The sequence below is a fragment of the Oncorhynchus masou genome, chromosome 29 (assembly GCF_036934945.1).
Source record: "Oncorhynchus masou masou isolate Uvic2021 chromosome 29, UVic_Omas_1.1, whole genome shotgun sequence".
NCBI lineage: Eukaryota > Metazoa > Chordata > Actinopteri > Salmoniformes > Salmonidae > Oncorhynchus > Oncorhynchus masou.
The window spans coordinates 4,673,705-4,745,793 of NC_088240.1; the positions used below are offsets into that span (position 1 = coordinate 4,673,705).

The 72,089-nt window shown below is 45.1% G+C and overlaps 2 protein-coding genes across 3 annotated transcripts; one reads left to right on the forward strand and one right to left on the reverse strand.

Annotated features, from left to right (window-relative positions):
- Positions 1–26,931: 26,931 nt before the first annotated feature.
- On the forward strand, positions 26,932–49,033 carry hpxa (hemopexin a). Of its 2 annotated transcripts, none has more exons than XM_064943867.1 (9): positions 26,932–27,125; positions 29,468–29,587; positions 35,331–35,488; positions 37,061–37,214; positions 38,038–38,250; positions 38,805–38,900; positions 47,312–47,442; positions 47,946–48,093; positions 48,323–49,033. In XM_064943867.1, the coding sequence occupies exons 1-9, from the start codon at positions 27,041–27,043 to the stop codon at positions 48,550–48,552; spliced, it is 1,335 nt and encodes a 444-aa protein (XP_064799939.1). In that variant the 5' UTR covers positions 26,932–27,040; the 3' UTR covers positions 48,553–49,033. The 2 variants fall into 2 exon arrangements, with proteins under 2 accessions (XP_064799939.1, XP_064799938.1); XM_064943866.1 differs by having other exon boundaries at positions 26,936–27,125; positions 29,471–29,587.
- A 10,190-nt stretch (positions 49,034–59,223) lies between these two features.
- LOC135518875 (sex-determining region Y protein-like) lies at positions 59,224–71,308 on the reverse strand. Its single transcript, XM_064943830.1, has 4 exons — positions 71,285–71,308; positions 61,994–62,485; positions 61,274–61,735; positions 59,224–59,265 (listed from the first exon to the last, which is right to left on the reverse strand). Exons 1-4 carry the CDS (start codon positions 71,306–71,308, stop codon positions 59,224–59,226), a joined length of 1,020 nt encoding a protein of 339 aa, XP_064799902.1.
- Between the last annotated feature and the right edge of the window lie 781 nt (positions 71,309–72,089).

Consider the following 72,089-nt stretch of genomic DNA (forward strand, 5'->3'; position numbering starts at 1 on the left):
TCTAGATGAGATTACAAGTTTAACAGTCACATGTACAGAGTTGGTGATGTAATTACAGGGTACAGTAAAAATCTTAATGTCCGAATTCCAACAAATGCAGAGAGAAATAAAAACAATACAATGGTAAATATATTCACATATTAACACTGTAGTAATGGTAAATATATATACATATATTAACACTGTAGTAATAGTAAATATATACATATTACCACTGTAGTAATGGTAAATATATTCACATATTAACACTGTAGTAATGGTAAATATATACATATTAACACAGTAACAATGGTAAATATATTCACATATTAACACTGTAGTAATGGTAAATATATACATATTAACACAGTAACAATGGTAAATATATTCACATATTAACACTGTAGTAATGGTAAATATATACATATTAACACAGTAACAATGGTAAATATATTCACATATTAACACAGTAGTAATGGTAAATATATATTAACACAGTAACAATGGTAAATATATTCACATATTAACACTGTAGTAATGGTAAATATATACACATATTAACACTGTAGTAATGGTAAATATATACACATATTAACACTGTAGTAATAGTAAATATATACATATTACCACTGTAGTAATGGTAAATATATACACATATTAACACTGTAGTAATAGTAAATATATACACATATTAACACTGTAGTAATAGTAAATATATACACATATTGACACTGTAGTTATAGTAAATATATACACATATTGACACTGTAGTTATAGTAAATATATACACATATATTAACACTGTGACAATGGTAAATATATACACATATTAACACTGTAGTAATGATAAATATACACATATTAACACTGTAGTAATGATAAATATATACATATTAATCAAATCAAATCTAATGTATTTATATAGCCCTTCGTACATCAGCTGATATCTCAAAGTGCTGTACAGAAACCCAGCCTAAAACCCCAAACAGCAAGCAATGCAGGTGTAGAAGCACGGTGGTTAGGAAAAACTCCCTAGAAAGGCCAAAACCTAGGAAGAAACCAAGAGAGGAACCAGGCTATGTGGGGTGGCCAGTCCTCTTCTGGCTGTGCCGGGTAGAGATTATGACAGAACATGGCCAAGATGTTCAAATGTTCATAAATGACCAGCATGGTCGAATAATAATAAGGCAGCACAGTTGGAACTGGAGCAGCAGCACGGCCAGGTGGACTGGGGACAGCAAGGAGTCATCATGTCAGGTATACATATTAACACTGTAGTAATGGTAAATATATACATATTAACACTGTAGTAATGGTAAATATATACACATACATTATCCATATTTTGTGACAGTAGAATTCTTCCCATTTTATCACTGCACTTGTCCGCTACTGCTTTCTCTCTCTCTCTCTCTCTCTCTCTCTCTCCCCTCTCTCTCTCTTTCATTCTCTCTCTCTTCCTCTCACTCTCTCTCTCTTTCACTCTTTCTTTCTCACTCTCTGTTTCTCTCTATTTCTTGCTCTCTCTTTTTTAAATTGGGCATTGGTATACTCTCTTCTTAAAACTGCTTAGGGCTAGGTGTCCTGCCAGCAGGGCGCACTATTCAATAAATAATCATTAAAATAATGCATATAAAACATCTAGTATATTATATTGGTTTAAAGGTTAAATTATTGTTAATCAAACTACATTTTCCGATTTACAATAGGCTGTATAGCAAAAGCATGCCATGCTATTTTTTGAGGATGGCTCCCCACATCAAAATATTTTTCAACCGGCACAGGCTTCGTAAAATCACAAATAGCGATTAAATATTGAATTACTTTTTGAAAATCTTCCTCTGATTTGCAATCCAAAGGGTCCCAGCTACAACATGTAGTGTCGTTTTGTGAGATAAAATCCTTCTTTATATCCCAAAAAGTCAGTTTAGTTGGCGCCATCGATTTGAGCAATCAACTCGTTCAACGTGATAGAAAGGAACCCAAAAAATCTACCACTAAACTTTGTTAAAACGAGTCAAACTGTGTCAAACTATGTTTCTATTTAATCCACAGGTAACCTAAAATGCAATTAAGCTATAATATTTCATATGGGAAAAAGTATGTTCAATAGGAAAGCAACATTGGCAGTTGCGCGTCCACTTCGTCAGGCACGCACAGACTGGTTACCAACTATGACTCCCAGTACTAAAACTCAAAATTGTTCCTCATTTGGAAAGAAACGAGCCTGAAACCTTGAAAAAAGACCAGTGACATCTAGTGGAAGCCGTAGGAATTGCAATCTGGGAGCTGGAATTGCATATGACCCATAGCTTTCCATTGTAAGAGCATGGGATCTCAAAAAAAATAATTCTGGTTGGTTTTTCTTTCGATTTTCTCCTACCAGAGAAATTATGTTAGAGATTCATACATTATTTTAACATTTCAACAAACTTCAATGTGTTTTCTATCCAATGGTACCAATTATATGCATATCCTGGTTTCTGGGCCTGAGTAACAGGCAGTTTACTTTGGGCACGTCAGTCAAGTGGAAATTCAGAAAAAAGGACCCTATCAATAATTAATTTAAATGAATTAATCCCCAGTGATGCGTGTCATAGTAGTGTAGTGGAGGGATACGTATCATAGTAGTGTAGTGGAGGGATACGTATCATAGTAGTGTAGTGGAGGGATACGTATCATAGTAGTGTGGTGGAGGGATACGTATCATAGTAGTGTAGTGGAGGGATACGTATCATAGTAGTGTAGTGGAGGGATACGTATCATAGTAGTGTAGTGGAGGGATACGTATCATAGTAGTGGAGTGGAGGGATATGTATCATTGTAGTGGAGTGGAGGGATACGTATCATAGTGGTGTAGTAGTGTATTGGAGGGATACGTATCATAGTAGTGTAGTGGAGGGATACGTATCAAAGTAGTGTAGTAGTGTAGTGGAGGATACGTATCATAGTCGTGTAGAGGAGGGATACGTATCATAGTAGTGTAGTGGAGGGATACGTATCATAGTAGTGTTGTGGAGGGATATGTATCATAGTAGTGTAGTAGTGTAGTGGAGGGATACATATCATAGTAGTGTAGTGGAGGGATACGTATCAAAGTAGTGTAGTAGTGTAGTGGAGGGATACGTATCATAGTCGTGTAGAGGAGGGATACGTATCATAGTAGTGTAGTGGAGGGATACGTATCATAGTAGTGTAGTGGAGGGATACATATCATAGTAGTGTAGTGGAGGGATACGTATCATAGTAGTGTAGAGGAGGGATATGTATCATAGTAGTGTAGTAGTGTAGAGGAGGGATACGTATCATAGTAGTGTAGAGGAGGGATACGTATCATAGTAGTGTAGTAGTGTAGTGGAGGGATACGTATCATAGTAGTGGAGTAGTGTAGTGGAGGGATACGTATCATAGTGGTGTAGTGGAGGGATCGTATCATAGTGGTGTAGTGGAGGGATACGTATCATAGTAGTGTAGTGGAGGGATACGTATCATAGTAGTGTAGTAGTGTAGTGGAGGGATACGTATCATAGTAGTGTAGTGGAGGGATACGTATCATAGTAGTGTAGTGGAGGGATACGTATCATAGTAGTGTAGTGGAGGGATATGTATCATAGTAGTGTAGTAGTGTAGTGGAGGGATACGTATATTAGTAGTGTAGTGGAGGATACGTATCAAAGTAGTGTAGTAGTGTAGTGGAGGGATACGTATCATAGTAGTGGAGTGGAGGGATATGTATCAAAGTAGTGTAGTAGTGTAGTGGAGGGATACGTATCATAGTAGTGGAGTGGAGGGATATGTATCATAGTAGTGTAGTAGTGTAGTGGAGGGATACGTATCATAGTAGTGTAGTGGAGGGATATGTATCATAGTAGTGTAGTGGAGGGATACATATCATAGTAGTGTAGTGGAGGGATCTGGTATCATAGTAGTGTAGTGGAGGGATACATATCATAGTAGTGTAGTGGAGGGATACATATCATAGTAGTGTAGTGGAGGGATACGTATCATAGTAGTGTAGTGGAGGGATCGTATCATAGTAGTGTAGTGGAGGGATACATATCATAGTAGTGTAGTGGAGGATACGTATCATAGTAGTGGAGTGGAGGGATATGTATCATAGTAGTGTAGTAGTGTAGAGGAGGGATACGTATCATAGTAGTGTAGAGGAGGGATACGTATCATAGTAGTGTAGTAGTGTAGTGGAGGGATACGTATCATAGTGGTGTAGTGGAGGGATCGTATCATAGTAGTGTAGTGGAGCGTCGTATCATAGTAGTGTAGTAGTGTAGTGGAGGGATCGTATCATAGTAGTGTAGTGGAGGGATCGTATCGTAGTAGTGTAGTGGAGGGATACGTATCATAGTAGTGGAGTAGTGTAGTGGAGGGATACGTATCATAGTGGTGTAGTGGAGGGATACGTATCATAGTAGTGTAGTGGAGCGATCGTATCATAGTAGTGTAGTGGAGGGATACGTATCATAGTAGTGTAGTAGTGTAGTGGAGGGATCGTATCATAGTAGTGTAGTGGAGGGATACGTATCATAGTAGTGTAGTGGAGGGATACGTATCATAGTAGTGTAGTGGAGGGATCGTATCATAGTAGTGTAGTAGTGTAATGGAGGGATCGATCATAGTAGTGTAGTGGAGGGATCTGTATCATAGTAGTGTAGTAGTGTAGTGGAGGGATCGTATCATAGTAGTGTAGTGGAGCGATCGTATCATAGTAGTGTAGTAGTGTAGTGGAGGGATCGTATCATAGTAGTGTAGTAGTGTAGTGGAGGGATCGTATCATAGTAGTGTAGTAGTGTATTGGAGGGATCGTATCATAGTAGTGTAGTAGTGTAGTGGAGGGATCGTATCATAGTAGTGTAGTAGTGTAGTGGAGGGATCGTATCATAGTCGTGTAGAGGAGGGATACGTATCATAGTAGTGTAGTGGAGGATCGTATCATAGTAGTGTAGTGGAGGGATACATATCATAGTAGTGTAGTGGAGGGATACGTATCATAGTAGTGTAGAGGAGGGATATGTATCATAGTAGTGTAGTAGTGTAGAGGAGGGATCGTATCATAGTAGTGTAGAGGAGGGATCGTATCATAGTAGTGTAGTAGTGTAGTGGAGGGATCGTATCATAGTAGTGGAGTAGTGTAGTGGAGGGATCGTATCATAGTGGTGTAGTGGAGGATACGTATCATAGTGGTGTAGTGGAGGGATCGTATCATAGTAGTGTAGTGGAGGGATCTGTATCATAGTAGTGTAGTAGTGTAGTGGAGGGATCGTATCATAGTAGTGTAGTGGAGGATCGTATCATAGTAGTGTAGTGGAGGGATCGTATCATAGTAGTGTAGTGGAGGGATATGTATCATAGTAGTGTAGTAGTGTAGTGGAGGGATACGTATATTAGTAGTGTAGTGGAGGGATCGTATCAAAGTAGTGTAGTAGTGTAGTGGAGGGATACGTATCATAGTAGTGGAGTGGAGGGATATGTATCAAAGTAGTGTAGTAGTGTAGTGGAGGGATACGTATCATAGTAGTGGAGTGGAGGGATATGTATCATAGTAGTGTAGTAGTGTAGTGGAGGGATACATATCATAGTAGTGTAGTGGAGGGATATGTATCATAGTAGTGTAGTGGAGGGATACATATCATAGTAGTGTAGTGGAGGGATCGTATCATAGTAGTGTAGTGGAGGGATACATATCATAGTAGTGTAGTGGAGGGATACATATCATAGTAGTGTAGTGGAGGATCGTATCATAGTAGTGTAGTGGAGGATCGTATCATAGTAGTGTAGTGGAGGGATCTGTATCATAGTAGTGTAGTGGAGGGATACATATCATAGTAGTGTAGTGGAGGATCGTATCATAGTAGTGGAGATGAGGGATATGTATCATAGTAGTGTAGTAGTGTAGAGGAGGGATCGTATCATAGTAGTGTAGAGGAGGGATACGTATCATAGTAGTGTAGTAGTGTAGTGGAGGGATCGTATCATAGTGGTGTAGTGGAGGATCGTATCATAGTAGTGTAGTGGAGGGATACGTATCATAGTAGTGTAGTGGAGGGATCGTATCATAGTAGTGTAGTGGAGGGATCGTATCATAGTAGTGTAGTAGTGTAGTGGAGGGATCGTATCATAGTAGTGTAGTGGAGCGATCGTATCATAGTAGTGTAGTAGTGTAGTGGAGGGATCGTATCATAGTAGTGTAGTGGAGGGATCGTATCATAGTAGTGTAGTGGAGGGATCGTATCATAGTAGTGTAGAGGAGGGATCGTATCATAGTAGTGTAGAGGAGGGATCGTATCATAGTAGTGTAGTAGTGTAGTGGAGGGATCGTATCATAGTAGTGTAGTGGAGGGATCGTATCATAGTAGTGTAGAGGAGGGATATGTATCATAGTAGTGTAGTAGTGTAGTGGAGGGATCGTATCATAGTAGTGTAGTGGAGGGATCGTATCATAGTAGTGTAGTGGAGGGATCGTATCATAGTAGTGTAGTGGAGGGATATGTATCATAGTAGTGTAGAGCAGGGATCGTATCATAGTAGTGTAGTAGTGTAGTGGAGGGATCGTATCATAGTAGTGTAGTGGAGGGATCGTATCATAGTAGTGTAGAGGAGGGATATGTATCATAGTAGTGTAGTACTGTAGTGGAGGGATCGTATCATAGTAGTGTAGTAGTGTAGTGGAGGGATCGTATCATAGTAGTGTAGTAGTGTATTGGAGGGATCGTATAATAGTAGTGTAGTAGTGTAGTGGAGGGATCGTATCATAGTAGTGTAGTAGTGTAGTGGAGGGATCGTATCGTAGTGGTGTAGAGGAGGGATACATATCATAGTAGTGTAGTGGAGGGATCGTATCATAGTATTGTAGTGGAGGGATCGTATCATAGTAGTGTAGTGGAGGGATCGTATCATAGTAGTGTAGTGGAGGGATACATATCATAGTAGTGTAGTGGAGGATCGTATCATAGTAGTGGAGTGGAGGGATATGTATCATAGTAGTGTAGTAGTGTAGAGGAGGGATCGTATCATAGTAGTGTAGAGGAGGGATCGTATCATAGTAGTGTAGTAGTGTAGTGGAGGGATACGTATCATAGTGGTGTAGTGGAGGGATACGTATCATAGTAGTGTAGTGGGCGATACGTATCATAGTAGTGTAGTAGTGTAGTGGAGGGATCGTATCATAGTAGTGTAGTGGAGGGATACGTATCATAGTAGTGGAGTAGTGTAGTGGAGGGATCGTATCATAGTGGTGTAGTGGAGGGATCGTATCATAGTAGTGTAGTGGAGAGGCGTCGTATCATAGTAGTGTAGTGGAGGGATCGTATCATAGTAGTGTAGTAGTGTAGTGGAGGGATCGTATCATAGTAGTGTGTAGTGGAGGGATCGTATCATAGTAGTGTAGTGGAGGGATCGTATCATAGTAGTGTAGTGGAGGGATACGTATCATAGTAGTGTAGTAGTGTAATGGAGGGATACGTATCATAGTAGTGTAGTGGAGGGATACGTATCATAGTAGTGTAGTAGTGTAGTGGAGGGATCGTATCATAGTAGTGTAGTGGAGGCGATACGTATCATAGTAGTGTAGTAGTGTAGTGGAGGGATACGTATCATAGTAGTGTAGTGGAGGGATACGTATCATAGTAGTGTAGTGGAGGGATCGTATCATAGTAGTGTAGAGGAGGGATCGTATCATAGTAGTGTAGAGGAGGGATACGTATCATAGTAGTGTAGTAGTGTAGTGGAGGGATCGTATCATAGTAGTGTAGTGGAGGATACGTATCATAGTAGTGTAGAGGAGGGATACATATCATAGTAGTGTAGTGGAGGGATCGTATCATAGTAGTGTAGAGGAGGGATATGTATCATAGTAGTGTAGTAGTGTAGTGGAGGGATACGTATCATAGTAGTGTAGTGGAGGGATACGTATCATAGTAGTGTAGTGGAGGGATACGTATCATAGTAGTGTAGTGGAGGGATATGTATCATAGTAGTGTAGAGGAGGGATACGTATCATAGTAGTGTAGTAGTGTAGTGGAGGGATCGTATCATAGTAGTGTAGTGGAGGGATACGTATCATAGTAGTGTAGAGGAGGGATATGTATCATAGTAGTGTAGTAGGGTAGTGGAGGGATACGTATCATAGTAGTGTAGTAGTGTAGTGGAGGGATCGTATCATAGTAGTGTAGTAGTGTATTGGAGGGATCGTATCATAGTAGTGTAGTATTGTAGTGGAGGGATCGTATCATAGTAGTGTAGTAGTGTAGTGGAGGGATACGTATCATAGTCGTGTAGAGGAGGGATCGTATCATAGTAGTGTAGTGGAGGGATACGTATCATAGTAGTGTAGTGGAGGGATACATATCATAGTAGTGTAGTGGAGGGATACGTATCATAGTAGTGTAGAGGAGGGATATGTATCATAGTAGTGTAGTAGTGTAGAGGAGGGATCGTATCATAGTAGTGTAGAGGAGGGATCGTATCATAGTAGTGTAGTAGTGTAGTGGAGGGATCGTATCATAGTAGTGGAGTAGTGTAGTGGAGGGATCGTATCATAGTAGTGTAGTGGAGGGATCGTATCATAGTAGTGTAGTAGTGTAGTGGAGGATACGTATCGTAGTGGTGTAGAGGAGGGATACATATCATAGTAATGTAGTGGAGGGATCGTATCATAGTAGTGTAGTGGAGGGATCGTATCAAAGTAGTGTAGTAGTGTAGTGGAGGGATCGTATCATAGTAGTGTAGTAGTGTAGTGGAGGGATACGTATCATAGTAGTGTAGTGGAGGGATCGTATCAAAGTAGTGTAGTAGTGTAGTGGAGGGATACGTATAATAGTCGTGTAGAGGAGGGATACGTATCATAGTAGTGTAGTGGAGGGATACGTATCATAGTAGTGTAGTGGAGGGATATGTATCATAGTAGTGTAGTAGTGTAGTGGAGGGATACGTATCATAGTAGTGTAGTGGAGGGATCGTATCAAAGTAGTGTAGTAGTGTAGTGGAGGGATCGTATCATAGTCGTGTAGAGGAGGGATACGTATCATAGTAGTGTAGTGGAGGGATACGTATCATAGTAGTGTAGTGGAGGGATACATATCATAGTAGTGTAGTGGAGGGATATGTATCAAAGTAGTGTAGTGGAGGGATCGTATCATAGTAGTGTAGTGGAGCGATCGTATCATAGTAGTGTAGTGGAGGGATCGTATCATAGTAGTGTAGTAGTGTTGTGGAGGGATCGTATCATAGTAGTGTAGTGGAGGGATACGTATCATAGTAGTGTAGTGGAGGGATCGTATCATAGTAGTGTAGTGGAGGGATACGTATCATAGTAGTGTAGTAGTGTAATGGAGGGATACGTATCATAGTAGTGTAGTAGTGTAGTGGAGGGATCGTATCATAGTAGTGTAGTAGTGTAGTGTAGGGATACGTATCATAGTAGTGTAGTGGAGCGATACGTATCATAGTAGTGTAGTAGTGTAGTGGAGGGATACGTATCATAGTAGTGTAGTGGAGGATACGTATCATAGTAGTGTAGTGGAGGGATCGTATCATAGTAGTGTAGAGGAGGGATCGTATCATAGTAGTGTAGAGGAGGATCGTATCATAGTAGTGTAGTAGTGTAGTGGAGGGATCGTATCATAGTAGTGTAGTGGAGGGATACGTATCATAGTAGTGTAGAGGAGGGATATGTATCATAGTAGTGTAGTAGTGTAGTGGAGGGATCGTATCATAGTAGTGTAGTGGAGGATCGTATCATAGTAGTGTAGTGGAGGGATCGTATCATAGTAGTGTAGTGGAGGGATCGTATCATAGTAATGTAGAGGAGGGATCGTATCATAGTAGTGTAGTAGTGTAGTGGAGGGATCGTATCATAGTAGTGTAGTGGAGGGATCGTATCATAGTAGTGTAGAGGAGGGATATGTATCATAGTAGTGTAGTAGTGTAGTGGAGGGATACGTATCATAGTAGTGTAGTAGTGTAGTGGAGGGATCGTATCATAGTAGTGTAGTAGTGTAGTGGAGGGATCGTATCATAGTAGTGTAGTAGTGTAATGGAGGGATACGTATCATAGTAGTGTAGTAGTGTAGTGGAGGATTCGTATCATAGTAGTGTAGTAGTGTAGTGGAGGGATACGTATCATAGTAGTGTAGTAGTGTAGTGGAGGGATACGTATCATAGTAGTGTAGTAGTGTAGTGGAGGGATACGTATCATAGTAGTGTAGTGGAGGATCGTATCATAGTAGTGTAGAGGAGGGATCGTATCATAGTAGTGTAGAGGAGGGATCGTATCATAGTAGTGTAGTGGAGGGATACTTATCATAGTAGTGTAGTGGAGGGATCGTATCATAGTAGTGTAGAGGAGGGATACGTATCATAGTAGTGTAGAGGAGGGATACGTATCATAGTAGTGTAGTAGTGTAGTGGAGGGATCGTATCATAGTAGTGTAGAGGAGGGATATGTATCATAGTAGTGTAGTAGTGTAGTGGAGGGATCGTATCATAGTAGTGTAGTGGAGGGATATGTATCATAGTAGTGTAGTGGAGGATACGTATCATAGTAGTGTAGTGGAGGGATCGTATCATAGTAGTGTAGTAGTGTAGTGGAGGGATCGTATCATAGTAGTGTAGAGGAGGGATATGTATCATAGTAGTGTAGTGGAGGGATCGTATCATAGTAGTGTAGTGGAGGGATCGTATCATAGTAGTGTAGTGGAGGGATACGTATCATGGTAGTGTAGTGGAGGGATACGTATCATAGTAGTGTAGTAGTGTAGAGGAGGGATCGTATCATAGTAGTGTAGAGGAGGGATACGTATCATAGTAGTGTAGAGGAGGGATATGTATCATAGTAGTGTAGTGGAGGGATACGTATCATAGTAGTGTAGTAGTGTAGTGGAGGGATACGTATCATAGTAGTGTAGTGGAGGGATACGTATCATAGTAGTGTAGTGGAGGGATCGTATCATAGTAGTGTAGTAGTGTAGTGGAGGGATCGTATCATAGTGGTGTAGTAGTGTAGTGGAGGATCGTATCATAGTAGTGTAGTGGAGGGATACGTATCATAGTAGTGTAGTAGTGTAGTGGAGGGATACGTATCATAGTAGTGTAGTAGTGTAGTGGAGGGATACGTATCATAGTGGTGTAGTAGTGTAGTGGAGGGATCGTATCATAGTAGTGTAGAGGAGGGATCGTATCATGTAGTGTAGTAGTGTAGTGGAGGGATCGTATCATAGTAGTGTAGTAGTGTAGTGGAGGGATACGTATCATAGTAGTGTAGAGGAGGGATACGTATCATGTAGTGTAGTAGTGTAGTGGAGGGATACGTATCATAGTGGTGTAGTAGTGTAGTGGAGGATCGTATCATAGTAGTGTAGTGGAGGGATCGTATCATAGTAGTGTAGTAGTGTAGTGGAGGATCGTATCATAGTAGTGTAGTGGAGGGATCGTATCATAGTAGTGTAGTGGAGGGATCGTATCATAGTAGTGTAATGGAGGGATCGTATCATAGTAGTGTAGAGGAGGGATCGTATCATAGTAGTGTAGTGGAGGGATCGTATCATAGTAGTGTAGTGGAGGGATATGTATCATAGTAGTGTAGTAGTGTAGTGGAGGGATCGTATCGTAGTGGTGTAGAGGAGGGATACATATCATAGTAATGTAGTGGAGGGATACGTATCATAGTAGTGTAGTGGAGGGATCGTATCAAAGTAGTGTAGTGGAGGGATCGTATCATAGTCGTGTAGAGGAGGGATACGTATCATAGTAGTGTAGTGGAGGGATCGTATCATAGTAGTGGAGTGGAGGATATGTATCATAGTAGTGTAGTAGTGTAGAGGAGGATCGTATCATAGTAGTGTAGTGGAGGGATCGTATCAAAGTAGTGTAGTAGTGTAGTGGAGGGATCGTATCATAGTAGTGTCGTAGTGTAGTGGAGGATCGTATCATAGTAGTGTAGTGGAGGGATCTATTATCAAAGTAGTGTAGTAGTGTAGAGGAGGGATCGTATCATAGTAGTGTAGTGGAGGGATCGTATCATAGTAGTGTAGTGGAGGGATATGTCTCATAGTAGTGTAGTAGTGTAGTGGAGGGATCGTATCATAGTAGTGTAGTGGAGGGATCGTATCATAGTAGTGTAGTGGAGGGATATGTATCATAGTAGTGTAGTAGTGTAGTGGAGGGATCGTATCGTAGTGGTGTAGAGGAGGGATACATATCATAGTAATGTAGTGGAGGGATCGTATCATAGTAGTGTAGTGGAGGGATCGTATCAAAGTAGTGTAGTAGTGTAGTGGAGGGATACGTATCATAGTCGTGTAGAGGAGGGATCGTATCATAGTAGTGTAGTGGAGGGATACGTATCATAGCAGTGTAGTGGAGGGATACATATCATAGTAGTGTAGTGGAGGGATACGTATCATAGTAGTGTAGAGGAGGGATATGTATCATATTAGTGTAGTAGTGTAGAGGAGGGATCGTATCATAGTAGTGTAGAGGAGGGATCGTATCATAGTAGTGTAGTAGTGTAGTGGAGGGATCGTATCATAGTAGTGGAGTAGTGTAGTGGAGGGATACGTATCATAGTGGTGTAGTGGAGGGATCGTATCATAGTGGTGTAGTGGAGGGATACGTATCATAGTAGTGTAGTGGAGGGATACGTATCATAGTAGTGTAGTAGTGTAGTGGAGGGATACGTATCATAGTAGTGTAGTGGAGGGATACGTATCATAGTAGTGTAGTGGAGGGATACGTATCATAGTAGTGTAGTGGAGGGATATGTATCATAGTAGTGTAGTAGTGTAGTGGAGGGATACGTATCATAGTAGTGTAGTGGAGGGATACGTATCAAAGTAGTGTAGTAGTGTAGTGGAGGGATACGTATCATAGTAGTGGAGTGGAGGGATATGTATCATAGTAGTGTAGTAGTGTAGAGGAGGGATCGTATCATAGTAGTGTAGAGGAGGGATACGTATCATAGTAGTGTAGTAGTGTAGTGGAGGGATACGTATCATAGTAGTGTAGTGGAGGGATATGTATCATAGTAGTGTAGTGGAGGGATACATATCATAGTAGTGTAGTGGAGGGATACGTATCATAGTAGTGTAGTGGAGGGATACATATCATAGTAGTGTAGTGGAGGGATACATATCATAGTAGTGTAGTGGAGGGATACGTATCATAGTTGTGTAGTGGAGGGATACGTATCATAGTAGTGTAGTGGAGGGATACATATCATAGTAGTGTAGTGGAGGATACGTATCATAGTAGTGGAGTGGAGGGATATGTATCATAGTAGTGTAGTAGTGTAGAGGAGGGATACGTATCATAGTAGTGTAGAGGAGGGATACGTATCATAGTAGTGTAGTAGTGTAGTGGAGGGATCGTATCATAGTGGTGTAGTGGAGGGATACGTATCATAGTAGTGTAGTGGAGCGTCGTATCATAGTAGTGTAGTAGTGTAGTGGAGGGATCGTATCATAGTAGTGTAGTGGAGGGATCGTATCATAGTAGTGTAGTGGAGGGATCGTATCATAGTAGTGGAGTAGTGTAGTGGAGGGATATGTATCATAGTGGTGTAGTGGAGGGATACGTATCATAGTAGTGTAGTGGAGCGATCGTATCATAGTAGTGTAGTGGAGGGATCGTATCATAGTAGTGTAGTAGTGTAGTGGAGGGATACGTATCATAGTAGTGTAGTGGGTTGATCGTATCATAGTAGTGTAGTAGTGTAGTGGAGGGATCGTATCATAGTAGTGTAGTGGAGGGATCGTATCATAGTAGTGTAGTGGAGGATCGTATCATAGTAGTGTAGTGGAGGGATACGTATCATAGTAGTGTAGAGGAGGGATACGTATCATAGTAGTGTAGTGTAGTATTAACAGGAGGATGTACCTGGTGGTATATTAACAGGAGGAAGTACCTGGTGGTATATTAACAGGAGGAAGTAGGTGGTGGTATATTAACAGGAGGATGTACCTGGTGGTATATTAACAGGAGGAAGTACCTGGTGGTATATTAACAGGAGGAAGTACCTGGTGGTATATTAACAGGAGGAAGTACCTGGTGGTATATTAACAGGAGGAAGTACCTGGTGGTATATTAACAGGAGGATGTACCTGGTGGTATATTAACAGGAGGATGTACCTGGTGGTATATTAACAGGAGGAGGTACCTGGTGGTATATTAACAGGAGGAAGTAGGTGGTGGTATATTAACAGGAGGAAGTAGGTAGTGGTATATTAACAGGAGGTTGTACCTGGTGGTATATTAACAGGAGGAAGTACCTGGTGGTATATTAACAGGAAGATGTACCTGGTGGTATATTAACAGGAGGAAGTACCTGGTGGTATATTAACAGGAGGAAGTAGGTGGTGGTATATTAACAGGAGGAAGGACCTGGTGGTATATTAACAGGAGGAGGTACCTGGTGGTATATTAACAGGACGAAGTACCTGGTGGTATATTAACAGGAGGAAGTAGGTGGTGGTATATTAACAGGAGGAAGTAGGTGGTGGTATATTAACAGGAGGAGGTACCTGGTGGTATATTAACAGGAGGAAGTACCTGGTGGTATATTAACAGGAGGAGGTACCTGGTGGTATATTAACAGGAGGAGGTACCTGGTGGTATATTAACAGGAGGAAGTACATGGTGGTATATTAACAGGAGGAGGTACCTGGTGGTATATTAACAGGAGGAGGTACCTGGTGGTATATTAATATGAGGAAGTAGGTGGTGGTATATTAACAGGAGGAAGTACCTGGTGGTATATTAACAGGAGGAGGTACCTGGTGGTATATTAACAGGAGGAGGTACCTGGTGGTATATTAACAGGAGGAAGTACCTGGTGGTATATTAACAGGAGGAGGTACCTGGTGGTATATTAACAGGAGGAAGTAGGTGGTGGTATATTAACAGGAGGAAGTACCTGGTGGTATATTAACAGGAGGAGGTACCTGGTGGTATATTAACAGGAGGAAGTACCTGGTGGTATATTAACAAGAGGAAGTACCTGGTGGTATATTAATATGAGGAAGTAGGTAGTGGTATATTACCAGGAGGAAGTACCTGGTGGTATATTAACAGGAGGAGGTACCTGGTGGTATATTAACAGGAGGAAGTACCTGGTGGTATATTAATATGAGGAAGTAGGTGGTGGTATATTAACAGGAGGAAGTACCTGGTGGTATATTAATATGAGGAAGTAGGTAGTGGTATATTAACAGGAGGATGTACCTGGTGGTATATTAACAGGAGGAAGTACCTGGTGGTATATTAACAGGAGGAAGTACCTGGTGGTATATTAACAGGAGGAAGTACCTGGTGGTATATTAACAGGAGGATGTACCTGGTGGTATATTAACAGGAGGAGGTTCCTGGTGGTATATTAACAGGAGGAAGTAGGTAGTGGTATATTAACAGGAGGAGGTACCTGGTGGTATATTAACAGGAGGAGGTACCTGGTGGTATATTAACAGGAGGAGGTACCTGGTGGTATATTAACAGGAGGAAGTACCTGGTGGTATATTAACAGGAGGAAGTACCTGGTGGTATATTAATATGAGGAAGTACCTGGTGGTATATTAACAGGAGGAAGTACCTGGTGGTATATTAACAGGAGGAAGTAGGTGGTGGTATATTAACAGGAGGATGTACCTGGTGGTATATTAACAGGAGGAAGGACCTGTTGGTATATTAACAGGAGGAAGTAGGTGGTGGTATATTAACAGGAGGAAGTACCTGGTGGTATATTAACAGGAGGAAGTACCTGGTGGTATATTAACAGGAGGAAGTACCTGGTGGTATATTAACAGGAGGAGGTACCTGGTGGTATATTAACAGGAGGAAGTACCTGGTGGTATATTAACAGGAGGAAGTTCCTGGTGGTATATTAACAGGAGGAAGTAGGTGGTGGTATATTAACAGGAGGAAGTACCTGGTGGTATATTAACAGGAGGAAGTACCTGGTGGTATATTAACAGGAGGAAGTACCTGGTAGTATATTAATATGAGGAAGTAGGTAGTGGTATATTAACAAGAGGAAGTACCTGGTGGTATATTAACAGGAGGATGTACCTGGTGGTATATTAACAGGAGGAAGTACCTGGTGGTATATTAATATGAGGAAGTAGGTAGTGGTATATTAATATGAGGAAGTAGGTAGTGGTATATTACCAGGAGGAAGTACCTGGTGGTATATTAACAGGAGGAAGGACCTGGTGGTATATTAACAGGAGGAGGTACCTGGTGGTATATTAACAGGAGGAAGTACCTGGTGGTATATTAACAGGAGGAAGGACCTGGTGGTATATTAACAGGAGGAAGTAGGTGGTGGTATATTAACAGGAGGAAGGACCTGGTGGTATATTAACAGGAGGAAGTACCTGGTGGTATATTAACAGGAGGATGTACCTGGTGGTATAATAACAGGAGGATGTACCTGGTGGTATATTAACAGGAGGAGGTACCTGGTGGTATATTAACAGGAGGAAGTACCTGGTGGTATATTAACAGGAGGAAGTACCTGGTGGTATATTAACAGGAGGATGTACCTGGTGGTATATTAACAGGAGGAGGTACCTGGTGGTATATTAACAGGAGGAGGTACCTGGTGGTATATTAACAGGAGGAAGTACCTGGTGGTATATTAACAGGAGGAAGTACCTGGTGGTATATTAACAGGAGGAGGTACCTGGTGGTATATTAACAGGAGGAGGTACCTGGTGGTATATTAACAGGAGGAGGTACCTGGTGGTATATTAACAGGAGGATGTACCTGGTGGTATATTAACAGGAGGAGGTACCTGGTGGTATATTAACAGGAGGAAGTACCTGGTGGTATATTAACAGGAGGATGTACCTGGTGGTATATTACCAGGAGGATGTACCTGGTGGTATATTAACAGGAGGAAGTACCTGGTGGTATATTAACAGGAGGAAGTACCTGGTGGTATATTAACAGGAGGATGTACCTGGTGGTATATTAACAGGAGGATGTACCTGGTGGTATATTAACAGGAGGATGTACCTGGTGGTATATTAACAGGAGGAAGTACCTGGTGGTATATTAACAGGAGGATGTACCTGGTGGTATATTAACAGGAGGAAGTAGGTGGTGGTATATTAACAGTAGGAAGTACCTGGTGGTATATTAACAGGAGGAAGTAGGTGGTGGTATATTAACAGTAGGAAGTACCTGGTGGTATATTAACAGGAGGAGGTACCTGGTGGTATATTAACAGGAGGATGTACCTGGTGGTATATTAACAGGAGGAAGTACCTGGTGGTATATTAACAGGAGGATGTACCTGGTGGTATATTAACAGGAGGAAGTAGGTGGTGGTATATTAACAGGAGGAAGTACCTGGTGGTATATTAACAGGAGGATGTACCTGGTGGTATATTAACAGGAGGATGTACCTGGTGGTATATTAACAGGAGGAAGTACCTGGTGGTATATTAACAGGAGGAAGTAGGTGGTGGTATATTAACAGGAGGAAGTAGGTGGTGGTATATTAACAGGAGGAAGTACCTGGTGGTATATTAACAGGAGGAGGTACCTGGTGGTATATTAACAGGAGGATGTACCTGGTGGTATATTAACAGGAGGAAGTACCTGGTGGTATATTAACAGGAGGATGTACCTGGTGGTATATTAACAGGAGGAAGTAGGTGGTGGTATATTAACAGGAGGAAGTACCTGGTGGTATATTAACAGGAGGATGTACCTGGTGGTATATTACCAGGAGGATGTACCTGGTGGTATATTAACAGGAGGAGGTACCTGGTGGTATATTAACAGGAGGAAGTACCTGGTGGTATATTAACAGGAGGAAGTACCTGGTGGTATATTAACAGGAGGAAGTACCTGGTGGTATATTAACAGGAGGAGGTACCTGGTGGTATATTAACAGGAGGAGGTACCTGGTGGTATATTAACAGGAGGAAGTACCTGGTGGTATATTAACAGGAGGAAGTACCTGGTGGTATATTAACAGGAGGAAGTACCTGGTGGTATATTAACAGGAGGAAGTACCTGGTGGTATATTAACAGGAGGAGGTACCTGGTGGTATATTAACAGGAGGAAGTAGGTGGTGGTATATTAACAGGAGGAAGTACCTGGTGGTATATTAACAGGAGGAAGTACCTGGTGGTATATTAACAGGAGGAAGTAGGTGGTGGTATATTAACAGGAGGAGGTACCTGGTGGTATATTAACAGGAGGAGGTACCTGGTGGTATATTAACAGGAGGAAGTAGGTGGTGGTATATTAACAGGAGGAAGTACCTGGTGGTATATTAACAGGAGGAGGTACCTGGTGGTATATTAACAGGAGGAGGTACCTGGTGGTATATTAACAGGAGGATGTACCTGGTGGTATATTAACAGGAGGAGGTACCTGGTGGTATATTAACAGGAGGAAGTACCTGGTGGTATATTAACAGGAGGATGTACCTGGTGGTATATTAACAGGAGGAAGTAGGTGGTGGTATATTAACAGGAGGAAGTACCTGGTGGTATATTAACAGGAGGAAGTACCTGGTGGTATATTAACAGGAGGAAGTACCTGGTGGTATATTAACAGGAGGAGGTACCTGGTGGTATATTAACAGTTTTTCGAAAAAATTCGAATTTTGTGTCAGTTACACACGTATAAGAACTGTATCAACATACTTTAGTCATATTTTATTATCATAATGTTGTTGTTTTTTTTACTTGTGCATAAGGCATATGTTTTGTGGGGGCCAAATGTCATAAGAAATTTGACATGCTCAAAAATCCTTCAGAAATGCAAAATTGACTGGCCTGATGAACTCGGGATGGCCGGGCAGTGATTGTTGTTCCTTTCAATCACTCGTGGTGTTGATTTCATCATGTCCATTTGTTTATGTTTTCTCACTTTTGCAAAGTCACTGTGCATTTGCCGTATGGTTAACTGGGCAGTCACCATCACCAATTTGTCATGCTATAAAAATCATGCAGGAATGCCAAATTGACTGAACCGATGAACTCGGGATGGGATACGTATCATAGTAGTGTAGTGGAGGGATACGTATCATAGTAGTGTAGTAGTGTAGTGGAGGGATACGTATCATAGTAGTGTAGTGGAGGGATCGTATCATAGTAGTGTAGTAGTGTAGTGGAGGGATACGTATCATAGTAGTGTAGTGGAGGGATCGTATCATAGTAGTGTAGTGGAGGGATCGTATCATAGTAGTGTAGTGGAGGGATCGTATCATAGTAGTGTAGTAGTGTAATGGAGGGATCGTATCATAGTAGTGTAGTGGAGGGATCGTATCATAGTAGTGTAGTAGTGTAGTGGAGGGATACGTATCATAGTAGTGTAGTGGAGCGTCGTATCATAGTAGTGTAGTAGTGTAGTGGAGGGATCGTATCATAGTAGTGTAGTGGAGGGATACGTATCATAGTAGTGTAGTGGAGGGATCGTATCATAGTAGTGTAGAGGAGGGATACGTATCATAGTAGTGTAGAGGAGGGATCGTATCATAGTAGTGTAGTAGTGTAGTGGAGGGATCGTATCATAGTAGTGTAGTGGAGGGACACGTATCATAGTAGTGTAGAGGAGGGATATGTATCATAGTAGTGTAGTAGTGTAGTGGAGGGATCGTATCATAGTAGTGTAGTGGAGGATCGTATCATAGTAGTGTAGTGGAGGGATCGTATCATAGTAGTGTAGTGGAGGGATCGTATCATAGTAGTGTAGAGGAGGGATATGTATCATAGTAGTGTAGTAGTGTAGTGGAGGGATCGTATCATAGTAGTGTAGTAGTGTAGTGGAGGGATCGTATCATAGTAGTGTAGTAGTGTAGTGGAGGGATACGTATCATAGTAGTGTAGTAGTGTAGTGGAGGGATACGTATCATAGTAGTGTAGTAGTGTAGTGGAGGGATCGTATCATAGTAGTGTAGTGGAGGGATCGTATCATAGTAGTGTAGTAGTGTAGTGGAGGGATCGTATCATAGTAGTGTAGTGGAGGGATCGTATCATAGTAGTGTAGTGGAGGGATCGTATCATAGTAGTGTAGTGGAGGGATCGTATCATAGTAGTGTAGTAGTGTAATGGAGGGATACGTATCATAGTAGTGTAGTGGAGGGATCGTATCATAGTAGTGTAGTAGTGTAGTGGAGGGATCGTATCATAGTAGTGTAGTGGAGCGATCGTATCATAGTAGTGTAGTAGTTTAGTGGAGGGATCGTATCATAGTAGTGTAGTGGAGGGATCGTATCATAGTAGTGTAGTGGAGGGATCGTATCATAGTAGTGTAGAGGAGGATCGTATCATAGTAGTGTAGAGGAGGGATACGTATCATAGTAGTGTAGTAGTGTAGTGGAGGGATCGTATCATAGTAGTGTAGTGGAGGGATCGTATCATAGTAGTGTAGAGGAGGGATATGTATCATAGTAGTGTAGTAGTGTAGTGGAGGGATACGTATCATAGTAGTGTAGTGGAGGGATACGTATCATAGTAGTGTAGTGGAGGGATCGTATCATAGTAGTGTAGTGGAGGGATCGTATCATAGTAGTGTAGAGGAGGGATATGTATCATAGTAGTGTAGTAGTGTAGTGGAGGGATACGTATCATAGTAGTGTAGTAGTGTAGTGGAGGGATCGTATCATAGTAGTGTAGTAGTGTAGTGGAGGGATACGTATCATAGTAGTGTAGTAGTGTAGTGGAGGGATACGTATCATAGTAGTGTAGTAGTGTAGTGGAGGGATACGTATCATAGTAGTGTAGTAGTGTAGTGGAGGGATCGTATCATAGTAGTGTAGTAGTGTAGTGGAGGATACGTATCATAGTAGTGTAGTAGTGTAGTGGAGGGATCGTATCATAGTAGTGTAGTAGTGTAGTGGAGGGATACGTATCATAGTAGTGTAGTAGTGTAGTGGAGGGATACGTATCATAGTAGTGTAGTAGTGTAGTGGAGGGATACGTATCATAGTAGTGTAGTAGTGTAGTGGAGGGATACGTATCATAGTAGTGTAGTAGTGTAGTGGAGGGATCGTATCATAGTAGTGTAGAGGAGGGATACGTATCATAGTAGTGTAGTGGAGGGATCGTATCATAGTAGTGTAGTGGAGGGATCGTATCATAGTAGTGTAGAGGAGGGATACGTATCATAGTAGTGTAGAGGAGGGATACGTATCATAGTAGTGTAGTAGTGTAGTGGAGGGATACGTATCATAGTAGTGTAGTGGAGGGATACGTATCATAGTAGTGTAGAGGAGGGATATGTATCATAGTAGTGTAGTATTGTAGTGGAGGGATACGTATCATAGTAGTGTAGTGGAGGGATCGTATCATAGTAGTGTAGTGGAGGATACGTATCATAGTAGTGTAGTGGAGGGATACGTATCATAGTAGTGTAGTAGTGTAGTGGAGGGATCGTATCATAGTAGTGTAGAGGAGGGATATGTATCATAGTAGTGTAGTGGAGGATCGTATCATAGTAGTGTAGTGGAGGGATCGTATCATAGTAGTGTAGTGGAGGGATCGTATCATGGTAGTGTAGTGGAGGGATACGTATCATAGTAGTGTAGTAGTGTAGAGGAGGGACACGTATCATAGTAGTGTAGAGGAGGGATACGTATCATAGTAGTGTAGAGGAGGGATATGTATCATAGTAGTGTAGTGGAGGGATCGTATCATAGTAGTGTAGTAGTGTAGTGGAGGGATCGTATCATAGTAGTGTAGTGGAGGATCGTATCATAGTAGTGTAGTGGAGGGATACGTATCATAGTAGTGTAGTAGTGTAGTGGAGGGATCGTATCATAGTGGTGTAGTAGTGTAGTGGAGGATCGTATCATAGTAGTGTAGTGGAGGGATCGTATCATAGTAGTGTAGTAGTGTAGTGGAGGGATCGTATCATAGTTTTGTAGTAGTGTAGTGGAGGGATCGTGTCATAGTAGTGTAGTGGAGGGATCGTATCGTAGTGGTGTAGAGGAGGGATACATATCATAGTAATGTAGTGGAGGGATCGCATCATAGTAGTGTAGTGGAGGGATCGTATCATAGTAGTGTAGTAGTGTAGTGGAGGGATACGTATCATAGTAGTGTAGTAGTGTAGTGGAGGGATCGTATCATAGTGGTGTAGTAGTATAGTGGAGGGATACGTATCATAGTAGTGTAGTGGAAGGATACGTATCATAGTAGTGTAGTAGTGTAGTGGAGGATACGTATCATAGTAGTGTAGAGGAGGGATCATGATCATAGTTTTGTAGTAGTGTAGTGGAGGGATCGTGTCATAGTAGTGTAGTGGAGGGATACGTATCATAGTAGTGTAGTGGAGGGATACGTATCATAGTAGTGTAGTGGAGGGATACGTATCATAGTAGTGTAGTGGAGGGATACATATCATAGTAGTGTAGTGGAGGGATACGTATCATAGTAGTGTAGTGGAGGGATATGTATCATTGTAGTGGAGTGGAGGGATACGTATCATAGTAGTGTAGTAGTGTAGTGGAGGGATACGTATCATAGTAGTGTAGTAGTGTAGTGGAGGGATACGTATCATAGTAGTGGAGTGGAGGGATATGTATCATTGTAGTGGAGTGGAGGGATACGTATCATAGTAGTGTAGTGGAGGGATACGTATCATAGTAGTGTAGAGGAGGGATACGTATCATAGTAGTGTAGAGGAGGGATACGTATCATAGTAGTGTAGTGGAGGGATACGTATCATAGTAGTGTAGTGGAGGGATACGTATCATAGTAGTGTAGTAGTGTAATGGAGGGATACGTATCATAGTAGTGTAGTAGTGTAGTAGTGTAGTGGAGGGATACGTATCATAGTAGTGTAGTGGAGGGATACGTATCATAGTAGTGTAGTGGAGGGATACGTATCATAGTAGTGTAGTAGTGTAGTGGAGGGATACGTATCATAGTAGTGTAGAGGAGGGATACGTATCATAGTAGTGTAGTGGAGGGATACATATCATAGTAGTGTAGTGGAGGGATACGTATCATAGTAGTGTAGTAGTGTAGTGGAGGGATACGTATCATAGTAGTGTAGTGGAGGGATACGTATCATAGTAGTGTAGTGGATAGAAATAAGTTTCCCGGGATAGAATGACAAAACTAGCAAAATACATTCTTAATTCCGGTGCGTTAAACACGCAGAGAGGAACAGTAAGCAGAGACTCCACTACTTTGTAGACAAAGACACATTTATATTCTGTACAATTCAGTGCAGAGGACAAAATGTATGCTGTCAACAGACATATTGCATGAAATATAACATTATATGTTTAGTATAAGTTCACTCTGTATCCTTACAATGCTGTCTTCCAGGGTGAAATTGACCACCTTCCGGGGTGAAATTGACCACCTTCCGGGGTGAAATTGACCACCTTCCGGGGTGAAATTGACCACCTTCCGGAGTGAAATTGACCACCTTCCGGGGTGAAATTGACCACCTTCCGGAGTGAAATTGACCACCTTCCGGGGTGAAATTGACCACCTTCCGGGGTGAAATTGACCACCTTCCGGGGTGAAATTGACCACCTTCCGGGGTGAAGTTGACCACCTTCCGGGGTGAAATTGACCACCTTCCGGGGTGAAATTGACCACATTCCGGGGTGAAATTGACCACATTCCAGGGGGGAAATTGACCAACCCACCAAAATTAAAGAGGTGTGTATGTGTGGGAGAGAGTACTATCCAAATACCAAAATATATGCAGTATTAATAAATATACCTCTTAAAGGGGAAAGAGGGATACCGAGTCAGTTGGACAACTGAATGTATTCAACTGAAATGTGTCTTCTGCATTTAACCCAACCCCTCTGAATCAGAGAGGTGCGGGGGCTGCCGTAATAGACATCCACGTCTTCGGCGCCCGGGGAACAGCGGGTCAACGGCCTTGCAAGGGGGCAGAACAACAGATTGAGCAGTAGTGAGGCTTTAGCTTGACCCCTGACCTCTGTCAATTGGAATAATCGAGATGGTTTGTGATTGTGACAAGATACAGTACCTACATAATTGACGAACAGAGCAAAATGACGCCTGTGACATCTATGCCATGATACCATTTTGCAATATTCAACTCCAGTTGGATATTTAAGTTCCAAATGCCAAACCAGTGCCAGGACTTGGCTCTGTCCAGAACTCAGTGACTCTGTCCAGAACTCTCAGTGACTCTGTCCAGAACCCAGTGTTTCTGTCCAGAACTCAGTGACTCTGTCCAGAACCCAGTGACTCTGTCCAGAACCCAGTGTTTCTGTCCAGAACTCAGTGACTCTGTCCAGAACCCAGTGACTCTGTCCAGAACCCAGTGTTTCTGTCCAGAACTCAGGTACTCTGTCCAGAACTCAGTGACTCTGTCCAGAACTCTCAGTGACTCTGTCCAGAACCCAGTGTTTCTGTCCAGAACCCAGTGACTCTGTCCAGAACCCAGTGACTCTGTCCAGAACTCTCAGTGACTGTCCAGAACTCAGTGACTCTGTCCAGAACCCAGTGACTCTGTCCAGAACTCTCAGTGACTCTGTCCAGAACTCAGTGACTCTGTCCAGAACTCAGGTACTCTATCCAGAACTCAGTGACTCTGTCCAGAACCCAGGTACTCTATCCAGAACTCAGTGACTCTGTCCAGAACTCAGGTACTCTATCCAGAACCCAGTGACTCTGTCCAGAACCCAGTGACTCTGTCCAGAACCCAGTGACTCTGTCCAGAACCCGTTGACTCTGTCCAGAACTCAGTGACTCTGTCCAGAACCCAGTGACTCTGTCCAGAACTCAGGTACTCTATCCAGAACTCAGTGACTCTGTCCAGAACCCAGGTACTCTATCCAGAACTCAGTGACTCTGTCCAGAGCTCAGGTACTCTATCCAGAACCCAGTGACTCTGTCCAGAACCCAGTGTTTCTGTCCAGAACCCAGTGACTCTGTCCAGAACCCAGTGACTCTGTCCAGAACTCAGTGACTCTGTCCAGAACTCAGTGACTCTGTCCAGAACCCAGGTACTCTATCCAGAACTCAGTGACTCTGTCCAGAACTCAGGTACTCTATCCAGAACCCAGTGACTCTGTCCAGAACTCAGGTACTCTATCCAGAACCCAGTGACTCTGTCCAGAACTCAGTGACTCTGTCCAGAACTCAGTGACTCTGTCCAGAACCCAGGTACTCTATCCAGAACTCAGTGACTCTGTCCAGAACTCAGGTACTCTATCCAGAACTCAGTGACTCTGTCCAGAACCCAGTGTTTCTGTCCAGAACCCAGTGACTCTGTCCAGAACCCAGTGACTCTGTCCAGAACCCAGTGACTCTGTCCAGAACTCAGGTACTCTGTCCAGAACTCAGTGACTCTGTCCAGAACCCAGTGACTCTGTCCAGAACCCAGTAGCCCTGTCCAGAACCCAGTGACTCTGTCCAGAACCCAGTGACTCTGTCCAGAACCCAGTAGCCCTGTCCAGAACCCAGTGACTCTGTCCAGAACCCAGTGACTCTGTCCAGAACTCAGTGACTCTGTCCAGAACTCAGTGACTCTGTCCAGAACCCAGTGACTCTGTCCAGAACTCAGGTACTCTATCCAGAACTCAGTGACTCTGTCCAGAACTCAGTGACTCTGTCCAGAACTCAGTGACTCTGTCCAGAACTCAGGGACTCTGTCCAGAACCCAGTACCTCTGTCCAAAACTCTCAGTGACTCTGTCCAGAACTCAGGTACTCTGTCCAGAACTCAGTGACTCTGTCCAGAACTCAGGTACTCTATCCAGAACTCAGTGACTCTGTCCAGAACTCAGTGACTCTGTCCAGAACTCAGGTACTCTATCCAGAACTCAGTGACTCTGTCCAGAACTCAGTGACTCTGTCCAGAACCCAGTACCTCTGTCCAAAACTCTCAGTGACTCTGTCCAGAACTCAGTGACTCTGTCCAGAACCCAGTACCTCTGTCCAGAACCCAGTGACTCTGTCCAGAACTCAGGTACTCTATCCAGAACTCAGTGACTCTGTCCAGAACTCAGTGACTCTGTCCAGAACTCAGTGACTCTGTCCAGAACTCAGTGACTCTGTCCAGAACTCAGGTACTCTATCCAGAACTCAGGTGCTCTATCCAGAAGTCAGGTACTCTATCCAGAACTCAGTGACTCTGTCCAGAACTCAGTGACTCTATTTGACAATGTGTAGGCGTGCTGACAACATAGATACCAGATGCAAAACGTCAAAATAAAACTTTTGTCTTTAGAGTTGATTCATTTTGTCTTGTGAGTCATTGATATTGGTGTTTTTCCCCATGCATTCAAGCATGTTTGATCCCATCTGGCTGTTTACTTTAGTTATTTATACATCTCTACATCATTTGATTAGATGTGGTAAGCGACTGTAAATTAAATTAACTACAACTGTAAATGAACTACAAAACCTTGTATTTTATGCTAATTCAAATTCATAATGTTTAAAATGTCTGCAGACAGAAAAAGGAATGATCTCCCTTGAAAATACAAGCCTCAAATACACGTTATCCCAGTAGGCCTGTAGAACATTCACCCTGTCAAAAACATTGATATAAAGGGTTCTGAAGTACAATGGTCAGCGGTTTTATTTATTTTAGTCTCTACATATTTACCTTGCAGACGGTAGAAGAGTCCTGGTTGTAATCCTGACCCCAAGCATGTGCTCTGGAGTCATCCCTGATCAAAAACACTATGTTTGTATATGGATACACTGTCTGCAATGACTTACATAACACTGGACATAAGGCTGGACATCTACCTCTATTGATTCTAGTATCTGATTGAAGGGATGGATTCACCTTGACCAATGGCAGGCACACACACACACAGAATCTCTCCCTGTTTGCGAACGTGTGGGCGTCTTTGTGGGATGGCATGTGACGCCAGGTCTGCCCCCGGCTGTGCTTTGGAGTACACACTCACACACCACACACACACACACCCCACCTCCTTTGCACTACCCACCTGACTCATCCAGTCTTTGTGTCCAAGGTGACAGACAGACAGCCCACAGCCCTGGCTCAGAGATAAAAGACCCGTCCAGCTGCAGACCAGGCACCTTTACCCAGAACTTTCTCCTGGACCCGAAGGACACCATGAAGCTGCTCTCCCAGACGCTGTGTCTGTGCCTGGTGCTGGCTCTCAGCCATGCCCACCACCATGCTGGACATCAAGGGGGAGGTGAGTGTCAGGAGAGGGTATGAAGGGCCCTGTGTTTTTCACTATCATGTGACATAAGATTTCATTCTGTATTTCAAACCTTATCCAGATGTTAGAATTACACCAAAAATGAAAGTGATTGTCTGAGGATGGTGCTGGACCATGTGACATGAAAAGAAAACTGGAAAAAAAAGCTTTAAAGAAAGAAAGAAAGTCTCACATACCAGGCATGTCACATGATGCTGTAAAACCCAGGGACCTAACCAGTGTCCTTGGACAGGGACCTAACCAGTGTCCTTAGACAGGGACCTAACCAGTGTCCTTAGATTACTAAGTGTCCTTGGACAGGGACCTAACCAGTGTGTGTCCTTGGACAGGGACCTAACCAGTGTCCTTAGACAGGGACCTAACCAGTGTCCTTAGATTACTAAGTGTCCTTGGACAGGGACCTAACCAGTGTCCTTGGACAGGGACCTAACCAGTGTCCTTAGATTACTAAGTGTCCTTGGACAGGGACCTAACCAGTGTCCTTGGACAGGGACCTAACCAGTGTCCTTAGATTACTAAGTGTCCTTGGACAGGGACCTAACCAGTGTCCTTAGATTACTAAGTGTCCTTGGACAGGGACATAACCAGTGTCCTTTGATTACTTTTAGCTAGACACTACTCATAGTCCCCAGAAGACAACTAAACCAGTTGACTTTTAGTTTGACTCGTGATGAAATTGCTGAACAATATGATGTTGTTGCCATCTGATGCACATTCAGGTGTCATAACTTAGCACCTGGCAGAGCCGCTCTCTGTCCTAGGCCGTGCCTTGATTGTACTACTGTTGATGAAAACAACAAACAACAACATCTGGGTCAGATGGTTTAGACCCTTTCTTCTTTAAGGTTGCTGCCCCTATCATCGCTATTGCCTATCTCTGACCTTTTTAACCTGTCTCTCCTCTCTGGGGATGTTCCCATTGCTTGGAAGGCAGCCACGGTTTGTCCTTTATTTAAAGGAGGAGATCAAGCTGATCCTAACCGTTACTGGCCTATTTCTATTTTACATTTACATTACATTTAAGTCATTTGGCAGACGCTCACGGTTTCAGGTGTCTCCGGAAGGTGGTGATTGACTCCGCTGTCCTGGCGTCGTGAGGGAGTTTGTTCCACCATTGGTGGGCCAGAGCAGCGAACAGTTTTGACTGGGCTGAGCGGGAACTGTACTTCCTCAGTGGTAGGGAGGCGAGCAGGCCAGAGGTGGATGAACGCAGTGCCCTTGTTTGGGTGTAGGGCCTGATCAGAGCCCTGTTTATCAAAAGTGTTGGAAAAAACTTGTCAATAATCTTTCTTGACATCTACATCTATCTTCTGTCTGGTATGCAATCTGGTTTCCGCTCAGGTTATGGATGTTTCATCTACTGCATCTTTATGTAATACATGTATCACTAGCCACTTTAACTATGCCACTTGGTTTACATACTCATCTCATATGTATATACTGTACTCGATACCATCTACTGTATCTTGCCTGTGCTGCTCTGTACCATCACTCATTCATATATCTTTATGTACATACTCTTTATCCCCTTACACTTGTGATTAAGACAGTAGTTTTGGAATTGTTAGTTAGATTACTTGTTGGTTATTAGTGCATTGTCGGAACTAGAAGCACAAGCATTTCACTACACTCGCATTAACATCTGCTAACCATGTTTGATGTGACAAATTAAATGTGATTTGATTTGAACCTTAAAGGCCCTAAATTGTCACCTTCTAAGCTATGTTGTGTTCATATATTTATTGACTTGTCCAAAGCTTTTGACACGGTAGACCATTCCATTCTTCGGGAGTATTGTTGTCTCTGTGGGGTCTTTGGCCTGGTTTGCTAACTATGCTGATGCGGTATCATTATAAACACTACTATATAAACACCAGTTGTTGTGACAAGATATCGTTATAAACACGACCACATAAACACCTGCTATGCTAAATGAGTGAGACAGGAAGCGAGTTACTAGACGAATGACATGACAATTCATTCAGACCAGCCTTTCTGATTGAAGTTTAGTAACAGCAGAGATTGCAGAGGAAGGGTTGCAAAAAGGGAACAAATGGATGTTTGCCAAGTCCCCCCCCCCTCACCCTCCATCGCCCCCCTGTTCCCCCCTGCCTAGTGACCAGGCAGATTAATTGCCAAAGGCACTTTGTGAACTAGCACATACCTCAAACAAAATTGTATTTTTCCTAGCTAATTTACTTATTGGGAAAAAACTTCCATTTGGGTTTGTCTTAATAAAATCGCCCTAAATCTACTCCGGTGACTGTGTGTGGGATGAAAGAGTGATATTTGATTTAATCCTATGGCTTTCTCAGAAGACGAGGGACACGAGGGACACGACCATGGAGACCATGGTGTTTTGCTCGACCGCTGCCAGGGGATTGAGATGGATGCTGTTGCTGTGACTGAGGAAGGAATCCCTTACTTCTTCAAGGGTGAGTCCGAGACGACTCCTCGTCCTGCTAGAACACACTGTCACTCATTTAGCCGTTGGTCACGAGCAGAGTATGTGAGGGGAGCTGGAGAAGCTGAGTGTTGAGCAACAGAGTATGTGAGGGGAGCTGGAGAAGCTGAGTGTTGAGCAACAGAGTATGTGAGGGGAGCTGGAGAAGCTGAGTGTTGAGCAACAAAGTATGTGAGGGGAGCTGGAGAAGCTGAGTGTTGAGCATCAGAGTATGTGAGGGGAGCTGGAGAAGCTGAGTGTTGAGCATCAGACTGTGTGAGGGGAGCTGGAGAAGCTGAGTGTTGAGCATCAGACTGTGTGAGGGGAGCTGGAGAAGCTGAGCGTTGAGCATCAGAGTGTGTGAGGGGAGCTGGAGAAGCTGAGTGTTGAGCATCAGAGTGTGTGAGGGGAGCTGGAGAAGCTGAGCGTTGAGCATCAGAGTGTGTGAGGGGAGCTGGAGAAGCTGAGTGTTGAGCATCAGAGTATGTGAGGGGAGCTGGAGAAGCTGAGCGTTGAGCAACAGAGTATGTGAGGGGAGCTGGAGAAGCTGAGCGTTGAGCATCAGAGTATGTGAGGGGAGCTGGAGAAGCTGAGTGTTGAGCATCAGAGTATGTGAGCGGAGCTGGAGAAGCTGAGTGTTGAGCATCAGAGTATGTGAGCGGAGCTGAAGAAGCTGAGCGTTGAGCAACAGAGTATGTGAGGGGAGCTGGAGAAGCTGAGCGTTGAGCAACAGAGTATGTGAGCAGAGCTGGAGAAGCTGAGTGTTGAGCGAGATTCACAAACCTCGGCCTTCTCGGACCCTCTGGTTTCGCTCCATTAACTTCAGGAGCTCAGGGCATCCCTGTCCCAGCATGCATCTGTGGTCAACTTGTGTGCAGCTCATAGCTCCCTTGCATTAGCTACTGTCATGCGAATTCTGTAAATATTTTCATAAAGAAACTCATACAAACACACCGGTGCTGAATCAAGGTGATTTACACTTCGATCCCACCGACAGCGTATTTTTCTTAGCAATTTGGTACACCAGAATTACATTCATTTCCAATGAAACGCTACGTTTGCCTTGCAGCATTGCATTGGAGAGGCAGTTGCAGCGTGTTCGGTGGGTGTGGTGCGTGCATGCACGGCGGCAGGGTAGCCTAGTGGTTAGAGCTTTGGACTAGTAACCGCGAAGTTGCAAGTTCAAACCCCCGAGCTGACAAGGTACAAATCTGTCGTTCTGCCCCTGAACAAGGCAGTTAACCCACTGTTCCTAGGCTGTCATTGAAAATAAGAATTTGTTCTTAACTCACTTGCCTGGTTAAATAAATAATACACATTAGATTTATGAAAGGATTGACTGCCACCTGCTGGTACGGTGCTAAACTGTTAGGTTACCAACCAGTCTGCTTTATGACAGTGGTTACATGCTGGCTACATGAAAGGTCCACACCTAAAGAATCATTGACGAAGCTGAAATCACCCTTATACCAAAAGTATAGTGATGTACTTACCATACGTGCATATTTTATTATTATTATTTAACCTTTATTTTACTAGGCAAGTCAGTTAAGAACAAATTCTTATTTACAATGACGGCCTAGGAAAAGTGGGTTAACTGCCTGTTCAGGAGCAGAACGACAGAGTTGTACCTTGTCAGCTCAGGGATTTGAACTTGCGACCTTTCGGTTACTAGTCCAACGCTCTAACCACTAGGCTACCCTGCCGCCCCGGGGTAGCCTATATGCTAAAATAAAGGAATGAGGTAAGTGTGTCATTGTCAAATCTGATCTTTTAAACGTTTCGTTCTTTTTTGATCTAGTATCTATACAAAAGGCCATGATACATGATTTTGACACAATAGTCCTGGAATATTCCCACGTTCATGGAGATTTCCGTTTTGATTGGATTATTTTGGCTAAAAACGTTTAAGACTTACCTATAGAAACATAAAAAAAAAAAACTTTGCATCTCTGCCTAGCCTGGCAAGACTGGCCAAAAGGATGTTAATCATCCCCAGTGGCTCTGTAAGTGTGGAGAGGATGTTCCCTGCTGCCTGCTCTCCAGGTAACATCACATGAGCCTGAAACCCCAGACTGGCCAAAAGGATGTTAATCATCCCCAGTGTCTCTGTAAGTGTGGAGAGGATATTCCCTGTTGCCTGCTCTCCAGGTAACATCACATGAGCCTGAAACCCCAGACTGGCCAAAAGGATGTTAATCATCCCCAGTGGCTCTGTAAGTGTGGAGAGGATATTCCCTGTTGCCTGCTCTCCAGGTAACATCACATGAGCCTGAAACCCCAGACTGGCCAAAAGGATGTTAATCATCCCCAGTGGCTCTGTAAGTGTGGAGAGGATGTTCCCTGTTGCCTGCTCTCCAGGTAACATCACATGAGCCTGAAACCCCAGACTGGCCAAAAGGATGTTAATCATCCCCAGTGGCTCTGTAAGTGTGGAGAGGATATTCCCTGTTGGTTGCTCTCCAGGTAACATCACATGAGCCTGAAACCCCAGACTGGCCAAAAGGATGTTAATCATCCCCAGTGGCTCTGTAAGTGTGGAGAGGATGTTCCCTGTTGCCTGCTCTCCAGGTAACATCACATGAGCCTGAAACCCCAGACTGGCCAAAAGGATGTTAATCATCCCCAGTGGCTCTGTAAGTGTGGAGAGGATATTCCCTGTTGCCTGCTCTCCAGGTAACATCACATGAGCCTGAAACCCCAGACTGGCCAAAAGGATGTTTATCATCCCCAGTGGCTCTGTAAGTGTGGAGAGGATATTCCCTGTTGCCTGCTCTCCAGGTAACATCACATGAGCCTGAAACCCCAGACTGGCCAAAAGGATGTTAATCATCCCCAGTGGCTCTGTAAGTGTGGAGAGGATATTCCCTGTTGGCTGCTCTCCAGGTAACATCACATGAGCCTGAAACCCCAGACTGGCCAAAAGGATGTTTATCATCCCCAGTGGCTCTGTAAGTGTGGAGAGGATGTTCCCTGCTGCCTGCTCTCCAGGTAACATCACATGAGCCTGAAACCCCAGACTGGCCAAAAGGATGTTTATCATCCCCAGTGTCTCTGTAAGTGTGGAGAGGATATTCCCTGTTGGCTGCTCTCCAGGTAACATCACATGAGCCTGAAACCCCAGACTGGCCAGAATCCTGTTTATAAAAATGAATTCAAAAGCCACTAATAAGTCGTTTTTCATTTAATTTGTATTTCATTCTAAATAAGTCAGAGCCTATATGTGCAATTTATAGACTATAATGATTTAATACGACGAAATGTTGTTTAAATGCTGAGAGCTTTTTGTCCCTACCAGTCTATTGTGGCACAACTACCAGTCTATTGTGGCACACCTACCAGTCTATTGTGGCACACCTACCAGTCTATTGTGGCCCTACCAGTCTATTGTGGCACACCTACCCGTCTATTGTGTCCCTACCAGTCTATTGTGGCCCTACCAGTCTATTGTGTCCCTACCAGTCTATTGTGGCACACCTTCCAGTCTATTGTGTCCCTACCAGTCTATTGTGGCACACCTTCCAGTCTATTGTGTCCCTACCAGTCTATTGTGGCACACCTACCAGTCTATTGTGGCACACCTACCAGTCTATTGTGGCACACCTACCAGTCTATTGTGGCACACCTACCAGTCTATTGTGGCACACCTACCAGTCTATTGTGGCGCTACCAGTCTATTGTGGCACACCTACCAGTCTATTGTGGCACAATTGGTTAGTTCAGGTAGTCACAAAAATAGATGTGTGATTTTTAATGAATGAAGCGAATTTGGAGCAGCGTTTTTTGTTGTTGTTGCGGAAAGGATATGGAGAACTGGATTCAATCACCTCTCCATGATTGATGCGCAGGATTTCCAACCGCTCAACTCTGCTCACATACTCTGGTCACAAGTCATGTGCTTTCTGTCATCGGACAGGTGCTCTACAGCAGTAGGCTTCATCAAATCTATTTTATAAAAACCCTTTTTTCCATCATCAGTTGTCACAAAGTTCTTTACAGAAACCCAGGCTAAACCCCCCAGAGAGAAAGTAATGTAGAATCATAGTGGCTCGGATAAACTCCCCTAGAAGGCAGGAACATAGGAAGAAACCTAGAGAAGAGCCATGCTCTGAGGGCTGGCCAGTCCTCTTCTGGCTGTACCGGGTAGACAGGAACTAGAGTCTGAGGGCTGGCCAGTCCTCTACTGGCTGTACTGGGTAGACAGGAACTAGAGTCTGAGGGCTGGCCAGTCCTCTACTGGCTGTACTGGGTAGACAGGAACTAGAGTCTGAGGGCTGGCCAGTCCTCTACTGGCTGTACCGGGTAGACAGGAACCAGGGTCTGAGGGCTGGCCAGTCCTCTACTGGCTGTACTGGGTAGACAGGAACCAGGGTCTGAGGGCTGGCCAGTCCTCTACTGGCTGTACTGGGTAGACAGGAACTAGAGTCTGAGGGCTGGCCAGTCCTCTACTGGCTGTACTGGGTAGACAGGAACTAGAGTCTGAGGGCTGGCCAGTCCTCTACTGGCTGTACCGGGTAGACAGGAACCAGGGTCTGAGGGCTGGCCAGTCCTCTTCTGGCTGTACCGGGTAGACAGGAACTAGAGTCTGAGGGCTGGCCAGTCCTCTACTGGCTGTACTGGGTAGACAGGAACCAGGGTCTGAGGGCTGGCCAGTCCTCTACTGGCTGTACTGGGTAGACAGGAACTAGGGTCTGAGGGCTGGCCAGTCCTCTACTGGCTGTACTGGGTAGACAGGAACCAGGGTCTGAGGGCTGGCCAGTCCTCTACTGGCTGTACTGGGTAGACAGGAACCAGGGTCTGAGGGCTGGCCAGTCCTCTACTGGCTGTACTGGGTAGACAGGAACTAGAGTCTGAGGGCTGGCCAGTCCTCTACTGGCTGTACTGGGTAGACAGGAACTAGAGTCTGAGGGCTGGCCAGTCCTCTACTGGCTGTACCGGGTAGACAGGAACCAGGGTCTGAGGGCTGGCCAGTCCTCTTCTGGCTGTACCGGGTAGACAGGAACTAGAGTCTGAGGGCTGGCCAGTCCTCTACTGGCTGTACTGGGTAGACAGGAACTAGAGTCTGAGGGCTGGCCAGTCCTCTACTGGCTGTACTGGGTAGACAGGAACCAGGGTCTGAGGGCTGGCCAGTCCTCTACTGGCTGTACCGGGTAGACAGGAACCAGGGTCTGAGGGCTGGCCAGTCCTCTTCTGGCTGTACCGGGTAGACAGGAACTAGAGTCTGAGGGCTGGCCAGTCCTCTACTGGCTGTACTGGGTAGACAGGAACTAGAGTCTGAGGGCTGGCCAGTCCTCTACTGGCTGTACTGGGTAGACAGGAACCAGGGTCTGAGGGCTGGCCAGTCCTCTTCTGGCTGTACCGGGTAGACAGGAACTAGGGTCTGAGGGCTGGCCAGTCCTCTTCTGGCTGTACTGGGTAGACAGGAACCAGGGTCTGAGGGCTGGCCAGTCCTCTACTGGCTGTACCGGGTAGACAGGAACCAGGGTCTGAGGGCTGGCCAGTCCTCTACTGGCTGTACCGGGTAGAGAGGAACCAGGGTCTGAGGGCTGGCCAGTCCTCTACTGGCTGTACTGGGTAGAGAGGAACCAGACTCCAAGGGGTGTCCAATCCACATTGTCTAGCTATTAATGCATACTGAATCAGTTCTGTAAGCAAGTTGAGGAAACTCTGGCTGGCTCTGTGGAATGTCCTTTTCTCTGTTCCCATGGTGGTTGACTAAATGTGTTCCCTGCCAGGTGACCATGTGTTCAAGGGTTTCCATGGGAAAGCCGAGCTTTCCAACCAATCATTCGCTGAGCTGGATGACCATCACCATCTGGGGCACGTGGACGCTGCCTTCCTCATGCACTTTCCAGACAAACCCACTGAGCATGACCACATCTTCTTCATGCTGGTACAGTCCATACCTTAACAACACCTGGTACAGTCCATACCTTAACAACACCTGGTACAGTCCATATATACTGCATCCCTTAGAAACGCTTGATACAGTCCATATATACTGCATACCTTAGAAACACTTGGTACAGTCCAAATATACTGCATACCTTAGAAACACTTGGTACAGTCCATATATACTGCATACCTTAGAAACGCTTGGTACAGTCCGTATATACTGCATCCCGTAGAAACACTTGGTACAGTCCATATATACTGCATACCTTAGAAACACTTGGTACAGTCCATATATACTTCATACCTTAGAAACACTTGGTACAGTCCATATATACTGCATCCCTCCTACAATAACTCATAAAAGTTCTAATGTTGTTCTAAAGAACTCATACATGTTCTAATGTTGTTCTGAAAAACTCATACATGTTCTAATGTTGTTCTAAAGAACTCATACATGTTCTAATGTTGTTCTAAAGAACTCATACATGTTCTAATGTTGTTCTGAAGAACACATACATGTTCTAATGTTGTTCTAAAGAACTCATATACGTTCTAATGTTGTTCTAAAGAACACATACTTGTTCTAATGTTGTTCTAAAGAACTCATACATGTTCTAATGTTGTTCTAAAGAACACATACATGTTCTAATGTTGTTCTGAAGAACTCATATATGTTCTAATGTTGTTCTAAAGAACTCATACATGTTCTAATGTTGTTCTAAAGAACTCATACATGTTCCAATATTGTTCTAAAGAACACATACATGTTCTAATGTTGTTCTAAAGAACACATGCATGTTTTAATGTAGTGCTAAAGACCTCATACATGTTCTAATGTTGTTCTAAAGACCTCATACATGTTCATGAAAGTTATAATTAACATTTCAAATTCCCCTCCAATAAGGACTCATAAAAGTTATATTGTCGCTCTGAGTAGAGGATGAGTAGAGGATGAGTTTCTCTGAGTAGAGGATGGATGAGTAGAGGATGAGTTTCTCTGAGTAGAGGATGGATGAGTAGAGGATGAGTTGCTCTGAGTAGAAGATGAGTACAGGATGAGTTTCTCTGAGTAGAGGATGAGTAAAGGATGAGTAGAGGATGATTAGAGGATGAGTTGCTCTGAGTAGAGGATGAGTTTATCTGAGTATAGGATGAGTTTCTCTGAGTAGAGGATGAGTTGAGGATGAGTTTCTCTGAGTAGAAGGTGAGTAGAGGATGAGTTTCTCTGAGTAGAGGATGAGTTTCTCTGAGTAGAGGATGAGTAGAGGATGAGTTTCTCTGAGTAGAGGATGAGTAGAGGATGAGTTTCTCTGAGTAGAGGATGAGTAAAGGATGAGTAGAGGATGATTAGAGGATGAGTTGCTCTGAGTATAGGATGAGTTGCTCTGAGTAGAGGATTACATTCTCTGAGTAGCGGATGAGTAGAGGATGAGTTGCTCTGACTAGATATATATTTCATATTATTCATATTATCCACTAAAGAAGCCAGGGCCTAAATCCACTTTTATTTATTAGCTCACTAACTGAGGTGGCTGACCTCTGACCTCTGTCCTGTGTTGCTCTGGTGCAGGACACTAAAGTCTTCAGTTTCTACAAACACCAACTGGAGATGGGCTTCCCCAAGGACATCTCTGAGGTGTTCCCTGGTATCCCTGACCACCTGGACGCTGCTGTGGTGTGTCCCGCTCCCGACTGTGAGGAAGACGCCGTCATCTTCTTCAAGGGTGAGTCGATATCTCGATATTGTGTGATCGATCTTGTTGCAAGGAAACTCCCCCCCCCCCCAAAAAATACCTATGGAAGATTACAAGGTATTATAAAGGCCCTGAAAAAAAGATTGCCACCGTGTGGTGGTTGCCGATAGAGATGTCGGTTTAGAGTACAGGGTGATCCCTATGTGTTACCATATGCTTATTACCAGTCAATACTATTAGCACCGCCAATGCTACTATATCCATTACTACTGTGTGTTAGCCCATTGCTATACCATTGCTGCTTTGTATATATCACATTGCTAGTACTAATGTATAGCCAACACTGCTGATACTCTGTTGTAATATACAGTATATTATCTGTTTCTTCTGTTCCATTACACTACCACTATACACTATCACGTTCACTTCTACCTAGTTCACTTCCTGTTTGCTGCATGTGCCTGTCATGAGTGTGGCAATAAACATGTGTTCTGGACACTACTGGTCTCCTACTGGTCATTTCCAGTAGGCCCAGATCTGGTCCAAGCTTGTGCATCCAGGATCTGGCACTGAATCTGGTGTTGTCAAGTCCACGCCCGAGCAGATCTGCAAGTACAAGACCAGCATCGGAGTTGAGTCCGGTGATGGCTGGTCCAAGAGCGACACTAGGTGGAGTGTCTTTTGAGGTGCTGGCTTGGGCACCGATGGCTGCAGGTCTGGAGGTGAAGCAGGCTGGAGGGCTGGCGACGTCTCCACTTGCTCTGTTGGTCGCACGGCAGTCTGTAACACTGGTTACGGTTTATCTGGCTCAGCAGCTGCTCCTGTTAAAATTGTCCATATCATTTATTCCCAGGTGATGAAATCTACCATTACAATGTGAAGACGAAGAAGGTTGAGGAGAAAAAGTTTGAGGGAATGCCCAACTGCACCAGTGCATTCCGCTTCATGGAGCATTACTACTGTTTCCATGGACACCAGTTCTCCAAGTTTGACCCTAAGACAGGGGAGGTGCACGGGAGATACCCCAAGGAGGCCCGCGATTACTTCATGAAGTGCTCCAAGTTCGGTGAGAGACAAAAGACAACAGCAAGATTTTGTGTTGGAGAGAGAGAGAGATTAAGAGAGAGAGAGGGGGGGGGGAAGAGAGAGGGAGAGAGAGGGAGAGAGAGAGAAAGAGAGAGGGGGGGAAAGAGCGAGAGAGAGAAAGAGAGAGAGAGAGAGAGGGAGAGAGAGAAGGGGGGAAGAGAGAGGGAGAGAGGTGGAGAGGGAGAGAGAGAGAGAGAGAGAGAAGGAGAAAGAGAGAAGGTGGGAGAGAGAGAGAGACAGAGAGGAAGTGAGAGGGAGAGAGAGAGGGGGGAGAGAGAGGGAGCAAAAGGGAGAGAGAGAGAGAGAGAGAGAGAGAGAGAGAGAGAGAGAGAGAGAGAGGGGAGAGAGAGGGGAGAGAGAGGTAGAGGGGGAGAGAGAGAAGGGGGGAAGAGAGAGAGAGGGGGGGGCGATAACGAGAGAGAGAGAAAGAGAGAGAGAGAGAGAGAGATTGTAGTCTCCTCATCACACCAAACCTGAGAAGGAATAATATCTAACACAAACAGCTCACGCTCCAGTATTGTGTCTCTGCTGCAGGAGACACCACAGACCACATCGAGAGAGAGCGTTGCAGCCGTGTGCACCTGGACGCCATCACCTCTGACGACGCCGGAAACATCTACGCCTTCAGAGGTCAGACCACTGTTTCTTACTGTAGCTGGATGTCTTACTGCAATATTACCACGTAAAATAGGCAAATTACTGCAATATTACCACATAAAACAGTCAAATTACTGCAATATTACCACATAAAATAGGCAAATTACTGCAATATTACCACATAAAACAGTCAAATTACTGCAAAATTACCACGTAAAATAGGCAAATTACTGCAATATTACCACATAAAATAGGCAAATTACTGCAATATTACCACGTAAAACAGTCAAAATACTACAATATTACCACGTAAAACAGTCAAATTACTGCAATATTACCACGTAAAACAGGCAAATTACTGCAATATTACCACATAAAACAGTCAAATTACTGCAATATTACCACGTAAAACAGGCAAATTACTACAATATTACCACGTAAAACAGGCAAATTACTGCAATATTACCACGTAAAACAGTCAAATTACTGCAATATTACCACATAAAACAGTCAAATTACTGCAATATTACCACATAAAACAGTCAAATTCCTGCAATATTACCACGTAAAATAGGCAAATTACTGCAATATTACCACGTAAAACAGTCAAATTACTGCAATATTACCACATAAAACAGTCAAATTACTGCAATATTACCACATAAAACAGTCAAATTACTGCAATATTACCACATAAAACAGTCAAATTACTGCAATATTACCACGTAAAACAGGCAAATTACTACAATATTACCACGTAAAACAGGTAAATTACTGCAATATTACCACGTAAAACAGTCAAATTACTGCAATATTACCACATAAAACAGTCAAATTACTGCAATATTACCACATAAAACAGTCAAATTACTGCAATATTACCACGTAAAACAGTCAAATTACTGCAATATTACCACATAAAACAGTCAAATTACTGCAATATTACCACATAAAACAGTCAAATTACTGCAATATTACCACGTAAAATAGGCAAATTACTGCAATATTACCACATAAAATAGGCAAATTACTGCAATATTACCACGTAAAACAGTCAAAATACTACAATATTACCACGTAAAACAGTCAAATTACTGCAATATTACCACGTAAAACAGTCAAATTACTGCAATATTACCACATAAAACAGTCAAATTACTGCAATATTACCACATAAAACAGTCAAATTACTGCAATATTACCACGTAAAATAGGCAAATTACTGCAATATTACCACATAAAACAGTCAAATTACTGCAATATTACCACATAAAATAGGCAAATTACTGCAATATTACCACATAAAACAGTCAAATTACTGCAAAATTACCACGTAAAATAGGCAAATTACTGCAATATTACCACATAAAATAGGCAAATTACTGCAATATTACCACGTAAAACAGTCAAAATACTACAATATTACCACGTAAAACAGTCAAATTACTGCAATATTACCACGTAAAACAGGCAAATTACTGCAATATTACCACATAAAACAGTCAAATTACTGCAATATTACCACGTAAAACAGGCAAATTACTACAATATTACCACGTAAAACAGGCAAATTACTGCAATATTACCACGTAAAACAGTCAAATTACTGCAATATTACCACATAAAACAGTCAAATTACTGCAATATTACCACATAAAACAGTCAAATTCCTGCAATATTACCACGTAAAATAGGCAAATTACTGCAATATTACCACGTAAAACAGTCAAATTACTGCAATATTACCACATAAAACAGTCAAATTACTGCAATATTACCACATAAAACAGTCAAATTACTGCAATATTACCACATAAAACAGTCAAATTACTGCAATATTACCACGTAAAACAGGCAAATTACTACAATATTACCACGTAAAACAGGTAAATTACTGCAATATTACCACGTAAAACAGTCAAATTACTGCAATATTACCACATAAAACAGTCAAATTACTGCAATATTACCACATAAAACAGTCAAATTACTGCAATATTACCACGTAAAACAGTCAAATTACTGCAATATTACCACATAAAACAGTCAAATTACTGCAATATTACCACATAAAACAGTCAAATTACTGCAATATTACCACGTAAAATAGGCAAATTACTGCAATATTACCACATAAAATAGGCAAATTACTGCAATATTACCACGTAAAACAGTCAAATACTACAATATTACCACGTAAAACAGTCAAATTACTGCAATATTACCACGTAAAACAGTCAAATTACTGCAATATTACCACATAAAACAGTCAAATTACTGCAATATTACCACATAAAACAGTCAAATTACTGCAATATTACCACGTAAAATAGGCAAATTACTGCAATATTACCACATAAAACAGTCAAATTACTGCAATATTACCACATAAAATAGGCAAATTACTGCAATATTACCACATAAAACAGTCAAATTACTGCAAAATTACCACGTAAAATAGGCAAATTACTGCAATATTACCACATAAAATAGGCAAATTACTGCAATATTACCACGTAAAACAGTCAAAATACTACAATATTACCACGTAAAACAGTCAAATTACTGCAATATTACCACGTAAAACAGGCAAATTACTGCAATATTACCACATAAAACAGTCAAATTACTGCAATATTACCACGTAAAACAGGCAAATTACTACAATATTACCACGTAAAACAGGCAAATTACTGCAATATTACCACGTAAAACAGTCAAATTACTGCAATATTACCACATAAAACAGTCAAATTACTGCAATATTACCACATAAAACAGTCAAATTCCTGCAATATTACCACGTAAAATAGGCAAATTACTGCAATATTACCACATAAAACAGTCAAATTACTGCAATATTACCACATAAAATAGGCAAATTACTGCAATATTACCACATAAAACAGTCAAATTACTGCAATATTACCACGTAAAATAGGCAAATTACTGCAATATTACCACATAAAATAGGCAAATTACTGCAATATTACCACGTAAAACAGTCAAATTACTGCAATATTACCACATAAAACAGTCAAATTACTGCAATATTACCACATAAAACAGTCAAATTACTGCAATATTACCACATAAAACAGTCAAATTACTGCAATATTACCACGTAAAACAGGCAAATTACTACAATATTACCACGTAAAACAGGCAAATTACTGCAATATTACCACGTAAAACAGTCAAATTACTGCAATATTACCACATAAAACAGTCAAATTACTGCAATATTACCACATAAAACAGTCAAATTATTGCAATATTACCACGTAAAATAGGCAAATTACTGCAATATTACCACATAAAACAGTCAAATTACTGCAATATTACCACATAAAATAGGCAAATTACTGCAATATTACCACATAAAACAGTCAAATTACTGCAATATTACCACGTAAAATAGGCAAATTACTGCAATATTACCACATAAAATAGGCAAATTACTGCAATATTACCACGTAAAACAGTCAAATTACTGCAATATTACCACATAAAACAGTCAAATTACTGCAATATTACCACATAAAACAGTCAAATTATTGCAATATTACCACGTAAAATAGGCAAATTACTGCAATATTACCACATAAAACAGTCAAATTACTGCAATATTACCACATAAAATAGGCAAATTACTGCAATATTACCACATAAAACAGTCAAATTACTGCAATATTACCACGTAAAATAGGCAAATTACTGCAATATTACCACATAAAATAGGCAAATTACTGCAATATTACCACGTAAAACAGTCAAATTACTGCAATATTACCACATAAAACAGTCAAATTACTGCAATATTACCACATAAAACAGTCAAATTACTGCAATATTACCACATAAAACAGTCAAATTACTGCAATATTACCACGTAAAACAGGCAAATTACTACAATATTACCACGTAAAACAGGCAAATTACTGCAATATTACCACGTAAAACAGTCAAATTACTGCAATATTACCACATAAAACAGTCAAATTACTGCAATATTACCACATAAAACAGTCAAATTATTGCAATATTACAACATAAAACAGTCTAAATACTGCAATATTACCACATAAAACAGTGACATCACCGCACTACAAAACAATCATCAAACTTTTACTGATAAAATGATCCAATCAATCTTCACAGATTTCTATACAAAATGTCAGAATCGCTGTAGCAAAACAAAGCAACTATCACAAACAAATCGATACGATATCCTGAAGGGATCGATAGACATCCTGAAGGGATCGATAGACATCCTGAAGGGATCGATACGACATCCTGAAGGGATCGATACGACATCCTGAAGGGATCGATACGACATCCTGAAGGGATCGATAGACATCCTGAAGGGATCGATAGACATCCTGGAGGGATCGATAGACATCCTGAAGGGATCGATACGACATCCTGAAGGGATCGATAGACATCCTGGAGGGATCGATACGACATCCTGGAGGGATCGATACGACATCCTGGAGGGATCGATACGACATCCTGAAGGGATCGATAGACATCCTGAAGGGATCGATACGACATCCTGGAGGGATCGATAGACATCCTGAAGGGATCGATACGACATCCTGAAGGGATCGATACGACATCCTGGAGGGATCGATAGACATCCTGAAGGGATCGATACGACATCCTGAAGGGATCGATACGACATCCTGAAGGGATCGATACGACATCCTGAAGGGATCGATAGACATCCTGGAGGGATCGATACGACATCCTGGAGGGATCGATAGACATCCTGAAGGGATCGATACGACATCCTGAAGGGATCGATAGACATCCTGGAGGGATCGATACGACATCCTGAAGGGATCGATACGACATCCTGAAGGGATCGATACGACATCCTGAAGGGATCGATAGACATCCTGAAGGGATCGATACGACATCCTGAAGGGATCGATACGACATCCTGAAGGGATCGATACGACATCCTGGAGGGATCGATAGACATCCTGAAGGGATCGATAGACATCCTGAAGGGATCGATACGACATCCTGGAGGGATCGATAGACATCCTGGAGGGATCGATACGACATCCTGAAGGGATCGATAGACATCCTGAAGGGATCGATACGACATCCTGGAGGGATCGATACGACATCCTGGAGGGATCGATAGACATCCTGGAGGGATCGATACGACATCCTGAAGGGATCGATAGACATCCTGAAGGGATCGATAGACATCCTGAAGGGATCGATACGACATCCTGGAGGGATCAATAGACATCCTGAAGGGATCGATACGACATCCTGAAGGGATCGATAGACATCCTGAAGGGATCGATAGACATCCTGAAGGGATTGATAGACATCCTGAAGGGATCGATAGACATCCTGAAGGGATCGATAGACATCCTGAAGGGATCGATAGACATCCTGAAGGGATCGATAGACATCCTGGAGGGATCGATAAACATCCTGGAGGGATCGATAGACATCCTGGAGGGATCGATACGACATCCTGGAGGGATCGATACGACATCCTGAAGGGATCGATACGACATCCTGAAGGGATCGATAGACATCCTGGAGGGATCGATACGACATCCTGGAGGGATCGATACGACATCCTGGAGGGATCGATAGACATCCTGAAGGGATCGATAGACATCCTGGAGGGATCGATACGACATCCTGAAGGGATCGATAGACATCCTGAAGGGATCGATAAACATCCTGGAGGGATCGATACGACATCCTGAAGGGATCGATACGACATCCTGAAGGGATCGATAGACATCCTGAAGGGATCGATACGACATCCTAAAGGGATCGATAGACATCCTGAAGGGATCGATAGACATCCTGGAGGGATCGATACGACATCCTGGAGGGATCGCTACGACATCCTGAAGGGATCGATAGACATCCTGGAGGGATCGATAGACATCCTGGAGGGATAGATAGACATCCTGAAGGGATCGATAGACATCCTGGAGGGATCGATACGACATCCTGGAGGGATCGCTACGACATCCTGAAGGGATCGATACGACATCCTGAAGGGATCGATCATCCTGGAGGGATCGATAGACATCCTGGAGGGATCGATCCATCCTGAAGGGATCGATCGACATCCTGAAGGGATCGATACGACATCCTGAAGGGATCGATAGACATCCTGAAGGGATCCTGGAGGGATCGACATCCTGAAGAAGGGATCGATACGACATCCTGGAGGGATCGATAGACATCCTGAAGGGATCGATACGACATCCTGAAGGGATCCATCCTGAAGGGATCGATCCTGAAGGGATCGACATCCTGGAGGGATCGATACGACATCCTGGAGGGATCGATAGACATCCTGAAGGGATCGATCGACATCCTGAAGGGATCGATAGACATCCTGAAGGGATCGATACGACATCCTGAAGGGATCGATAGACATCCTGAAGGGATCGATCGACATCCTGAAGGGATCGATAGACATCCTGACATCCTGAAGGGATCGATACGACATCCTGGAGGGATCGATAGACATCCTGAAGGGATCGATAGACATCCTGAAGGGATCGATACGACATCCTGGAGGGATCGATAGACATCCTGGAGGGATCGATACGACATCCTGAAGGGATCGATAGACATCCTGAAGGGATCGATACGACATCCTGGAGGGATCGATACGACATCCTGGAGGGATCGATAGACATCCTGGAGGGATCGATACGACATCCTGAAGGGATCGATAGACATCCTGAAGGGATCGATAGACATCCTGAAGGGATCGATACGACATCCTGGAGGGATCAATAGACATCCTGAAGGGATCGATAGACATCCTGAAGGGATCGATAGACATCCTGGAGGGATCGATACGACATCCTGGAGGGATCGATACGACATCCTGAAGGGATCGATAGACATCCTGAAGGGATCGATAGACATCCTGAAGGGATCGATAGACATCCTGGAGGGATCGATAAACATCCTGGAGGGATCGATAGACATCCTGGAGGGATCGATACGACATCCTGGAGGGATCGATACGACATCCTGAAGGGATCGATACGACATCCTGAAGGGATCGATAGACATCCTGGAGGGATCGATACGACATCCTGGAGGGATCGATACGACATCCTGGAGGGATCGATAGACATCCTGAAGGGATCGATAGACATCCTGGAGGGATCGATACGACATCCTGAAGGGATCGATAGACATCCTGAAGGGATCGATAAACATCCTGGAGGGATCGATACGACATCCTGAAGGGATCGATACGACATCCTGAAGGGATCGATAGACATCCTGAAGGGATCGATACGACATCCTAAAGGGATCGATAGACATCCTGAAGGGATCGATAGACATCCTGGAGGGATCGATACGACATCCTGGAGGGATCGCTACGACATCCTGAAGGGATCGATAGACATCCTGGAGGGATCGATAGACATCCTGGAGGGATAGATAGACATCCTGAAGGGATCGATAGACATCCTGGAGGGATCGATACGACATCCTGGAGGGATCGCTACGACATCCTGAAGGGATCGATACGACATCCTGAAGGGATCGATACGACATCCTGAAGGGATCGATAGACATCCTGGAGGGATCGATACGACATCCTGAAGGGATCGATACGACATCCTGAAGGGATCGATACGACATCCTGAAGGGATCGATACGACATCCTGAAGGGATCGATACGACATCCTGAAGGGATCGATACGACATCCTGAAGGGATCGATAGACATCCTGAAGGGATCGATAGACATCCTGGAGGGATCGATACGACATCCTGGAGGGATCGATAGACATCCTGAAGGGATCGATAGACATCCTGAAGGGATCGATAGACATCCTGGAGGGATCGATAAACATCCTGGAGGGATCGATAGACATCCTGGAGGGATCGATAGACATCCTGGAGGGATCGATAGACATCCTGGAGGGATCGATAGACATCCTGGAGGGATCGATAGACATCCTGGAGGGATCGATAGACATCCTGGAGGGATCGATACGACATCCTGGAGGGATCGATAGACATCCTGGAGGGATCGATAGACATCCTGGAGGGATCGATAGACATCCTGAAGGGATCGATAGACATCCTGAAGGGATCGATACGACATCCTGGAGGGATCGATACGACATCCTGGAGGGATCGATACGACATCCTGGAGGGATCGATACGACATCCTGAAGGGATCGATAGACATCCTGAAGGGATCGATACGACATCCTGGAAGGATCGATAAACATCCTGGAGGGATCGATACGACATCTTGAAGGGATCGATTGTCTAAGTCTAATTCCGGTTGAAATTATCTCATTTCATCGTGCATTTTGAGATTGCTGTTGTGTTTAAAAAAATATTTTTTAAACTAATAATATGTTCCTCTTATTTCTCTCCTACTAACCTCTCCTCCCGACCCTTGACCTTTAGGCCACCACTTCCTGGAGCAAGATGCTGGCAACGACACGTGGGCAGCCGACACCATCGAGAGCGACTTCAAGGAGCTGCACAGCGAGGTGGATGCCACCTTCTCCTATGAAAACCACCTCTACATGGTCAAGGTAAGCTACTGTCGTTTGCTACAGACACCCACGCATGCACGTACGCACGCACACACGCACACCTTGGACAGAAGAAGGCAGACATAAAGAGATCAGGAAGAGGTCAGGAAGAGGTCAGGAAGAGGTCAGGAAGAGGTCAGGAGAAGGGATTTGTTAGCTGGACTCGTAACAAGACCCTGGATGAGCTCCCGCTCTAACCCCAGCGATTTATTGACATACATTTTGACATTCAGCATCGCCAGGTTTTATGAATGAGACGTAACTGGTTCAATCAAGCCCCAGTACATTAGCTGTGGGTTTGATGGTTAATTATAGAACCGTGTTCATGTCTGTATCTATGTAATGTATTGCACCAAACACTTTACAAAAATACATACATGTACACATTTTAAAACTAGTCAAGAGATAATACAATTAAGTCAATACATCATTTCCTTTAAGCTGTCAAATAAAATCACTAGATCAATCAAATCATAAACCGACACTTCTCTCATTGTGTGCAGGATGACATGGTGTACGTTTACAAAGTTGGGGAGCCCCACACCCACCTGGACGGGTACCCCAAACCCTTGAAGGAGGTGCTGGGAGTGGAGGGCCCTATCGACGCGGCCTTCGTGTGTCAGGACCACCACATCGCTCACGTCATTAAAGGTAAACGTGTGACCGATATTCACCTACATTACCAACTACATGGGCAATCTCTTCAGCCAAGTTCAAACGCAACAAATCAACATGGACATACTCACGGTGCAATACAAACGAAGGCCAATAGATGGGGACATAGTCCCACTGACAGGTAGTCCCCGAAAACGTGTGTCACTCAGAGATGGGCATAAATGAGAGACGGATGCATTGATTGAGCTTCTCCCCCCCATCCCAGGTCAGACAGTCTACGATGTTGACCTGAAGGCCTCCCCACCTGTTCCAGTTAAAGAAGGCTCCTTGACCCTCTTCAACAAGGTGGACGCTGCCATGTGTGGCCCAGAGGGCGTGAAGTTGTTCAAGGGAAACCACTACTTCCACTTTCAGAGCGTCAAGGTCATGCTGATGGCCAAGGCTATTCCCGAGGAGCACAAGACAGCCCTGGAGCTGTTTGGCTGTGACCACTAGAGGCTGAGAGAGTAGAGAGAATCAAGTTATGTACAACAACAACAACAACAATAAAAACAGCAGCAGCAGAAGCAGCAACAACAACAACAACAACAACAACAACAACAACAACAACAATAAAAACAGCAGCAGCAGAAGCAGCAGCAACAACAACAACAACAACAATAAAAACAGCAGCAGCAGAAGCAGCAACAACAACAACAACAACCAAGTGGTTCGTCCACCACGTCACTATAGTCATTATGATGTCATTCTCCTCTTCCTTTAAACTGATATATATCGACTGTCTCTTACCTCCAACACACATTGCGTTGTCTATTGTCCCTCTTAATGTGCTGCGGTTTTCCCCCTATGAGCCAGTGTCATTGTGCTTATGGTCCCAAAAGGTTGTCATGGAAGGTTATCGAGGGCATAGAATTCTTCTGAATAATGTTCTATAGTGTTGTTCTATAATAAAGATAAGTGACAACACCCAACAGAACTTGTCTAATTTGACTGGTTTCTATTTCTGTTTCCATCTCTATTTTCAAATACCCTTGTTGAGATTGATTCATATGAAAGATTGGCATAAAGATTCAAGATATTAGTATAATTATATAAGTGTCAAATGATCCATCACTTTTTATGTCTGATTTTTTTTTTTGGGGGGGGGGGTCTATTGACATGGCGAGTCTGTGTACATTTTGCAGAAGGTCAATTATTGTATGCGTTGTCATCACTGGGCCACATGGGGGTGTTGTAGCCTTGTGAAATCATTGATAGACGGACAATTATCAAATAAGAATATACCGTAATTACGGCTATATGCTGTTCATTTTTTATTTGGTTTATGTCGAGGGGACCAGATATGAGAGCTAATACAAGCACTTTTCAAACCCTACGGTAATTATCAAACTAGTTGAAAGATTTTCCAGGTGAAATCTAAATTCATGTGACAGAAAATAAACGATTCACCGTCAGGTTACTAATAACATTTTACAGACGCAAAACATCTTGTTGTATTTTCATTGCATGATAGCTAGCTAAAATAATTTCATGTTTGGCATAGCTAGTTATCCCTGCACGACTACTGAAACCTGCGACATGAGCTGCCACATTTGTTGTTCACTTTCCAGTGTCGAGTGCATTTGTCTACAAGCAGTTGCCTAGAAACCTGACGTTGAATTTCATTGAATTCTATGTCGGGCAGAAATCAGTTTTTGATTCAAGAAAGTTTCCTTTCATGACCTCTACAAGCCACAAGGTAGAGGTGTAGATGTACACCACTGATGTGTTCCAGATGTTCGTATGTCATCGCCCCGGGAAGAGAGCGCCAGTGGAGAACGAGTCTCTGATCTGGCCAAACTGACCATCGCTAGGGGCAACGTCTCTGATCTGGCAAAACTGACCATCGCTAGGGGCAACGTCTCTGATCTGGCCAAACTGACCATCGCTATGGGGCAACGTCTCTGATCTGGCCAAACTGACCATCGCTAGGGGCAACGTCTCTGATCTGGCCAAACTGACCATCGCTAGGGGCAACGTAGCTGATCTGGCCAAACTGACCATCGCTAGGGGCAACGTCTCTGATCTGGCCAAACTGACCATCGCTAGGGGCAATGTCTCTGATCTGGCCAAACTGACCATCGCTAGGGGCAACGTCTCTGATCTGACCAAACTGACCATCGCTAGGGGCAACGTCTCTGATCTGACCAAACTGACCGTCGCTAGGGGCAACGTCTCTGATCTGACCAAACTGACCATCGCTAGGGGCAACGTCTCTGATCTGGCCAAACTGATCATCGCTTGGGGCAACGTCTCTGATCTGACCAAACTGACCGTCGCTAGGGGCAACGTCTCTGATCTGGCCAAACTGACCATCGCTAGGGGCAACGTCTCTGATCTGACCAAACTGACCGTCGCTAGGGGCAACGTCACTGATCTGGCCAAACTGACCATCGCTAGGGGCAACGTCTCTGATCTGACCAAACTGACCGTCGCTAGGGGCAACGTCTCTGATCTGGCCAAACTGACCATCGCTTGGGGCAACGTCTCTGATCTGACCAAACTGACCATCGCTAGGGGCAACGTCTCTGATCTGGCCAATCTAACCGTCGCTAGGGGCAACGTCTCTGATCTGGCCAAATTGACCATCGCTTGAGGCAACGTCTCTGATCTGGCCAAACTGACCATCGCTAGGGGCAACGTCTCTGATCTGGCCAAATTGACCATCGCTTGGGGCAACGTCTCTGATCTGGCCAAACTGACCATCGCTAGGGACAACATCTCTGATCTGACCAAACTGACCATCGCTAGGAGCAACGTCTCTGATCAGGCCAAACTGACCATTGCTCGGGGCAACGTCTCTGATCTGGCCAAACTAACCATCGCTTGGGGCAACGTCTCTGATCTGGCCAAACTGACCATCGCTAGGGGCAACGTCGCTGATCTGGCCAAACTGACCATCGCTTGGGGCAACGTCTCTGATCTGGCCAAACTGACCGTCTACATCTACAACCATGACACCATCATCTTCCCAGGGGGCTTTGGGAGGCAACCAACAGCCTGTAGCTGGGACAGCTTTTAAAAGGTAGCAATTTATTAAAGCCTTCTTCAATTCATTGTTTTGTAAACAAACAATGTCTATTCTCACATCACAGTTAAAACGATCATTTTGATCTCATAGATGATTAGTCGCTGTGTCTGAAGCTCTGTCCACATTTCCCCCGCCCCTCAGCGGAGCGTTCGCTTTCTTATCGTCTGAACTGAACATTTTCCCATTAAAATATCGTTCATGGTGTCTCACATACCGAAGGACTCAATCAACTATTACCTACTATTTGTCTCTCAGTCTCTCTCAGACTGATCTACATGTCTCTCTGTCTCTCTCATACTGATCTACATGTCTCTCCGTCTCTCTCATACTGATCTACATGTCTCTCTGTCTCTCTCAGACTGATCTACATGTCTCTCTGTCTCTCTCATACTGATCTACATGTCTCTCTGTCTCTCTCAGACTGATCTACATGTCTCTCTGTCTCTCTCATACTGATCTACATGTCTCTCTGTCTCTCTCATACTGATCTACATGTCTCTCTGTCTCTCTCAGACTGATCTACATGTCTCTCTGTCTCTCTCATACTGATCTACATGTCTCTCTGTCTCTCTCATACTGATCTACATGTCTCTCTGTCTCTCTCATACTGATCTACATGTCTCTCTGTCTCTCTCAGACTGATCTACATGTATCTCTGTCTCTCTCATACTGATCTACATGTCTCTCTGTCTGTCTCAGACTGATCTACATGTCTCTCTGTCTCTCTCAGACTGATCTACATGTCTCTCTGTCTCATACTGATCTACATGTTTCTGTCTCTACAGGTGTAGAACTTAGGGTGAAACGCCGAATACAACGGGTGTAGAACTTAGGGTGAAATGCTGAATACAACAGATGTAGAACTTAGGGTGAAATGCTGAATACAACAGATGTAGAACATAGGGTGAAATGCTGAATACAACAGATGTAGAACTTAGGGTGAAATGCTAAATACAACAGATGTAGAACATAGGGTGAAATGCTGAATACAACAGATGTAGAACTTAGGGTGAAATGCTGAATACAACAGATGTAGAACTTAGGGTGAAATGCTGAATACAACAGATGTAGAACTTAGGGTGAAATGCTGAATACAACAGATGTAGAACTTAGGGTGAAATGCTGAATACAACGGATGTAGAACTTAGGGTGAAATGCTGAATACAACAGATGTAGAACTTAGGGTGAAATGCTGAATACAACGGATGTAGAACTTAGGGTGAAATGCTGAATACAACAGATGTAGAACATAGGGTGAAATGCTGAATACAACAGATGTAGAACTTAGGGTGAAATGCTGAATACAACAGATGTAGAACTTAGGGTGAAATGCTTCCTTACAGGTTCTAACCAATAGTGCAAAAAAGTATTAGGTATCTTTGACTATTTTTAGGGCCTTCCTCTGACACCGTAGAGGTCCTGGATGACAGGCAGCTTGGCCCCAGTGATGTACTGGGTCGTACGCACAACCCTCTGAAGTGCCTTGCGGTCGGAGGCCGAGCAATTGCCGTACCAGGCAGTGATGCAAGTATGTTGCAAAGTGAATATGTAGGCTGATTTAGGCTGTTTTGGGTCATATCCAGTAGCACCACCTTGTTAAACCATCCCTTAATAAGCTCATCTATGAATACATTTCCCTGTTAGAGGAACTCGACAGACTTGAAGCCTAATGTAGTGAAGCACTACCAGTTCCTTTATTGTCCAGCAGAGGGCAATAACAGACCATGAGCCGCTCGGTGCCAATGCAAATGTATATAGATTCCCTCTCTCTCTCTCTCTCTCTCTCTCTCTCTCTCTCTCTCTCTCTCTCTCTCTCTATCTCTCTCTCTCTCTCTCTCTCTATCTCTGTCTCTCTCTCTCTCTCTCTCTATCTCTCTCTTTCTGTCTCTATCTCTCTCTCTCTCTCTCTCTCTCACAGAGATTCAGAGCAGGTGTAAGAACTTATTAACTTGAACACCATCTATGTGTTTCTAGGCAAATAGTAGAGAGAACAGTCTATGGCTGGGGTCTTTGACCATTTTTTAGGGCCTATAAATATGTAAACTGCCTGAAATTTGATTTTAAAAAAGCATTTAAAAATCATAGCTTGAGAGTAGTCCTTGCACTAAGATAAAAGGCAGTGTTTTGTGAATGGCTGTATTTCCCTGGACTCGTACATGAGATGTGTCAGCGTACTGTGGAATAAAGTGGTTATATTGGAAACATGTTGTTTGTTTGGCCTCTTCTGCTCGAAAGTAAAAAATAACACCAAAGGTATTAGATTATAGTATTGCCACTGGACTCTAGTCAGTCAGCTGACCTCTTATAGAACAACCTCTGTCTCTGTCAGTGTCCAACGTTCCAACCTAATTCTCACGAACAAGGAGTCTCGGCTTTACGCCGAACGCATCCAGTGTACTGTATGTGTCTGAAGCGGGATTATGCCACGTGGGTCTCAGAGCATTTCGTATTATTCTAGACGTAAATCCCGAGACACTCCATTTCGTATGATATGTTACATATTATTTTGTGGATGTCCAAATATGAATTCCAATTTCTCGCGGCTAATGTTTGCTAAGCGGCTAGATGGCTAACACTAACGTTAGCTATGAGGTTTAAGTTCGCTAGGCTTGGAGTTAAGGTTAGGGGTTAAGGTTAGGAGTTGGTTAAAGGGTTAAGGTTAGGAACAGGAGGTTGGTTAACGGGTTAGGGGAATGGTTAGCTAACATGCTAAGTAGTTGCCAAGTTGCTAATTAGCTAAAATGATGAGGTTGGAGCTAGCAACCTTTGAGATGTTAGATGTTCTCGTTATACTCTCCGACCAACCACTATCCTTTTGTTTTAAACTTAAGTAACCTTCTTTCTTAAGTTACAATACTAAACGTAAATTATATAACACTAATTTGACTGTAACAGATTTACATTGGAGTGGCTAGTGTATGAGACCGGTCTGGATTATGGTATGATTCCATCAACCTGCTGTGCTTGAGGATGGAAGAAAACACATCAAAGTTACAAAATATTATGTACATCATGTCATGTATGGAATTAGCTGTGTTTTTTGTTTTGTTGCAAAATTGGTTCCATCGTGGGCAGAGTAATATCCCCAAATGTCCATGTTATAAATAGTGTAATGTCATCACTTAGAATAAATTATGGCCTGTGGTCAATGGTGTTCTAGGGTGGTCTAGGGTGTTCTAGGGTGGTCTAGAGTGGTCTAGGGTGGTCTAGAGTGTTCTAGAGTGTTCTAGGGTGGTCTAGAGTGTTCTAGGTTGTTCTAGTGTGTTCTAGGGTGGTCTAGAGTGTTCTAGGGTGTTCTAGGGTGGTCTAGAGTGTTCTAGGTTGTTCTAGTGTGTTCTAGGGTGGTCTAGAGTGTTCTAGGTTGTTCTAGTGTGTTCTAGGGTGTTCTAGAGTGTTCTAGGGTGTTCTAGGGTGGTCTAGAGTGTTCTAGGGTGTTCTAGGGTGGTCTAGAGGTCTAAGCTGTTGCCTCTGTGAAACACATATCACTGCAGCATGGGTTCAAATCTGTCCCACTGTTGTTTCAGCAAAACCTTCTCCTCAAGCTTTCCTCGCTATATCCTATCCGGTATGGCCTGCGAACTCAGATGCCCTGTTTCAAGATCACTATGCTTAAAAAAGGGGATGTAATGGAGAATCTGATCTGTGCAGAGGGACGATGGGTCGGGCCAGTATCCCTGAGAGGGTTGGAGCTGCTGCTGGGCTGTCCTTCCTCTGATGGGTCAGGAGTGATTGACAGGTGGTCACAGATGGGCTCCATATCTAGAGGAGGCTCTTGTGAGGCTACAAGGACTTGTGAAGAGAGAGGTCAGAGCGAACTCCTCACAACTGTGTACCACTCAACCAGTGCCTCTTGTTCTGCGCCAACTCGTCAAATCACATCTCAGTCCCTCTATTGAAAGAGGACTCCCACCTTTGCTTGAAACTTGTGGCACAATCTTTGTTTGGGTTCCAGAGAGTTTTGAAGCTTATATTTTCACACTTCTTTATATAATTACAGTGATGCTGTCTGTCATCCATGGTACTGCCAATAACCTGTCATGCACAGTACTCACATCCATTGTACTGTCATCCGCTAACTTCTATGGTACTGCCATCCACTGTCTGTCTGTCATCCATGGTACTGCCATCCACTGGCTGTCATCCATGGTACTGCCATCAACTGTCTGTCTGTCATCCATGGTACTGCCTTCCACTGTCTGTCTGTCATCCATGGTACTGCCATCCACTGTCTGTCATCCATGGTACTGTCACCCACTGTCTGTCTGTCATCCATGGTACTGCCATCGACTGTCTGTCTGTCATCCATGGTAATGCCATCGACTGGCTGTCATCCATGGTACTGCCATCCACTGTCTGTCTGTCATCCATGGTACTGCCATCGACTGGCTGTCATCCATGGTACTGCCATCACCTGGCTGTCATCCATGGTACTGCCACACACTGTCTGTCTGTCTGTCATCCATGGTACTGCCATCCACTGTCTGTCATCCATGGTACTGCCATCCACTGTCTGTTTGTCATCCATGGTACTGCAATCTACTGTCTGTCTGTCTGTCATCCATGGTACTGCCATTCACTGTCTGTCATCCATGGTACTGCCATCCACTGTCTGTCTGTCATCCATGGTACTGCAATCCACTGTCTGTCTGTCATCCATGGTACTGCCATCAACTGTCTGTCTGTCATCCATGGTACTGCCATCCACTGTCTTTCTGTCATCCATGGTGCTGCCATCTGCCTGTCTGTCATCCATGGCACTGCCATCCACTGTCTGTCTGTCATCCATGGTACTGCCATCCACTGTCTGTCTGTCATCCATGGTACTGCAATCCACTGTCTGTCTCTCTGTCTGTCTGTCTGTCTGTCTGTCTGTCTGTCTGTCTGTCTGTCTGTCTGTCTGTCTGTCTGTCATCCATGGTACTGCCATCCACTGTCTGTCTGTCATCCATGGTACTGCAATCCACTGTCTGTCTGTCATCCATGGTACTGCCATCAACTGTCTGTCTGTCATCCATGGTACTGCCATCCACTGTCTGTCTGTCTGTCATCCATGGTACTGCCATCCACTGTCTGTCTGTCATCCATGGTACTGCCATCCACTGTCTTTTTGTCATCCATGGTACTGCCATCCAATGTCTTTCTGTCATCCATGGTACTGCCATCCACTGTCTGTCTGTCATCCATGGTACTGCCATCAACTGTCTGTCTGTCATCCATGGTGCTGCCATCTGCCTGTCTGTCATCCATGGTACTGCCATCCACTGTCTGTCTGTCATCCATGGTACTGCCATCTACTGTCTGTCTGTCTGTCATCCATGGTGCTGCCATCCACTGTCTGTCTGTCTGTCATCCATGGTACTGCCATCCACTGTCTGTCTGTCATCCATGGTACTGCCATCCACTGTCTTTTTGTCATCCATGGTACTGCCATCCAATGTCTTTCTGTCATCCATGGTACTGCCATCCACTGTCTGTCTGTCATCCATGGTACTGCCATCCACTGTCTGTCTGTCATCCATGGTACTGCCATCCACTGTCTTTTTGTCATCCATGGTACTGCCATCCAATGTCTTTCTGTCATCCATGGTACTGCCATCCACTGTCTTTCTGTCATCCATGGTACTGCCATCAACTGTCTGTCTGTCATCCATGATACTGCCATCCACGGTCTGTCTGTCATCCATGGTACTGCCATCCACTGTCTTTCTGTCATTCATGGTACTGCCATCCACTGTCTTTCTGTCATCCATGGTACTGCCATCCACTGTCTGTCATCCATGGTACTGCCATCCACTGTCTGTCATCCTTAGTACTGCCATCCACTGTCTGTCATCCATGGTACTGCCATCCACTGTCTGTCATCCATGGTACTGCCATCAACTGTCTGTCTGTCATCCATGGCACTGCCATCCACTGTCGGTCATCCATGGTACTGCCATCCACTCTCTGTCTGTCATCCATGGTACTGCCATCCACTGTCTTTCTGTCATCCATGGTACTGCCATCCACTGTCTTTCTGTCATCCATGGTACTGCCATCCACTGTCTGTCATCCATGGTACTGCCATCCACTGTCTGTCATCCTTGGTACTGCCATCCACTGTCTGTCATCCATGGTACTGCCATCCACTGTCTGTCATCCATGGTACTGCCATCAACTGTCTGTCTGTCATCCATGGCACTGCCATCCACTGTCGGTCATCCATGGTACTGCCATCCACTCTCTGTCTGTCATCCATGGTACTGCCATCCACTGTCTTTCTGTCATCCATGGTACTGCCATCCACTGTCTGTCTGTCATCCATGGTACTGCCTTCCACTGTCTTTCTGTCTGTCATCCACGGTACTGCCATAAACTGTCTGTCATCCATTGTACTGCCATCGACTGGCTGTCATCCATGGTACTGCCACCCACTGTCTGTCTGTCTGTCATCCATCCATGGTACTGCCATCCACTGTCTGTCATCCATGGTACTGCAATCCACTGTCTGTCTGTCATCCATGGTACTGCAATCCACTGTCTGTCTGTCTGTCATCCATGGTACTGCCATCCACTGTCTGTCTGTCATCCATGGTACTGCAATCCACTGTCTGTCTGTCATCCATGTTACTGCCATCCACTGTCTGTCTGTCTGTCATCCACGGTACTGCCATAAACTGTCTGTCTGTCATCCACGGTACTGCCATAAACTGTCTGTCATCCATGGTACTGCCATCCACTGTCTGTCATCCATGGTACCGCCATCTACTGTCTGTCTGTCTGTCTGTCATCCATGGTGCTGCCATCCACTGTCTGTCTGTCTGTCATCCATGGTGCTGCCATCCACTCTCTGTCTGTCATCCATGGTACTGCCATCCACTGTCTTTTTGTCATCCATGGTACTGCCATCCAATGTCTTTCTGTCATCCATGGTACTGCCATCCACTGTCTTTCTGTCATCCATGGTACTGCCATCCACTGTCTGTCTGTCATCCATGGTACTGCCATCCACTGTCTTTATGTCATCCATGGTACTGCCATCCACTGTCTGCCATCCTTGGTACTGCCATCCACTGTCTGTCATCCTTGGTACTGCCATCCACTGTCTGTCATCCATGGTACTGCCATCCACTGTCTGTCATCCATGGTACTGCCATCAACTGTCTGTCTGTCATCCATGGTACTGCCATCCACTGTCTGTCTGTCATCCATGGTACTGCCATCCAATGTCTTTCTGTCATCCATGGTACTGCCATCCACTGTCTTTCTGTCATCCATGGTACTGCCATCCACTGTCTGTCTGTCATCCATGGTACTGCCATCAACTGTCTGTCTGTCATCCATGGTACTGCCATCAACTGTCTGTCTGTCATCCATGGTACTGCCATCCACTGTCTGCCATCCTTGGTACTGCCATCCACTGTCTGTCATCCTTGGTACTGCCATCCCCTGTCTGTCATCCATGGTACTGCCATCCACTGTCTGTCATCCATGGTACTGCCATCAACTGTCTGTCTGTCATCCATGGTACTGCCATCAACTGTCTGTCTGTCATCCATGGTACTGCCATCAACTGTCTGTCTGTCATCCATGGTACTGCCATCCACTGTCTGTCTGTCATCCATGGTTCTGCCATCCACTGTCTTTCTGTCATCCATGGTACTGCCATCCACTGTCTGTCTGTCATCCATGGTACTGCCATTCACTGTCTGTCTGTCATCCATCGTACTGCCATCCACTGTCTGTCTGTCGACTATTGTTTATTTATCACCATCATTATCCCATCATCATGTTCAGAGGTCATTCCTGGGACATGCCTGCCATTGTTGTGGGTGCTGACCAATTAGTCGCTAGGTCAGCATTGTCGGCCACTGTTTCTTAACCCTGGCCCGTCAACGTTACACATTGTGGTTCTAGCCCTGCATTAGAAACCCTGATTCAACTTATTCTATGAATGCACGCATCTCAAGTTAAGATTCTACCAGCAGTTATATATAACAGCTATCTTTTTAGTTATCAGTATGTCAATTCTCTATTTCCCCCGACATCAGTGTTGGTACGAGCCAGAACGACCCCCCCCCCCCCGAGCAGCAGGGGTATTTGGATGCTACCACAGGTCAGCCCATCCTTGGGTGGCGATAGTTGGGTGTTACGGGTCCCTGTGGAGGGGTGTGAATGGTTCCAACAGGATTAGTCATCGTGATTGGCTGTAGAGCCGGTGTTCGTAATGGTGCCAAGCCATAGAGCCTGGCTGTAGGGCCGGTGTTCATATAGAGCCTGGCTGTAGGACCGGTGTTCATATAGAGCCTGGCTGTAGGGCTGGTGTTCATATAGAGCCTGGCTGTAGGGCCGGTGTTTGTATAGATCCTGGCTGTAGGGCTGGTGTTCATATAGATCCTGGCTGTAGGGCCGGTGTTCATATAGAGCCTGGCTGTAGGGCTGGTGTTCGTATAGAGCCTGGCTGTAGGGCTGTTGTTTGTATAGATCCTGGCTGTAGGGCCGGTGTTCATATAGAGTCTGGCTGTAGGGCCGGTGTTCATATAGAGTCTGGCTGTAGGGCCGGTGTTCATATAGAGCCTGGCTGTAGGGCCGGTGTTCATATAGAACCTGGCTGTAGGGCCGGTGTTCATATAGAGCCTGGCTGTAGGGCCGGTGTTCATATAGAGCCTGGCTGTAGGGCCGGTGTTCATATAGAGCCTGGCTGTAGGGCCGGTGTTCATATAGAGCCTGGCTGTAGGGCCGGTGTTCATATAGAGCCTGGCTGTAGGGCCGGTGTTCATATAGAGCCTGGCTGTAGGGCCGGTGTTCATATAGAGCCTGGCTGTAGGGCTGGTGTTCATATAGAGCCTGGCTGTAGGGCTGGTGTTCATATAGAGCCTGGCTGTAGGGCTGGTGTTCATATAGAGCCTGGCTGTAGGGCCTGTGTTCATATAGAGCCTGGCTGTAGGGCCGGTGTTTGTATAGATCCTGGCTGTAGGGCCGGTGTTCATATAGAGCCTGGCTGTCGGGCCGGTGTTTGTATAGATCCTGGCTGTAGGGCTGGTGTTCATATAGAGCCTGGCTGTAGGGCTGGTGTTCATATAGATCCTGGCTGTAGGGCCGGTGTTCGTATAGGGCCTGGCTGTAGGGCTGGTGTTCATATAGATCCTGGCTGTAGGGCCGTTGTTCATATAGATCCTGGCTGTAGGGCCGGTGTTCATATAGAGCCTGGCTGTAGGGCCGGTGTTCATATAGATCCTGGCTGTAGGGCCGGTGTTCATATAGATCCTGGCTGTAGGGCTGGTGTTCATATAGAGCCTGGCTGTAGGGCCGGTGTTCATATAGATCCTGGCTGTAGGGCCGGTGTTCATATAGATCCTGGCTGTAGGGCTGGTGTTTGTATAGATCCTGGCTGTAGGGCCGGTGTTCATATAGAGTCTGGCTGTAGGGCCAGTGTTCATATAGAGCCTGGCTGTAGGGCCGGTGTTCATATAGAGCCTGGCTGTAGGGCCGGTGTTCATATAGAGCCTGGCTGTAGGGCCGGTGTTCATATAGAGCCTGGCTGTAGGGCTGGTGTTCATATAGAGCCTGGCTGTAGGGCCGGTGTTCATATAGAGCCTGGCTGTAGGGCCGGTGTTCATATAGAGCCTGGCTGTAGGGCCGGTGTTCATATAGAGCCTGGCTGTAGGGCTGGTGTTCATATAGAGCCTGGCTGTAGGGCTGGTGTTCATATAGAGCCTGGCTGTAGGGCCGGTGTTCATATAGAACCTGGCTGTAGGGCCGGTGTTCATATAGAGCCTGGCTGTAGGGCTGGTGTTCATATAGAGCCTGGCTGTAGGGCCGGTGTTCATATAGAGCCTGGCTGTAGGGCCGGTGTTCATATAGAGCCTGGCTGTAGGGCCGGTGTTCATATAGAGCCTGGCTGTAGGGCCGGTGTTCATATAGAGCCTGGCTGTAGGGCCGGTGTTCATATAGAGCCTGGCTGTAGGGCCGGTGTTCATATAGAGCCTGGCTGTAGGGCCGGTGTTCATATAGAGCCTGGCTGTAGGGCCGGTGTTCATATAGAGCCTGGCTGTAGGGCCGGTGTTCATATAGAGCCTGGCTGTAGGGCTGGTGTTCATATAGAGCCTGGCTGTAGGGCTGGTGTTCATATAGAGCCTGGCTGTAGGGCTGGTGTTCATATAGAGCCTGGCTGTAGGGCCGGTGTTCATATAGAGCCTGGCTGTAGGGCTGGTGTTCATATAGAGCCTGGATGTAGGGCTGGGGCTCATATAGATCCTGGCTGTAGGGCTGGTGTTCATATAGAGCCTGGCTGTAGGGCTGGTTATCATATAGATCCTGGCTGTAGGGCTGGGGCTCATATAGATCCTGGCTGTAAGGCTGGTGTTCATATAGATCCTGGCTGTAGGGCCGGTGTTCATGTAGATCCTGGCTGTAGGGCTGGTGTTCATATAGATCCTGGCTGTAGGGCCGGTGTTCATATAGATCCTGGCTGTAGGGCCGGTGTTCATATAGATCCTGGCTGTAGGTCTGGTGTTCGTATAGATCCTGGCTGTAGGCCCGGTGTTCGTATAGATCCTGGCTGTAGGCCCGGTGTTCGTATAGATCCTGGCTGTAGGGCTGGTGTTCATGTAGAGCCTGGCTGTAGGGCTGGTGTTCATATAGAGCCTGGCTGTAGGGCTGGTGTTTGTATAGAGCCTGGCTGTAGGGCTGGTGTTCGTATAGATCCTGGCTGTAGGGCCGGTGTTCGTATAGATCCTGGCTGTAGGGCCGGTGTTCATATAGAGCCTGGCTGTAGGGCTGGTGTTCGTATAGAGCCTGGCTGTAGGGCTGGTGTTCATATAGAGCCTGGCTGTAGGGCTGGTGTTCATATAGATCCTGGCTGTAGGGCTGGTCTTCATATAGAGCCTGGCTGTAGGGCTGGTGTTCATATAGATCCTGGCTGTAGTGCTGGTGTTCGTATAGAGCCTGGCTGTAGGGCCGGTGTTCGTATAGATCCTGGCTGTAGGGCTGGTGTTCATATAGAACCTGGCTGTAGGGCTGTTGTTCATATAGAGCCTGGCTGTAGGGCTGGTGTTCATATAGAGCCTGGCTGTAGGGCTGGTGTTCATATAGATCCTGGCTGTAGGGTTGGTGTTCGTATAGAGCCTGGCTGTAGGGCCGGTGTTCGTATAGATCCTGGCTGTAGGGCTGGTGTTCATATAGATCCTGGCTGTAGGGCTTGTGTTCGTATAGAGCCTGGCTGTAGGGCCGGTGTTCGTATAGATCCTGGCTGTAGGGCTGGTGTTCGTATAGATCCTGGCTGTAGGGCCGGTGTTCGTATAGATCCTGGCTGTATGGCCGGTGTTCGTATAGATCCTGGCTGTAGGGCCGGTGTTCATATAGATCCTGGCTGTAGGGCTGGTGTTCGTATAGAGCCTGGCTGTAGGGCTGGTGTTTGTATAGATCCTGGCTGTAGGGCTGGTGTTCATATAGATCCTGGCTGTAGGGCCGGTGTTCATATAGATCCTGGCTGTAGGGCTGGTGTTCGTATAGATTCTGGCTGTAGGGCTGGTGTTCATATAGATCCTGGCTGTAGGGCCGGTGTTCATATAGATCCTGGCTGTAGGGCTGGTGTTCGTATAGATCCTGGCTGTAGGGACGGTGTTCGTATAGAGCCTGGCTGTAGTGCTGGTGTTCATATAGATCCTGGCTGTAGGGCTGGTGTTCGTATAGATCCTGGCTGTAGGGACGGTGTTCGTATAGAGCCTGGCTGTAGTGCTGGTGTTCATATAGATCCTGGCTGTAGGGCTGGTGTTCATATAGAGTCTGGCTGTAGAGCTGGTGTTCATATAGAGCCTGGCTGTAGGGCTGGTGTTCATATAGATCCTGGCTGTAGGGCCGGTGTTTGTATAGATCCTGGCTGTAGGGCCGGTGTTCATATAGATCCTGGCTGTAGGGCCGGTGTTCATATAGAGTCTGGCTGTAGGGCCGGTGTTCATATAGAGCCTGGCTGTAGGGCCGGTGTTCATATAGAGCCTGGCTGTAGGGCCGGTGTTCATATAGAGTCTGGCTGTAGGGCCGGTGTTCATATAGATCCTGGCTGTAGGGCCGGTGTTCATATAGAGTCTGGCTGTAGGGCTGGTGTTCATATAGAGCCTGGCTGTAGGGCTGGTGTTCATATAGAGCCTGGCTGTAGGGCCGGTGTTCATATAGAGTCTGGCTGTAGGGCCGGTGTTCATATAGATCCTGGCTGTAGGGCCGGTGTTCATATAGAGCCTGGCTGTAGGGCTGGTGTTCATATAGATCCTGGCTGTAGGGCCGGTGTTCATATAGAGCCTGGCTGTAGGGCTGGTGTTCATATAGAGCCTGGCTGTAGGGCTGGTGTTCATATAGAGCCTGGCTGTAGGGCCGGTGTTCATATAGAGTCTGGCTGTAGGGCTGGTGTTCATATAGAGCCTGGCTGTAGGGCTGGTGTTTGTATAGATCCTGGCTGTAGGGCTGGTGTTCATATAGATCCTGGCTGTAGGGCCGGTGTTTGTATAGATCCTGGCTGTAGGGCCGGTGTTTGCATAGATCCTGGCTGTAGGGCCGGTGTTCATATAGAGCCTGGCTGTAGGGCTGGTGTTTGTATAGATCCTGGCTGTAGGGCTGGTGTTCATATAGATCCTGGCTGTAGGGCCGGTGTTTGTATAGATCCTGGCTGTAGGGCCGGTGTTTGTATAGATCCTGGCTGTAGGGCCGGTGTTCATATAGAGCCTGGCTGTAGGGCTGGTGTTTGTATAGATCCTGGCTGTAGGGCTGGTGTTCATATAGATCCTGGCTGTAGGGCCGGTGTTTGTATAGAGCCTGGCTGTAGGGCCGGTGTTCATATAGAGTCTGGCTGTAGGGCTGGTGTTCATATAGAGCCTGGCTGTAGGGCTGGTGTTTGTATAGATCCTGGCTGTAGGGCTGGTGTTCATATAGATCCTGGCTGTAGGGCCGGTGTTTGTATAGATCCTGGCTGTAGGGCCGGTGTTTGTATAGATCCTGGCTGTAGGGCCGGTGTTCATATAGATCCTGGCTGTAGGGCTGGTGTTCATATAGAGCCTGGCTGTAGGGCCGGTGTTCATATAGAGTCTGGCTGTAGGGCCGGTGTTCATATAGATCCTGGCTGTAGGGCCGGTGTTCATATAGATCCTGGCTGTAGGGCTGGTGTTTGTATAGATCCTGGCTGTAGGGCCGGTGTTCATATAGATCCTGGCTGTAGGGCCGGTGTTCATATAGAGTCTGGCTGTAGGGCCGGTGTTCATATAGAGCCTGGCTGTAGGGCCGGTGTTCATATAGAGCCTGGCTGTAGGGCTGGTGTTTGTATAGATCCTGGCTGTAGGGCCGGTGTTCATATAGAGTCTGGCTGTAGGGCCGGTGTTCATATAGAGCCTGGCTGTAGGGCCGGTGTTCATATAGAGCCTGGCTGTAGGGCCGGTGTTCATATAGAGCCTGGCTGTAGGGCCGGTGTTCATATAGAGCCTGGCTGTAGGGCCGGTGTTCATATAGAGCCTGGCTGTAGGGCCGGTGTTCATATAGAGCCTGGCTGTAGGGCCGGTGTTCATATAGAGCCTGGCTGTAGGGCCGGTGTTCATATAGAGCCTGGCTGTAGGGCTGGTGTTCATATAGAGCCTGGCTGTAGGGCTGGTGTTCATATAGAGCCTGGCTGTAGGGCCGGTGTTCATATAGAGCCTGGCTGTAGGGCTGGTGTTTGTATAGATCCTGGCTGTAGGGCCGGTGTTCATATAGAGCCTGGCTGTAGGGCTGGTGTTTGTATAGATCCTGGCTGTAGGGCTGGTGTTCATATAGATCCTGGCTGTAGGGCCGGTGTTTGTATAGAGCCTGGCTGTAGGGCCGGTGTTCATATAGATCCTGGCTGTAGGGCTGGTGTTCATATAGATCCTGGCTGTAGGGCCGGTGTTTGTATAGATCCTGGCTGTAGGGCCGGTGTTTGTATAGATCCTGGCTGTAGGGCCGGTGTTCATATAGAGCCTGGCTGTAGGGCTGGTGTTTGTATAGATCCTGGCTGTAGGGCTGGTGTTCATATAGATCCTGGCTGTAGGGCCGGTGTTTGTATAGATCCTGGCTGTAGGGCCGGTGTTTGTATAGATCCTGGCTGTAGGGCCGGTGTTCATATAGAGCCTGGCTGTAGGGCTGGTGTTTGTATCGATCCTGGCTGTAGGGCTGGTGTTCATATAGATCCTGGCTGTAGGGCCGGTGTTTGTATAGAGCCTGGCTGTAGGGCCGGTGTTCATATAGAGTCTGGCTGTAGGGCTGGTGTTCATATAGAGCCTGGCTGTAGGGCTGGTGTTTGTATAGATCCTGGCTGTAGGGCTGGTGTTCATATAGATCCTGGCTGTAGGGCCGGTGTTTGTATAGATCCTGGCTGTAGGGCCGGTGTTTGTATAGATCCTGGCTGTAGGGCCGGTGTTCATATAGATCCTGGCTGTAGGGCTGGTGTTCATATAGAGCCTGGCTGTAGGGCCGGTGTTCATATAGAGTCTGGCTGTAGGGCCGGTGTTCATATAGATCCTGGCTGTAGGGCCGGTGTTCATATAGATCCTGGCTGTAGGGCTGGTGTTTGTATAGATCCTGGCTGTAGGGCCGGTGTTCATATAGATCCTGGCTGTAGGGCCGGTGTTCATATAGAGTCTGGCTGTAGGGCCGGTGTTCATATAGAGCCTGGCTGTAGGGCCGGTGTTCATATAGAGCCTGGCTGTAGGGCTGGTGTTTGTATAGATCCTGGCTGTAGGGCCGGTGTTCATATAGAGTCTGGCTGTAGGGCCGGTGTTCATATAGAGCCTGGCTGTAGGGCCGGTGTTCATATAGAGCCTGGCTGTAGGGCCGGTGTTCATATAGAGCCTGGCTGTAGGGCCGGTGTTCATATAGAGCCTGGCTGTAGGGCCGGTGTTCATATAGAGCCTGGCTGTAGGGCCGGTGTTCATATAGAGCCTGGCTGTAGGGCCGGTGTTCATATAGAGCCTGGCTGTAGGGCCGGTGTTCATATAGAGCCTGGCTGTAGGGCTGGTGTTCATATAGAGCCTGGCTGTAGGGCTGGTGTTCATATAGAGCCTGGCTGTAGGGCCGGTGTTCATATAGAGCCTGGCTGTAGGGCTGGTGTTCATATAGAGCCTGGCTGTAGGGCTGGTGTTCATATAGAGCCTGGCTGTAGGGCCGGTGTTCATATAGAGCCTGGCTGTAGGGCCGGTGTTCATATAGAGCCTGGCTGTAGGGCCGGTGTTCATATAGAGCCTGGCTGTAGGGCTGGTGTTCATATAGAGCCTGGCTGTAGGGCTGGTGTTCATATAGAGCCTGGCTGTAGGGCTGGTGTTCATATAGAGCCTGGCTGTAGGGCCGGTGTTCATATAGAGCCTGGCTGTAGGGCCGGTGTTCATATAGAGCCTGGCTGTAGGGCTGGTGTTCATATAGAGCCTGGCTGTAGGGCTGGTGTTCATATAGAGCCTGGCTGTAGGGCTGGTGTTCATATAGAGCCTGGCTGTAGGGACGGTGTTCGTATAGAGCCTGGCTGTAGGGACGGTGTTCGTATAGAGCCTGGCTGTAGGGCTGGTGTTCGTATAGATCCTGGCTGTAGGGCCGGTGTTCATATAGAGCCTGGCTATAGGGCTGGTGTTCATATAGATCCTGGCTGTAGGGCCGGTGTTCATATAGATCCTGGCTGTAGGGCCGGTGTTCATATAGATCCTGGCTGTAGGGCCGGTGTTCGTATAGAGCCTGGCTATAGGGCCGGTGTTCGTATAGATCCTGGCTGTAGGGCTGGTGTTCGTATAGATCCTGGCTGTAGGGCTGGTGTTTGTATAGAGCCTGGCTGTAGGGCCGGTGTTCGTATGGTGCCACGCTACACTAACTTCTGTTCAAAGGGAGCTGGGTGCAGCCCACCGGGACTGTCATTTCCTCAGGGTCCTCCCAGTTCTTTTAATCACACACACACACGTGCAGAAACCATAGCACTCTGTCCTCAACATGTGGTTTTGCTATTAATTGATCTCTCCGGGATGCCAAGCCTTCATTGTGCCCAGGACCTCAACCCATTTACCACCTGTATATAGCCAAGTTACTCATTACTCATTGAGTATTTATTATTACTTGTTTTGATTTTCTATTCTCTCTGCATTTACTATTAGTCTACACATGTTGTTTACAAAGCATATGACAAATGTCACGCTTTCATTTGATTTCTAGAGATCTCTGACCTTGGATGAGTGGGTTCTACTCCCACCCGACCCTCCTTGATCAACAAAGTGATCCATGTGAACCAACATTAATGGTTTGAGCTGTTAAAAGTGCATTTGGCTGTTTGATCTGGACTTCATAAGACTCTTGGTGCTAACGTGTTTCGGTGTCATCTGTATGATTCTGTTACACTCATATGGATTTTCCTCATAGCCAGTGTATAGTACTTACTTTAAAGTACTACTTAAGGAGTTTTTCTTTGGTGTCTGTACTTTACTTTACTAGTTATATATATTATAACTTCTACATCACTATACTGTATTCCTTAGTAAAAATAAGGTTATTTTTACTCCATACATTTTCCATGACACCCAAAAGTACTCGTTACATTTTGACAGGAAAATGTTCCAATTCACGCACTTATCAAGAGCACATCCCTGGTCGTCCCTACTTCCTCTGATCTGGAGGACTCACTAAACACACATGCTTAGTTTGTAAATTATGTCTGAGTGTTGGAGTGTACCCCTGGCTATCCACATATTAAAAACACAAGAAAAATGGTGCCGTCTGGTTTGCTTAATATAACGAATTTGAAATGATTTACAGTTTTACATTTACTTTTGATCATTTTTTAAAACCAAATACTTTTTCATTTTTACTCAAGTAGTATTTTACGTGGTGACTTTCAGTTTTACTTGAGTCATTTTCTATTAAAATATCTTTTTAATATCTTTTTCCACCAATGCTCGTTGCCCTGATAATTGTCAGTAAAGTGTCTTGTGGACCAGGTGCCTGAGAAAATCCAGCCGACTGACTGTGGCAGAATGTTCCCTGATTCAACAGGTGATAGTTTTTTCTATTGCGAACATGAACATATGCATTTGGTCATCTCACAATACATCTAAATGAGTCCTGTGAGGCACCAATTTCAGACCAAGGAGATCTATTTATTCTGTTCCCATGAGCCCTGGTCTGTGGAAGGGCATTCTCCTGCTGCCCCCCAAACCCCTCTTCATCAACACAGCAGAGCTAGGCAAACAAGACCCAGGGTCCAGCCAATTTGTTCGGACAAATGTAGGGATTTGGGGGCCACCACGGGCTTCGCAGGGAACGAGTGCTAAGTGTTTGTGTGCCAAGCAGCACCAACCCCTGATCCACCAAAGCCAGTCCATTCACTATGCTGTTTGTCTGTCCGTGTGGATGACAACTTGAACCTGACTATGGCTACAGACCGGACCTGTGTAAAGAAGTTGTTTCTCCTGTTACATATCTCTCATTCCCTCTCCGTTTCCAACTCCTCCTCTCCTCTATCCTTTCCCGACTTCCCCTCTGCCCTCATTCCCTATCTCCTATCCTTTCCCCACTCTCCTTTTCTCTTACTCCCTCTCTCCTATCCGTTTCCCACTCCTCCTCTCTCCTATCCGTTTCCCCACTCCTCCTCTCTCCTATCTGTTTCCCCACTCCCCTTTTCTCTCACTCCCTCTCTTCTATCCGTTTCCCCACTCCTGCTCTCTCCTATTCGTTTCCCACTCCTCCTCTCCCCCTTCCGTTTCCCACTCCTCCTCTCTCCTATCCGTTTCCCAGTCCTCCTCTCTCCTATCCGTTTCCCACTCCTCCTATCTCCTATCCGTTTCCCACTCCTCCTCTCCCCCTTCCGTTTCCCACTCCTCCTCTCTCCCATCCGTTTCCCAGTCCTCCTCTCTCCTATCCGTTTCCCACTCCTCCTCTGCCATCCGTTTCCCACTCCTCCTCTCTCCTATCCATTTCCCCACTCCTCCTCTCTTCTATCCATTTCCCCACTCCACCTCTCTCCTATCCGTTTCCCCACTCCTCCTCTCTCCTATCCGTTTCCCACTCCTCCTCTCCCCCTTCCGTTTCCCACTCCTCCTCTCTCCCATCCGTTTCCCAGTCCTCCTCTCTCCTATCCGTTTCCCACTCCTCCTCTGCCATCCGTTTCCCACTCCTCCTCTCTCCTATCCATTTCCCCACTCCTCCTCTCCTATCTGTTTCCCAATCCCCCTATCTCCTATCCGTTTCCCACTCCTCCTCTCTCCCATCCGTTTCCCAGTCCCCCTATCTCCTATCCGTTTCCCACTCCTCCTCTCCCCCTTCCGTTTCCCACTCCTCCTCTCTCCCATCCGTTTCCCAGTCCTCCTCTCTTCTATCCATTTCCCACTCCCCCTCTCTCCCATCCATTTCCCACTCACCCTCTCTTCTATCTGTTTCCCACTCCCCCTCTCTCCCATCCGTTTCCCACTCACCCTCTCTCCCATCTGTTTCCCACTCCCCCTCTCTCCCATCCATTTCCCACTCACCCTCTCTTCTATCCGTTTCCCACTCCTCCTCTCCCCCTTCCGTTTCCCACTCCTCCTCTCTCCCATCCGTTTCCCAGTCTTCCTCTCTTCTATCCGTTTCCCACTCCTCCTCTCTCCCATCCGTTTCCCACTCCCCTCTCTCCTATCCGTTTCCCAGTCCCTCTCTCTCTCATTCCTCTTTGCCTCACCACCTTATAATGGGGCCAATCCATTATCATCATAATGTAAAATGTAGCAAATGTGATAAATGAATGAATTCAAATTATTTTTCTTTACTCCCCCGCCACCCCTCCCCCTCCCCTCATTCTTAGCTCAATTGAGTTGGCAGGGTTGGTGGGTGGATGCTAGCGGGGGGTTGGGGGGGTGCCCCCCCCCCCACACAATAGGCCGAGGCCTCAGTGTATTAGTACAAGTGGCTCCAGACAATCTGATCGCTGGCTGGTCCTCGCGAATCGGAGGAGCGGGCCTCCCTGGCATGCTGATCAGTGGATTAGGCCGGGCGGCAGCATCAGGTCAAGAGCACCACGAAGAAAGGGATAGGCATGCGGGGGAAGATGAGGTACACGCTGGTCCCACACTACAGTTTCAACCCGACCCACTTGTCCAGACTGGGTTTTCTCCTCTCCTCCAGGAGAACACGGTGGTACAGGGCTGGATTATCCGTCATCAGCTATTCAGACCTGATTACTGTGTTAAATCTATCAGCTGGAGAGGCCTTTCACCTGTGGTGTTAGTTACTTTGAAATGAAATTACACGCTTGTGTAACACACAGAACAGTCACACCTCGGCAGACTGGGGGAAAAGTTGAGATGAGATGAAGAAGTTTAAGGGGCTTTTATGAGTGAACCTGATGAAGCAACAGGTTTGTGACCACTGACTGTACACAAGCAACGAGCCTTCAGAAAGAGCAAACACAAGCAGGAACTCGGACAATCACAAAACCTTCTCTGGGGTGGTAATTGTTCCGGCCACTTTGCTAAACAGCTGCCTCCATTACCACCCCAGAGTAGGGGAGGTAGAGTCCCAGGGAGTGTGTCCCTGTCTCTGAATGACTGCACCCCAGTGTTGACCCTGCTGGCCCCCCACCCGCTCCTCTCTCCTGAGGAGCCTCGTTAGGCCCGGCAGGGGGTCCCAGCTTCTTCTAGGGCTGTTCCTGGGGGGCTATGCATCAGAGTGAATGGGGGGGGGAGGCAGGACATTAGCAGATAAAATATGACCTCCGATCTACATATGATGACTTTAATTCCAAAACGATATATATACATTTTCAGATATGTTCGTGAATTAGCTTTTATTTTTCAAAGATATTATGAAATAGGTTTTTTTTTTTCACTATCTAATCATGGCATGGGGGTGGTCAATGACAGACATGTATTTGTTTGATGTGTTTAATTTCAGAGAGACAAATAATCATATTTTTTTGCAAAACACAATATATCCTCCTCACTTTCAAATAAATAAGTAGTACTGCTAGGTTTAACACAGTCAAAATCTAACATTTTTTTTTTTTTTAAATAAAATAAAGACCTGTACAAACAATACAATTGGGACAATATACAAAAAAAAATCTATACAGTTATTAAATATCTGTCTGTAAACAGTTAACATTTAAGTAATTTCGCAGATGCTCTTATCCAGAGCGACTTACAGTTCGGGCCCGATTCAGATCTTGGTTTTCGTACTTACCTTTATGCGTAACGGGCTTTGCATGATTCCCTTATGCTTAAAACTTTTCATTCAACTGCTGAAAACCCTCCCACTTGCTGGCTATTACGCACGCCTCTACGAAGAGGGAACGCAACACCCTGCTACAACTCAACTCTCCGTGAAGTGAAAAAGGTATGGACTGTAGGTGTGAGTAAGGATGACAACAGGCAGAATGTGGTACCGTTTAAAAGGACTTTATTCCTTCACACGGTAATATGGGGAAAAGGGGCTGGACGGAACCAAAGCAAAGAAAGTAAATCTCAAAGCCCCTCCTCTCCTATCTTACCTGGCTACCCACTACTTACCTAATTTAGCACCACCTGGTGCCCTAACCAAAATACAGGGGGTGGTCCGCCCAGGTCTTACCTATTGTGCCTAGACAGTGAACATGCTACGGGTATATGTATGCCCGCGGGCCTCTTGCCTAAGCACTCCCTAGGTGCCTTCCCCTTCCCCCCCTGGGAACAAATGAAACAGGAGAACAAATCATTTCTCAAACAAACTAAGAAACAAAGGACATTAAATAAGCTCTATCTGAGCAACAAACTCACTGAACATACCAACTGCTACCAACAACTAACATAGTAAATTATCCACAGCCATCAGCCTCCTCTCTCAGCAATGATTCTCTATCACATTCAATCTCTCTGCAATGACCTCCCAGCCATGAATCTCCTGGACAGAACACTGGCTTTTATATAGCTTCAGAATGAATGTGTAACTGGAGACAGCTGTGCCTTGACGAGGGGCGGGGTCAGCTCTCCAATTAGCCATGGAGTCGACC

Coding starts and splice junctions, on each gene's coding strand:
- hpxa (XM_064943867.1), top strand. CDS start 27,041: ATGAAGCTGCTCTCCCAGACGCTGTGTCTGTGCCTGGTGCTGGCTCTC. Junction 27,126..29,467: donor TGCTGGACATCAAGGGGGAG/GTGAGTGTCAGG, acceptor TGGCTTTCTCAG/AAGACGAGGGACACGAGGGA. Junction 38,901..47,311: donor AAACATCTACGCCTTCAGAG/GTCAGACCACTG, acceptor CTTGACCTTTAG/GCCACCACTTCCTGGAGCAA.
- LOC135518875 (XM_064943830.1), bottom strand. CDS start 71,308: ATGCAAAGCCCGTTACGCATAAAG. Junction 62,486..71,284: donor AAAGCCCGTTACGCATAAAG/GTAAGTACGAAA, acceptor TACGAACACCAG/CCCTACAGCCAGGATCTATA. Junction 59,266..61,273: donor AACACCGGCCCTACAGCCAG/GCTCTATATGAA, acceptor ACCCCTCCACAG/GGACCCGTAACACCCAACTA.